Genomic DNA, 69,383 nt, shown 5'->3' on the forward strand with positions numbered 1-69,383 from the left:
ATTGTACTTTCTGAAGCACTTGGTACAGCGGTCTGCACAAAATAAGTGCTCAATAAATACCATTTACTGATTGATCACCTCTCCATACCTCTTAGATTGCGGTCCCTTTTGGAGGCAGGAACTGTATCTGCTTTAATTATTGCCATCTGAGCACAGTGCTTGGCACAGAATAATGATAATAATAACTAGAGTGTTTGTTAAGCATTGACTGTGTGCCAAGCACTGTACTAAGCGCTGGGGAGGATCCAAGCAGATGGGGTTGGACGCAGTCCCTGTCCCACCTGGAGCTCACAGTCTTCATCCCCATTTTAGAGATGGGGTAACTGTGGCACAGAGAAGTGAAGTGACTTGCCCAGAGGTCACATATCAGACAAGGGCGGAGTCGGAATTAGAACCCGTGACCTTCTGACTCCCAGGACTGTGCTCTGTCCACTAGGCCATTACTGGATTATTGTTGGGGAGAGAAAGGAGGGTCAGAGTATGAAGTACTTGACATAGGCTTCCAGAGTGGTCAAATTCCAGATTTCAAGCATAGCCTTTACAGCTACTCAATTGATTCATTTATTCAGTAGTATTTATTGAGCGCTTACTATGTGCAGAGCACTGTACTAAGCGCTTGGAATGTACAAATCGGTAACAGAGAGAGTCCCTGCCCTTTGACGGGCTTACAGTCTAAGGCGGGACAACCCGGAGAGCCTTTGACCGCCTGGGTCTTGCCTCCAGAAGCCCCCAGTCTTAGGATTCCTTCTTTCATTCACTCAATTGTATTTAGTGAGCGCTTACCGTGTGCAGAGCACTTTTGTGTGTCTTCCTTCCCGGTTTCTCAACAACTCTTCCTCCTCACACGCGGCTCTTTCCCGCCCAATCAAGCAATCATATTTATTAAGCGCTTACTGTGTGCAGAGCACCGTACTAAGCGCTTGGGAGAGTACAATATGACAGATTCGGTAGACGCACTCCCTGCCCAAGATGAGTTTTCGGTCTAGAGGGGCAGACAAACGTTAATATAAATAAATCACGGATACGTGCCTCAGTGCCGTGGGCTGAGAGAGCGGTGAATAAAGGGTGCAAATCCAAGTTCAAGGGCGACGTAGAAGGGAGTGGGAGAAGAGGAAACGAGGGCCTAGTCAGGGAAGGCCTCTGGGAGGAGATGGGCCTTGGATAAAACTTTGAAAGCGGGGACGGTGATCGTCCGTCTGATTCGAAGCGGGATGGCGTTCCGGGCCAGAGTCAGGCCGTGGGAGAGAGGGTTGTAGATCTACAATTAATTATACCCAAGTGCTGTGGGTGGACAGGCATAAATATTTAAATGCTAGGAATGGTTATGGTTGGAACTGACCAAAATAATAATAATTATTATTATTCACCCCCATTTTACAGATCAGGGAACTGAGGTCCAGAGACGTGAAGTGACTGGCCCAAAGTCGCCCAGCCGATAAGAGCTGTGAGCCCGTCATTGGGCAGGGGTGGTCTCTATCTGTTGCCGAATTCCAAGCGCTTAGTAATAACAATAATAATAATGTTGGTATTTGTTAAGCGCTTACTATGTGCAGAGCACTGTTCTAAGCGCTGGGGTAGACCTAGGGGAATCAGGTTGTCCCACGTGAGGCTCACAGTCTTAATCCCCATTTTACAGAGGAGGGAACCGAGGCCCGGAGAGGTGAAGTGACTTGCCCACAATCCCACAGCTGACAAGTGGTGGAGCGGGGATTTGAACCCACGACTTCTGACTCCCGACCCCGTGTTCTTTCCACTGAGCCATGGTGCTTCAAGCATGGCAGAGTACAGTGCTCGGCACCTAGGAAGCGCTCAATAAGTCTATTGAATAATAATAATGATGTTGGTATTTGTTATGCGCCTACTATGTGCCGAGCACTGTTCTAAGCGCTGGGGTAGACACAGGGGAATCAGGTCGTCCCCCGTGGGGCTCACAGTCTTCATCCCCATTTTCCAGATGAGGTCACTGAGGCCCAGAGAAGTGAAGTGACTTGCCCACCGTCCCACAGCTGACAAGTGGCAGAGGTGGGATTAGAACCCGTGACCTCTGACTCCCCAGCCCGGGCTCCTTCCACTGAGCCACACTGCTTCATGAAGGACGGTCTCTGCTGCCCATTTGTCCGTTTCAAGCGCTTAGTACAGTGCTCCGCACCTAGTAAGCGTGGCTCAGTGGAAAGAGTCCGGGCTGGGTTCAAATCCCGGCTCTGCCACTTGTCGGCTGGGTGACTGTGGGCAAGTCACTTCACTTGTCTGGGCCTCAGTGACCTCATCTGGAAAATGGGGATGAAGACTGGGAGCCGCACGTCAAATCCCGGCTCTGCCACTTGTCGGCTGGGTGACTGTGGGCAAGTCACTTCACTTGCCTGGGCCTCAGTGACCTCATCCGGAAAATGGGGATGAAGACTGGGAGCCTCACGGGGGACGACCTGAAGCCCTGTATCTCCCCCAGCGCTTAGAACAGTGTTCTGCACAGGGTGAGCAATTAAGAAGTACCAACATCATCATTAAGCGCTCAATAAATACGATTGAATGAAGGGGGTGACACGTACAGGCCTCCCCCTGGCAGAGCCGTTGGGCGGGGCTGGGGCAGCCTCCTGGCCGTTCAATGCGTCCCAATAAAGTTTTGTGGGCGGGGCGAAGGCTGCTCGCTGGGGGGGTGGTTTAAATAAAGTTTTACCGTTGCTTTAAAAAAAAAGAGCGCCCTCCGCACATCTCGCGAGAAGTGGGGGGGGGCCCTGCCCTGGCGACGCTCTCCGTTCGGGTAAGCGAAGGGAGGAAGGAGGGTGAGCCGGCGGGCGGGTTCTCGCGAGAAGAGCGGCGCCGATCTCGCGAGACTTGGGGTCCCTCCCCCCCCCCTCCCCGGTTCACTTTCCTCCCCTCCCCCCCCCCCATTGCCAAGTGCCGTTTCGGTTTAGCCCCAGCGTGGGGGGCAGTGTGGCGGCCGTCGAGCGGGACGGGAGGCGACACAAAGCGTGGGGGAGAGGGCCCCGCCGCCGGGAAGCCCGCCGGGCCTGCAGCGGGACACCACCGGGCTACTACCAGGACACCACCGGGCTACCACCGGGACACCCCCGGGCTAAGGACCGGCTCCCGCCCCCCCCCCCCCGCTCCCCCCCTCCCCCCCCGGGCCCACCACGTTGGGCAGAGAGGAGGCCTCGGGGGGCCGGGCCGGTCCCCCCCTCCCTCCCCGCCCCCCCGGCCTCATGTAGGAGGGGGGTCGAGGTGGAGGGAGGGCGCAGGGGGTGCGGCCCGCCCCCGGGCCGCGGGGAGTGAAGGCCCGGGGGAGGCGTGGCCGGGGCCCGGAGGAAGGTGGGGTGCCCCGGGCCGGCGCCCCCCACCCCGGAGGCCAGGGCGGAGGGGATGCCCAACCCGGAGAGACGTGGGGGCAAGAAGGATGGGGGCGCGGGGGCCCCGCCGGCGTCGTCGGAGGGCAGCGGCTCCAACAGCAGAGAGCGGCACCGGCCTCCCGCCAAGCACAAGAGGCACAGGTCGAAGCACTCGAGGGACCAGGCCGCCCCCGAGGCCACCCCCCTGAGCGCCATGGTCAAGCCCCTGGTGGAGTACGACGACATCAGCTCCGACTCCGACACCTTCTCCGACGACGCCGTCGCCGCCAGGCCCGAGCGGCGGGAGGACGCCGCCGTCGCCGCCGACCGCCGCGGGGGCCCCGACCGGGCCGACCGGCCCCACCGCCACCGCCACCACCAGCACAAGAGGGGCCGGGACCCGCCCAGGACCAGGCAGGCGGAGAAGGAGAAGCGGGCGGAGAAGAACCGGGAGGCCGCGGCCCGGGCGGCGGCCAAGGAGCGGCCGGCGGGCGGCTCCAGGCGGTCCAACGAGGAGAACGACGAGCACGGCAAGGGCCCGCCGGCCAAGGGCGGCGGGGCCAAGGAGGCCAGGGCGGCCAGACTCCACAAGGAGAAGGCCCGCAAGGAGCGGGAGGTCAAGGCCGGGCACAGGGACCGCGGCGGCAAGGGGCACCGCAAGAGGGAGGCCCCCAAGAGCTACAAGGCGGCGGCGGGCGACAGCCCCCGCCGGAAGTCGCGGAGCCCCCACCGGAGGTGGTCGGCCAGCCCCAAGCCGGACGACAGCCCCTCGGGGGCCTCCTACGGCCAGGACTACGACCTCAGCCCGCCGCGTTCTCACACCTCCAGCAACTACGACTCCTACAAGAAGAGCCCCGGGGGCTCCTCGCGGAGGCAGTCCCTGAGCCCGCCCTACAAGGAGCCCGCGGCCTACCAGTCCAACGCCCGCTCGCCCAGCCCCTACGGCCGGCGGCAGAGGTCGGTGAGCCCCTACAACCGCCGGCGCTCGTCCAGCTACGAGAGGGGCAGCGGCTCCTACGGCGGGAGGTCGCCCAGCCCCTACGGCCGCCGGCGGTCCAGCAGTCCTTTCGCCAACAAGCGGTCCTTGAGCCGGAGTCCCCTTCCCAGGTAGGCCGCCTCTCCGGAGAGGCCCCCCGCGGGCGGCGGCTCGGGGCCTGACCCGGGGCGAGGGGGACGGTCCTTTCCCTCGCCTCCGGGCCCGGAGCGGGCGGGGCGGGTTAGCCGGGGGACCCCCGCCCACCGCGCGGGTGAAAGGCGAGGTGCCCGCGTGGCCCGTCCCCCCGCCCTTCGGCCGGTCGAATTCCCCGAGCGCCGACCGTGTGCGAAGCACTCTGCTCTTCCCGCCCGATCGGGGTGGGGCCTAGGTGTGAAAACTTCTCGCCTCTAGAGGGGACGGGTCCGGAAGGATGACCTCATCAGGAGGGAAACCTCAACCGCCACCCACCTTCCCGACTTCTCCCAATCCGGGAGGAGAACCGGGAGGCCCCGGGCCAGTCGGCTTCCAGGGAGCTCCCCAAGCTGCGGTCAGCCAGGGAGGGGGAGTCGGGTCGGTCGGTCGTCTCTACTGAGCGCTTGGGAGAGTTCGGTGTAGGAGACCCCTCCCCGGCCCACGAGGAGCCTACGGTCTAGAGGCTCGGTCCCCTGGCCCCTTTCCGTTCAGACGCCGGGCCTGGGTTTTAACTCGCGCCGCTCTGGACGAAACGTTCCTTCGGCCGTACCTTCCCGATCTCTCCTCAGAGAGCCCGACCCTCTCCATTTTGAACTTCAAAGCGGATCCTATTTCGGCAGCTTCCGATAAAGATCGAGGTTGCGTGGGGCTTTTTTTGCCCCCAGAGAAACTTTTTGATTTTCCTCCTCGCCGGCGCGGCCGCCGGCTTTCAGAGCAACCCCGATTTTCTCCCTCAGCCGAGTGGCCTGGGACGGTGCTTCTCTTTCCGCGAGGGCCCCTCCCGCCGCCTCCGTCCGTGAAAACTTTCCAGCCCCACGTGGTGGTCCCGAGCCCCTTCTTTAGTTTAGCATTCGTTCTGCCAAAGGGCGAATGAGGGAAGCACATTGTTTGCTTTAGATAGCTGTTGGGTCTTTCTAGGATAAAGGGACCGTTTCCTGTGAAAAGTCTGCTCCATCCGGGTGAGCGGCTTCAGTTTTCGGTTCCGACTTAGAGCCGCCCCGCTCCCCCCTCTCTCTCCGGAGGGCCTGGAAGCTTCAAACGGGGAGCGGGAAGGAAGGGGGCGTGGGACGGCCCCCCGGAGGAGCCCTCGGAGAGACGGAAACGGGCCGCTTTTCGGCTCGCCCGCGTCACCTTCCGAGGCGGTCTCCGTGGGCCCCCCCACCCCGGCCGATCCCTTCGGGAAATCGGAAGCGGCGTTTGCCCGCGGCGAGGTCCTCCGAGGGGAAGGCCCGGAATCGATGCCGGGCGGGATTCCCCGGGTCTGTTAAGCGCTCGCCCCGTGCAGCCGGGGCTCAGTGGATGGAGCACGGGAGTCAGAGGGCCCGGGTGCCGGTCCGGGCTCCGTGGCAAGCGTGACCTTGGGGAAGTCCCTTCGCGGTACCTGGCTCGTCGTAAGCGCTTTACAAGTCCCGTAATTAGTAGTAGTAGTCTCCGTGCCTCAGTTCCCTCATCCGCAAAACGGGGATTCGGTACTTGTGCTCCCTCCTACCGAGAGTGTCAGCCCCATGTGGAACCTGGTTAACTTGTGTCTACCCCGGTGCTTAGCCCGAGTTCGTCGTGTTTGGCACAGAGTAGGCACTTAAATACCACAGTTATGATTGCTATCAGTATTACGCTCCGGGGTCGATACGGGTAATCCCATTGCTAATTCCGGTCCCTCGTGGGCCTCCCAGCCTAGGAGGGAGGGAGACCTGGAATTGCACCCCCATTTTACAGATGGGGAAACCAAAGCCCAGAGAAGTCCAGCCACTCGCCCCGGTCACTCGGCCGGCAAGTGGCGGGGCCGGGATCAGAACCCAGGTCCCCCGACGCCCGGGCTCTTTCCACTAGGCCACGCCGCTTCCTTGTTCCTTATTCCTCGTACCCACCTCAGCCCTCCGAGGACCCCTCCCTCTTCCTTTTTCGGGGTAGGCCTGTAGGTACTTGTGCCAGCCGGTCATTCAGCGGGAGCAGGAGAAGTCTCCTGGTCCTTTTCAAACTCCTGGGCGGGCTTTGCATATCAATGCTCTCTATCCCCAGGATGTGAGCAAGGAAGAGCCTGGAGTTAGCCCCGGAAACCCGGCCCCTCTGCTGGACTCGCTGCTCCGGCCTGGCCTCACCCCGGGCGAGGTGGGGCGGGGGTCACTGAAACCCAGAGTTTTTCTTCCTCCCGACTTCCCCTCAGAAGTCGGGCGGGAGCAAGCGTTGAGGAAATAGGCGCTGTGCCCCCAGGATTTGGCCGGGAGGGTGAATCGCGGGGTGCTTTTCCATACCGAGTTAGGGGAAAGGCTCCGACGGGAATTTTCTGAGAATTTCACTCGCCTCCCCCCACTCCCAACCAGGGGTAAGGGAGAGTCGTGGAATCTGGAAGTTCGGTGGTCAAACCACACGGCAAAGACGGGCCAACGGTAACTACTTCATGCTGGGCTTGTTAGGAAAGCGGTATCCCTTCCTAGGCTCCGTTCCTTGCTTTTTCCTTCTTCCGACCTACCTCCCTACCCGTACTCACCGTCACCCTGCCTTCTAAAAGCTCCCGGCTCCTGAGCGAACCCGAGTGAGGAGAGAATGGAAGGGGAGGGGGCTGGCTGGCTCAGACCCCACCAGTCCTCCGTGCGGGGGCAGGGGAGCTTCAGCGGGTTTTCTTTCTTTTTTCTTTAACGGGTGTGCATTTACCGGACACCAAATGGGCTGTTTTCGTGCGGGCGCACGTGTCCGGTTCCCCCTTCCCCACCCTGTCCCCCTCGCTCCGATGGAAAAGCCCCACAACTCGGAGAAGAGAGAATCGCCAGGTTCCTTCCTGTGGCCCTCAAACCTCCCTTTCTCCGCATCTCCGTGTCCTCTGGATTCTTCCTCGGGAGGCCCCCAGTCAAATCCCCGTAGAGGCAGAAAATGCTGTGTTCAACATGACAATGCAGTGATGCTTCCAAATGCAGCCTGCCCCTAAACGGGTCCCCTTCGGGAAGCGATTCCCCATTCCCCTTCCGAGCTGAGGGAAGCGCGGAGGCCGTTCCCCCGGGAGGGCAAAGCTCCTGCACTCTCCGTGAATGGGGTCATAGTAGTAGGGAAGCAGATTGGTGTAGTGGCTAGATACCATCATCATCATTATTACTATTACCGTTATTAAAGAGCACGGGCCTGAGAGTCAGAGGGTCGTGGGTTCTAATCCCGGCTCCGCCACTCGTCTGCTGTGTCTTCTCGAGCGAGTCCCTTCTCTTCTCTGGGCCTCGGTCACCTCATCTGTCAAATGGGGATTGAGACTGTGAGCCCCACGTGGGACGGGGACTGTGTCCAACCCCATTTGCTTGTATCCACCCCATCGCTTAGTACAGGGTCTGGCACATAGCGAGCGCTTAATAAATGCCATAATTGCTGTTATTATGGAGGGGGGTGGGTGAGAGCCTGGGAGTCCGGGGGAAACCCTCACCCGGAAACCCCCCTAACTTCGGCCCAGGGGCCGACCCTCAAGGACCTCCAGTTCTCCCGCCCCCCCCCCCCCCCCCCCCCCCCCCCGAGAACAGAAATCTCCTTCGCCCTCTGAAGGGTTGTGCGGGTTTGGCCGCTTCGGGGACCAGTGAGTGAGAGTCAGTCGTACTTATTGAGCGCCTACTGTGTGCAGAGCACTGTACTGAGCGCTTGGGAGAGTTCAGTATAACAATAAGCAGGCCCATTCCCTGACCGCAACGAGCTTGCAGTCTAGAGGGGAGTGAGCGGGCAGGCAGGGGGTCAGGAGAGGTTTGGCGGGAGCTTCGGCTTCATTTAGATACAGTTGGCAGAAGGAAGAGCGTCGGGCTCTTCCGAAGACTCACGTTCATCAAGCCGAGCCTTCCCCGGCCGGTACGGCGGTTCTCCTCCCCGCCGCCGGCAGCGGACGGTCTTAAAGCGGAGGCTGCTTTTAACCTTTAACCTTGGGACGCAAGCGTGCCCAAAGACTGAATCCAGGCAGTGATCCCCGGGACCCCCGGGGGCAGGCTGGACCCCTTTCCTTCCCCGGAAAGGGCGCTGAGGGCTGAAGGAAAAGTAAAGTAGCAACGGCCTGGAATGGGGAGCGGGCCGTCCTGGGCTGCGGGGTGGATTTGCGGCTTTTCCCACCGGGAAGAGTTCAGGTCAGTCGGTGCACTGGGGGCAGCTGGGATTGGCCGGAGAATCGCTCTTAGGTTTCCTGATTTCCCTTGCTTTCATCGTCTGCGTTTCCCTCAGCTTCATTTGCAAAGTTTGAACTAGTTGAAAGCCTGGGACTAATTGCTTCCTCCCCCAGAGCTTCGGTGGGGTGGAGTGGAAAGAGCACACGCTTCGGTCACCAACCTGCTATGCTTGGGCAGGTCACTTTCATTAGTAGTAGTATTATTTAGTGCTTACAATGTGCCACACGCTATTCTGAGAGCTGGGGTAGGTACAAGGTAATTAGGTTGGATACGGTCCCTGTCCCGCATGGGGCCCCCAAGCTAAGTAGGAGGAAGAACAGGTATTTAATCCCCATTTTACAATTGAAGAAAGTGAGGCGCAGGGAAGTTTAAAGCGACTTGCCCGAGGTCACCCAGCAAGCAGTTGGCAGAATAGCTTCAGAACCAGGCCCGTGTTCTTTCTAATAATCATAATTAATAATGATATTTAAGTGCTTACTGTGTGCCAAGCACTGTCCTAAGCGCTGGGGTAGATACAGGATAATCAGGTTGGTCACCCATGAGGCTCGCACTCGTAATCCCCATTCACCCATGAGGCTCGCACTCGTAATCCCCATCTTACAGATGAGGTAACTGGGGCACGGTGAAGTGACTTGCCGAAGGTCACACGGCAGACAGACGGAGCTGGGATTAGAACCCACGACCTCCGACTCCCGTGCCCTTGCCAGTCGGCCAGACAGCTTCACTTAAACCCCAGTTTCCTGCTCAGTAAGACGGGAAGCCTGAAACCCACCTCTTCCTGCCTGACAGGAAAGCTGGGAGGGTGAGACTCCTGAAAAAGGTCTTGGCCCCGGGGGAGGAAAGCACTCCATTAATTCACGGTGGTTGTCCTGATCGTTCTCCATGGGGGGTGGGCGGGTGGGGACCAGGTGGGCAGACTATCGTCTAGCCAACCGACCTGGGGACCCGTGGGAGAGTCAGTCTGCGTTTCTTGGAGAAGAGTCCCCAGGGAGAGAAGCGAAGCCTGCTTCGTGTCGAGACGCCGGTCCGGCGTTCGGGAGCGCTGGGAACCGCGGGTCGGAATCTCTACCGGGATGTCGGCAGCGCTCCTCTCGGGAAGGCGGCCGCCGTCCGGCCTCTGACGTCGGGCTGCCGGAGGCCGGGCCCCACCGTGGAGGAGCGCGGCCTTCCCGGGCGCCGGGGAACGTTCGGGTCGGGGGGGCGGCCCGGCCCGGCGCGGAGGGGTCCTCTCTAACCGGCCTCTCCTCTCGCTCCTCAGGAAATCGGCCAAGTCCCGAAGCAGGAGCCCCGTGTATTCCCGGCACTCGTCGTCCCACGGCAAGAAGAAGAGGTCGGGCTCGCGCAGTCGGCATTCCAGCATCTCCCCCGCCAGGCTGCCGCTCAACTCCAGCCTGGGAGCCGAGCTCAGCCGGAAGAAGAAGGAGCGGGCCGCGGCGGCCGCGGCGGCCAAGGTGGACGGGAAGGAGGCCAAGGGCTCGCCCGTGTGCCCGCCGAGAAAGGACAACAGCTCGGCCGAGGCCCGGGACGCCGGACCGGAGTCGAAGAAGCCGCCCGGCGGCGGCAGGCCCGAGAGGCCCCCGCCCGACCCGGACCCGGGGACCCTGCCCCCGCCCGACGCGGAGGCCAAGGCCGCGGGGGAGCCGGGAAAGGCCAGGGCGGACGAGCCCCCCGAGAAGAAGCACCTCGCTCCTTCCAAAGACCCCAAGGCCCCGGGAACAAAAGACTCTAAGCCCGCAGCGGCAAAGGAGGAGGTCGTGACGCCGAAGGAGGCGGAGACGACGGAGAAGGAGAGCCCCCTCCCGGCCCCCTCCATCACCTCTCCACCCCCGCCCCTGCCGGTCGCCGCCCCGCCCTCTCAGACGCCCCCCTTGCCGCCTCTGCCCCCGTTGCCCGCGGGGCCGCACCAGCCGCCCCTGCCCCCTTCCCAGCCCGCCCCGAGCCAGGTCCCCGTTTCCGCCTCCTCGGCGTTGCCCGCTCCTCCTCTTAGTCACCCGAGGACGTCCGTCCTATCCTCTCAGGCAAACTCTCAGCTCCCCGCACAGGTCTCTCTCAAGACGCAGGTGTCCGTGCCGCCGGCCGCCATCCCCCACCTGAAGACTTCGACGCTTCCTCCGCTGCCGCTCCCCCCGTTGCTGCTTGGGGAGGATGACATGGACAGGTAAGGCCCCGACCTCCCTCTCGACTCGTCCCCCGCCGACTGAGGAGGAGAGGCCCGTAGGCCTCCGCCCCTGATTCTTCCAGAGGCACGTGGGGGGGGCGGGTCGCCGAGGTCCGGGCTCCGCCCGTCGTGGCCTCGCCACCGGGCACGGCGGCCGCCGCACTCTTCAGCCGCTTGGTATGCCCCTGAGGCCGGACTCGGGCGGTCTGTGGGCGGAGGCGGACTGGCTACGGGGAAAGCCAGCGGAGAGCGGATGGGCAGACTGGCCACCGAGGACGACGGGAGAGGGGGTGACTTCTTGGTGGCGAGACCGGCGTCGGTCTTGGGAAGCGCGGGGGTTCCAGAGCGCGGCACTGGTCTGATGGAGGTTGTCGGGGAAGCGGGGCAGCCCGGTCAGTTAAGTGGGGTTTACTGAGCGCTCACTGCCTGCGGGGCACTGTACTGAGCAGGTGGTCGATGCGATCCCCGCGCAGGAGGTCTCCGTCGAGCCCTCACGGGGCGCGCTGTTGGCTAGATCGTGGGGAGGGTCCACTGGCCTTGCGGTCACGCGGGACCGCGACTTTGCCCGCCCGGGCCGGCCGACGCATTTGTCCACGGTGGCGCCCGCGATGGAAACGCTCTGGTGCCTGTTGCTTCCCGGGGCCGGTTTGGCCCTTCCGATCGTTCCCCGAGCCCGTTTTGCATGTTGCTCCCTCTTGCCCTTCGGAGTCCACGCCGGCCCCGGGCCAGCAAGAGGGAGCGTGGCCGCTTGCTGTCGTCTGCCCAGAAAGATGGGTTCGGTTCTTCGTTTTCCCCAGCGGGTCGGACCGCCCCAGAGCGGAAGGGCCGCTTTGCGACGACGCGCATCTCCCCGGGCACCCGCTTTTGATTCTGGCGGCCCCCAGTTGCGGGTGGCGGGGAAGAGCCAGGCCGGAAAATCCCGGCTGCTTGCAAGACGAGGGATCCATCTCTAAAGGAGGGAGTTCCGCCGCAGGTGATAAGGGAGAAACTCTCGAGGGCCGGGCAGCGGGGTCCCGAACCCCCTCTCCCTAGGGCCAGGTGACCGTGACCCCACTCTGGGGAGAAGAGGGAAAGGAGGCCACTGACGGCCAACCAGTCTTACGAGAGCGACTGGCTCCGGGCCCTTCTGGGACTTGAGGTTCCCAAGGGGACCCCTCCCCCCCCCCCCCCCCCCGGTCAGATTTGATCCGAACACCCCCCCCCCACTAGGAGACCAGCTGCTGGGGTCGAGCCTGGGTCCCCCCCCCACAAGCAGGTGTAAGCGGGTTTCTGAAGGCTCGGGGAGCCTTTGGATTCTTTCTCCCTTGCGTGACGTGGCCGCTTTAGAAACGAGGGACCCGGTCCCGGTTGGGCATTTCCGGCTTTGGGGGGGTCTCCTCTGGCCATTCTGGAAGAGACAGACTGGTGATCCCTCAGAACCGGAAAATTTTCTTCTTTTCTCTTCCCTTTTCCTTTCCCCTTTTCTTTCCCTTTTTCTTTCCCTTTCCCCTTTTCTTTTCCCTTTCGTTTCCTCAATATTTATCCTCGGGTACTTTTTCCTCCTGTTTTCTTGCCCCTGTCTCCTCGTGTCTGAGTGAGCGGCCTCCCAAAGTTCTTTTTGGAAGTGGATGAGAGAGCGAAGGAAGGCAGGCTGATACACACTGTGGGGGAAGGCCGAATTTTAGGTGCAGAAGCACCTCACGTCTGAGCCGAGGGTCTTCCGGGGTAACCCGCCAGCCCCTAGGATGATGATGATGATGGTGGTGTTTAAGCGCTTACTGTGTGCCAGGCACCGTTCTAAGCGCTGGGGTAGATAGAAGCTAATCAGTTTGGACACAGTCCATGTCCCACATGGGGCTCGTAGTCTTAATCCCCATTTTACAGTTGAGGTAACTGAGGCCCAAGAGAAGCGAAGTGACTGCCTAAGGTCGCACAGCAGACAGGTGGCAGAGCCGGGATTAAAACCCAGGTCCTTCAGACTCCCCGGTGAGCCGGTGCGCAGGCCCGGACCATCGCGTGGTCAGGGCAGACCGGCTGGTGACTCTGGAGTCTCCTTTGGCCATCTGAGCCGCGGGTGCTCCGGGGGGTTTCAAAGAGGAGCCAGAGAGTCTCCAAAATTCCGGTCCTCCACTCTCTATCTATCCAAAAGCAAGGTTGGAGGTAATTTCGCTTTTTAACCCGAGTCGGTGCTCTCGGTTGTAACGGAACCAGGTTTCGGGGTGCTCTCTTCCGGGATCCTTTTCCCTGACGATGGCACAGATTGAGGGGTGACTACGTGCCGAGCACGGGGCAGAGGGGGCTTAGATCCAACTAGGTTAAGCCCCCGTCCCTCACCGGGCTCACGATGGAGAAGGGAAGGAGAGCAGCTGTCTTACCCTCATCTAGCAGATGAGGAAACCGAGGCAACCTGAGGTGATACATTCGCCCCCCCGAGTCTCCCGACTTCCGGTCCCTTGCGACCACCCCGATCCGTCGGCCTCAGGCACCGACGAGCCAGCCCAAGGTGGAGCGGGCCAGTCGGCCCCGAGGGCGGATCGGCCCCGAGGTCGAGCAGCCTCTGTCCCCCTTCCCCGTCCCTCCTGCCCCGGCCGGGTGGTCCTCAGAGGTGAGGAGGTTGGGGAGTGGATACACGTGGGGCTCGCAGTCTCCATTCCCATGTTGCAGATGAGGTAACTGAGGCCCAGAGAAATGGAGTTACTTGCCTCCGAGGTCACACGGCAGACAAGCGGCGGAGCCGGGATTAGAACCCACTCCCTTCTGACTGTACTACGCCATGCCGCTTCTGTAGAGCCATTGCAGGGAGTCACCTGTCTCACCCCTGCAGTTAAGAAGGTCCCGAGGAGGAGACTTGCGGGGATGACCCAGGGAGCGTGGAAATCGTCTGCCGTCACACTTCTTTTCAGTTAGCTGAGCGATCCCAATGGGCGGGCTCCTTCAGCCCACCGGCCACGTTGGGAAGCAGCATGGCACAGTGGATAGAGCTCGGGCCCGAGAGTCAGGAGGACCCAGGCTCTAATGCCGGCTCCACCGCTTGGCCGCCGCCCTGCCCTGTGCCTCAGTTCCCCCATCTGTAAAATGGGGATCGAAACTGTGAGCCCCGTGCGGGACAGGGATGGTGTCCAACCCGATTTGCCTATACCCGCCCCAGCGCTCAGTATAGTGCCTGGCACATAACAGATATCGTTGTTATTGTTGGTGGTGGTATTATCAGCACCCCCAGCGGGGCTGGCCCCAGGGCATCCTCGGCAGTCAGGGTTACTCTGAGCTTGACAGAGCCCCTCCTCTAGCCCAACTGTATTTATCGAGCGCTTAACCGTATGCAGAGCACTGCTCTAAGCGCTTGAGAGAGTACGATATAACAGAGACATTCCCCGCCCACCCAGTCGCGTCCCGTACGGTGCAGGGCGGGAACCCGAGAGCTCAGCCAACCCCGGCGGACCTGGGGGCTTCTTGGAACGTTTTTGGCGGGCAGGGGGGTTTGCATTGGGATTTAACCTAGTGGCGAATAAAGGGCGTCCGGCAGGGAAATGATCAGGCCGCACAGTCGGATCCCTCCCGGCTCCGTCCTCCCCTGGGAACCGATCAACCTCATCAGTGATACCTGTTGGTGAGAGGAAGGCGAGCTGCGTGTGGAGATTTTAGGCAAGAGAGAAGAACACTTCCTTTCGGTTGGGCCTGGACCCCGGGGTGAGATCCGGGACTTTGGAGGATTTTCAGTGGAGCAGTCCCGGGGTGTCTCAAGTTCTGCCTCGGGGCAGCTGGCTGGACTTGGCGAGCTGGCAGAGTCCTTTGAGGGGCAGCGAGGGGGCTAACTTGGCTTACGCAGGGGCCACCCGGGCCGGTCTAGGTCTGGGCGCTTGATAGCCGCCTGCCCTATCTGGTAAGGGACCGAGTACTCTAAGCAGACGGGGAAGGGAAGGGCTTAGTACAATGCTCTGCGCACAGTAAGCGCTTAATAAAAACGATCGAACGAATGGCAAGTCCTTGCTCCGGAGGCACTTGTGCAACGAGCACGGTGGGCTTCCTCTCCTCCTCTAGACCCGAAGCTCGTTGTGGGCGGGGAATCTGTCCGTCGTATTGTTGTACCGTCCTCTCCTAAGCACTTAGTACAGTTCTCCGCACGCAGTAAGCGCTCAATGGATACGATTGAATGAACGCAGTAAATGCTCCGTGAAAACGGTTGACATTCCGACCCGCCGTGCCTGTGGAAGCTGGATGGAACCGGCCCACTCGTTCGCTCAGTTGTATTTATTGAGCGCTTACTGTGTGCAGAGCACTGTACTAAGGACTTGGGAGACTGCAGTATAACTGTAAACAGGCATATTCCCTGCCCACAATGAGTTTACGATCTAGAGGGGAGACAGACGTTAATATAGATAAATGACATATGAATGTAAGTGCTGTGGGCTGGGGTAGGGAGATGAATAATGGGAACAAGTCAGGGCGATGTAGAAGGGAGTGGGAGATGAGGAAAAGTGGGGCTTAGTCAGGGAAGGCCTCTTGGAGGAGATGGGCCTTCAGTAGGGCTTTGAAAGGGGGAGGGATAAATAGACGCCCAGCTTTTTGTTGTTTTTTGGTATTTTTTAGGTGCTTACTATGTGCCAGGCACTGTACTAAGTGCTAGGGTAAATACAAGCTAATCAGGCTGGACACGGTCCAGGTTCCCCTTGGGTCTACGGTCTCAAACCTCACTTTCCACATGAGGGAACTGAGGCCCCGAGAAGGGAAGTAATTTGCCCAAGGTCACCCAGCAGACAGATGGCAGAGCTGGGATTAGAACCTAGGTCCTTCTCACTTACAGGCCCGGGATCAATAATAATAATAATAATACCGTTATTTGTTAAGCACTTACTATGTGCCGAGCACTGTTCTAAGCGCCAGGGTAATCAGGTCCCACGTGGTGCTCACGGTCTTAATCCCCATTTTCCAGGTGAGGTAACTGAGGCTCAGAGAAATCAAGTGACTTGCTCAAAGTCACGCAGCTGACAAGCGACGGAGCCGGGATTAGAACCCACGACCTCTGACTCCCAGACCCGGACTCTTTCCACGTGACCTATCCAGATTCACACAGCAGCCGTGGTGGAGCCGGGAGTAGAACCCAGGTCCTTTTGAATCCCAGGCCCGCGCTCTCTCCACTTAAGCTCACAAGAAGGGAGGAGGAGGAGGGAGTTGTGGTGGCCACTGGCGATGGCCCTCGGTGGCCCTCAAGGGTCGGCCTCTTGGTCTCGGCCCATCTGGGAGCATCCAGAGTCCCGCCAGGGTTCCTTTCCCGGGTCAGCTCGGCTGTCCCGTCGCTGGCCGAGGGCCTGGCCGTTAAGAGGAGCCAGCTTCGGAGCCCCTCCCGCGGGGTCAGCCGACCCCCACGCCCTCCGCCGCTCCCCCGACGTGCGCGTCCCGCTAAGTTGTCGCTCTCTTCCTCCCCCTCCCCGCGTCTAGTCCGAAGGAGAGTCTTCCTCCCAAACCCGTGAAGAAGGAGAAGGAGCCGAGGACCCGGCATCTGCTCATGGACCTGCCCCTCCCCCCCGAGCTCCCCGGCGGGGACCCGTCTCCCCCAGACTCTCCGGAACCAAAGGCCGTCACGCCACCTCAGCAACCGTACAAGAAGAGACCAAAGTAAGTGTCTGCCCCTCTCTGGCCGAGCCCTCCTCCCCAGCCGAGGTCGCCGGGCGGATCTCTGACCGCGCTAGCCGACGCCCAAGGGGCCCCAGGGGGTGACCCGGCTGAGGCCCCGCCGGCCCCTTTCGGGTCGGGGGAGAGGACGGCCGCTCCGGACGTGAAGGGAAGGGTCCGTTACGCCGCCCGTGTCACCCGAGCCCGCGCTCTCCCCCCTAGGAGGCTTGAGGCCGGGCTACAGGGTGGGAGTGCCGGGGTCCAGCCCTGCCCAGCGGGCGGTGCCCGGCGTGGACGGGTTTCCGCATCACACCCCTCGCCCGCCTCGGGGCCGCTTCCCTCGCTCTTCGGTCCCGGCCCCGGTTCCTTGTAAGGTGGACGGCAGAATTCACGGAGCGGCCTCCGCACGTAGAGCCCGGTTCCGGGTTCCCTGGTGAATCGAGGAGGAGATGGATTCGGTCCCTCCCCTTGGCGTGCCTCCGCTCCAGTAAGGCAGACGGTGGAACGGTTCGCTTCGGGTCGGTCCCCGCCCTGGGAAATAAAGTGCAGGTTGGGGACGGGGCCGCCCCCGGGTTTCAGTCCTCCCGGACCGCCGGAGTGGGCCGTCCCAGCGGGCGTCGTGGTCGCCGTTCCGTGCTCACGTCACCTGCCAGTGGCTCGGGCCGACGGCCACACCTGGAGTGAAGCCCCGGTGTCCACAGACCTTTCCGCAAGTCGGGCTGGCCCCGCTCAGGTGTAGACCCAGCCCCGCTGGAGCCTGGGTCATTCATTCATTCGGTCGTATTTATTGAGCGCTCACTGTGTGCCGAGCACTAGTCTGAGCGCTTGGAAAGTACAGTTGGGCAACAGATAGGGACAATCCGTACCCAACAGTGGGCTCACAGTCTAGAAGGGGAGCGAGACAGACAACGAACCCAAACAAGCAGACAGGCGTCAGTAGCGTTAATATAAATCCATAGAATTATAGATATATACCCATCATTAGGAGAAATAAAGAGAATAATAAATATGTACATATAGACACAAGTGCTGTGGGGTAGGGAGGGAGTCGGGGCGACGGGGAGGAGGAGCAGAGGAAAAGGAGGGGCTGGGCTGGGCCTAGTCCCAGCACACCACAGGAGCGGCAGTGCAAATACGCTACCGCAGTTCTCCTCCTCCTCCTCCTCTTCCTCCGTGGTATTGAGTTCTTCCTTTGTACAAGGCAGTGTGCAAAGTGTTTGGGAAAACCCAGCAGGAGTAAAAGACATTGTCCCTGCCTTCTAGGACAAGGCACAATGGATAGAGCACGGGCCTGGGAGTCAGAGGGTCATGGGTTCTAATCCCGGCCCCGCCGCCTGTCCGCTGGGCGACCTTGGGCAAGGCACTTCACTTCTCTGGGCCTCAGCGACGTCATCTGTAAAATGGGGATTGAAACCGTGAGCCCCGCGTGGGACGGGACTGTGTCCGGCTCGATCCGCTTGTATCCACCCCAGAGCGTGGCACGGTGCTGGCCCAGAGTAAGCGTTCGGCAAATACCGTTATCATTAGGCACTTTCAGTGTAATGGGGAAAGACTGGCAGGTTGAACTTGTTCACAAAGAGCGGAAGCAGGAGGAGGAGCAAGGATGGAGCGTGGATATAGCAGGAGGAGAGAGAGCAGAAGCAAACTGTTTAAACGCTAGCGCCGAGGATGGGTTTAGTACCGATGCGCTAAGGGTGGTTGGCGGTTTCGTGCGGCTTGGGGGGAGGAGGAGAATTGATCGGGGAATAGTTCTTGGAGTTGAGGGCTCTGAAGATGGGCAGAACTGTGGTCTGCCAGCGAGGGAGGGATGAGAGCAAGTTTCCGGGTGGGAGAAGGGTGTCAGCAAGGGGTGGGAGGGAGGAGAGCTGAGAAGGAGGTCCAGTTAGGTCCGCTGAAGAGAAGCGAAGCTAGCCAGCTGGGGAGAAACAGGTGAAGACCGCCGGTATGAGAGCTGGTGGACATCCATCGGTCATCGCTACTTAATGTGTGCCTATTGGGTGCGGAACACTATACTGAGCGCTTGGGACAGTCCAGTAGAGTTGGCATATCTGTTGTCTGCCCTATAGGAGCTAGCATTCAAGTCAGGGAGACAGACATTAAAATAAATTCAAATAGGGGAAGCAGGATATGAGCGTAAGTGTCCTGGGGATGGGTTGAGTATCAAAGTGCTTTAAGGGTATAAATGACACAGAGGGAGGGAGAATTATAGGGCGGAGAAAGGAGAGATTAGGAACGGCTCCCTGAAGGAGATGTGATTTTAACAGGGTTTTAAAGATGGGGAAAATGGCATCCTGCTGGATAATAATGATGGTATATATTAAACGCTTACGATGCGCCAGGAATCCTTCTAGTGCACTAGTGTGGATATGAGCAAATCGAACTGGACGCGGTCCCTGTCCCATGTGAGGCTCGCAGTTTCAATCCCCGTTTTACAGATGAGGGCACTGAGGCACAGAAAAGTGAAGTGACCTGCCCAAAGTCACACAGCTGATAAGCGGCGGAGCTTGGGATTAGAACCCGTGACCTCTGCCACTTGCTCTTTCCACTAAGCCGCGCTTCTTCTCTAAACGCTTTGTACACAGTAAGCGCTCAATAAGTACGATCGAATGAATTGAATAATCATAATGTGACAAGAGATCCCCTCTCAGGGTTGCACTTGGAGAGTTTCCAGTCCTCAACCGGTCCCGGCTACGGGAGGGAGAGTCAAGCAGAGGCCTGTCCGTTCCATTCCTAGTTTGGGCAGCGGCTAGCGAGTGGAAGGCCACCTGCTACGAGTTAAAACTCACCCGTGCTGGGCAGCAGCGCTGTGGGGGAGAATCAAGGGCAAGTACTCGCTTACCGTGTGGAAGGGGGTGATGGAAAACCACTTTCGTATTTTTACCAAGAAAACTCTAAGGATCCGTTACCGGAAGGATCGCAGATGGAGAGCGGGGCGTTCTGGGAGAGATGCGTCAGTGGTGTCACTGTGGGTTGGAAACAACTTGACGGCATAAGATAATATGACAAGAGAAGCAGCGAGGCCTAGTCAGTCCTATTTATTAAGCGCTTACAGTACGCAAAGCACTGTACTTTGCGCTCGGGAGAGTACTGCATAACCAGGTTGGGCCCAGATTAGTTAAACAGCTTGCCCGTGACCCCACCGTTGCCTCCCTCTCCCCTAGTACTCACAGAGTGATAGAGCTCAGGCCGGGGTTCTTATCCCGGCTCTGACACTTGTTCACCGCGTGACCTTAGGCAAGTCGCTTCACTTCTGCACGTCAGTTACCTCATCTGTAAAATTGGGATCAGGACCCTGAACCCCACGTGGGACGTGGACGGTGTCCAAGCTCGTGTCTACCACGGTGCCTGACGCGTCGTAAGCGCTTAACGAACACCCCCTGAGCAAGAGCTTGAGCCGCAGCGGCGGGGCTGGTGGCGAGGGAATGGCAGATTAGAGTAAGGGGGAGGAATCGGTGGGATTCGATGGCTGCTTGAATGTAAGAGCCGAAGGCAGCGAGGAGTCGGGGATGACGACAAGATTCCCGACTAATGGGACTGCAAGGCTGGTGGGTTCATCGAGGAGAACGGGAAGGTCGTCGTGAGGGCGGGGACGATAGGAACCCCCACCTCGGACACGCTGACGCCCAGGTGCCGCACGGCGATGTCCCGGAGGCCCAAGGAGCTGCCCGTTTGGGGCAGGAAACCTGCCTACCGACTCTAATGTTGTTCTCTCCCAGACGCTTAGTACACTGCACTGCACACGGTAAGCGCTCAAATATAATCGACTGATTGAACAGTGGGAGTGAAGTCAGGGCTAGGGAGACAGATCTGGGGAGTCGTCTGTAGGGAGTCGTATAATTCCAACAGCCCACTCTCGCACTGAGGAACTTATTTATATCTGTCCGTAGCACTTCTGTATACGTATGCTTGCTGATTTCTTGATTTTTTTTACCATTGGAGTTTAAATATTTTCCTGCGTGTCACCTCTGTTGGATGGTATACCCTGAGTTAAATGTCTTTGCTCCCTTTGTAGAGCAAGAGATGATAATATTTGTTAAACACTTACTATGTGCCAAGCACCGTTCCAAACACTGGGGTAGACCCAGGTTGATCAGGTTGGACAAGTCCCTGTCCCACATGGGGCTCACAGTCTGAATTGTGAAGCAGCGTGGCTCAGTGGAAAGAGCCCGGGCTTTGGAGTCAGAGGTCATGAGTTCGACTCCCGGCTCTGCCACTCGTCGGCTGTGTGACCGTGGGCGAGTCACTTCACTTTTCTGTGCCTCAGTTACCTCATCTGTAAAATGGGGATTGACTGTGAGCCTCACGTGGGACAACCTGATTACCCTGTATCTACCCCAGCGCTTAGAACGGTGCTCTGCACATAGTAAGCGCTTAACAAATACCAACATTATTATTATTAATCCCCCATTTTACAGATGAGGGAACCAAGGCCCAGAGAAGTGACTCCCAGGCCCGGGCTCTATCCACTAAGCCCCGCTGTTTCTCCAGATGGAAGGGCAGGGGAAACTGTCCAGAAAGCCCCTCTCTGGGTTCTAGGTGGGGATTTGGAGGACACCCTCCTCCTCTCCCCCCCCCCCCCCAAACCCAGATCGCCCCTATCGCCCTTCCTCCCCAAACCCGTTTTCTGGTCCGTTGCAGAATCTGCTGTCCTCGTTACGGAGAGAGGAGACAGACGGAAAGCGACTGGGGGAAGCGCTGCGTGGACAAGTTTGACATCATCGGGATTATCGGCGAGGGGACCTACGGGCAGGTGTACAAAGCCAAGGACAAAGACACCGGTAGGGAGCGTGCTCATGAAGGACGGGGGGCGGGGGAGGCGGCCCACCCCCTCGTTGGCCCTCTGAGGTCCCCGCCCGGCCCCCACACCCGACTGGATGGAATCGTCCCGAGGCCCTCGAAGGGGTGGTCAAGCCACGGCCGAATCTGCGCGGGGTCTCCCGTCCCTCCCGGGTCACGTTGGTTCGCCAGCCGCCGCCGTCCCCCTCAGAGAGCTCGGATTTCAGGACACCTTCGTGTCCCTTTTTCAGCGGGCATCTGAAGAACCGGGCAGGTGGTGTCGTCATTCAGTCAGCCGGTCGTATTTATCGAGCGCTTACTGTGTGCAGAGCACTGTACTAAGCGCTTGGAAAATGCAGATCGGCAACAGAGACGATCCCTACCCAACAACGGGCTCACGGACTAGAAGGGGGAGACAGACAGCAAAACGAAACGAGTAGACAGGAATCAATAGCATCAAAGTAGATAGAATTATAGGCACCTCATTAATAAAATAAATAGAAGAATAAATATGTACATATGTACGCAAGTGCCGTGGGGTGGGGAGGGGGATAGACCAGAGGGAGGGGAGGAGGAACAGAGGAAAAGGGGGGGGGTTCAGTCTGTGTTTTCCCTGAGCTGGCATCCGGGGCCTGGTTGGTGCCCTCCGTTCGGATTTCCAGTCACCTTCAATCGTATTTATTGAGTGCTTCCTGTGTGCAAAGCACTGTACTAAGCGCATGGGAGAGTACGCTAGAAAAATAAACAGACTCGTGTTTGACAAGCCCGCGTCTGGCTTGCCAAAGCCCCGGACTGTTCCTCCTCCCCTGCCCGTTTCTCCGTGAATTAACCGCCCCTCCGACTTCCCGCTGGCCGGTGGGAGCGGGAGAAAGGCGGATAAAGGGCGAAATTCCAATTTGTACAGTTTATTACTTCTGAGCTGCTTCCGCACAGGAGGTGCGGAAGAGGGAGACCAGCATCCGCATCGAGACTCGGGGGGTTATCGGTGTGCTTTAAGTAGCCGGATGCCGGGACATCCGGGCGTAGGCGTGATCCCCTGACGGGGACGCGGGCCTCGGGGGGCGGCCGACCCTCTCCGCGGGGGCCCCGGGGGTCCCGGGCGGCAACGACGGTTTACGGACAGCGGGACGTGTCTCGGCAGGGGAGTTGGTGGCTCTGAAGAAAGTGCGTCTGGACAATGAGAAAGAGGGCTTCCCGATCACGGCCATTCGCGAGATCAAAATCCTCCGGCAGTTGATCCATCGCAGCGTCGTCAACATGAAGGAGATTGTCACAGACAAACAAGACGCGCTGGACTTTAAGAAAGACAAAGGTAAGGGCCGCCGGAGATCCATCGGCGCTCTTTATTACCTTTTGCGGAACACTGGGCCAAGGGAATCGGGGAAGGCGGATCTGGGGGCAGGGGTCCCGCTTTGCCCTTCTTCCCCCGCCCCGTGCGGTCCGCTCTGGGAGGTTGGACCAGCCGGGCCTTGGGGCCGCTCTCCGACCGAAAACGTTGAAATCTGGGCAGCGGAGCGGAGGCCTCTCCCAGAGTTGAGCAGCCCGCCTAAGTCATCCCTTCCTCGGTTGTGTTCCCAGAGCGGCGTGGGGACCTCCACATCTCGCCGACTCACCCGCAACCGGGGAGCAGGCTCGGGGGAAAGAAAAGCTGTCTGACTTTCCCGGCACGGGTTCCTTGCGGCCTTGGGACAGGCCTCAGCCGGCAACCCCAGCCGTCGGGGGCTGACCCTTCATCGACGATAGTTGCCCTTCAGGTTTGGGCAGCCCGAATCTCTGCCCAGCGGGGCCTTAGGGTGGGCCACGACGAGGGTCCGGGGGAACTCGGGCCCGACTCGCGGCCGGAAACTCGGTCAGTAACGTGACCCCAAGTACAACAGGGCTCCCCTCTTTTTTTATGGTATTTGCTGAGCACTTACTATGTCCCAGGCACTGTACTAAGCACTAGGGGTAGCTACAAGCTAATCCGGTCGGACACGGTCCATGTCCCACATGGGGGCTAACGGTCTTAATCCCCATTTTACAGATGAGGCAGCTGAGGCCCAGAGAAATGAAGTGACCGGCCCAAGTCGCACAGCACACAAGGGGCAGGGCCGGGATTAGAAGTCAGGTCCTTCTGACCTCCTGGCCCGTGCCGTATCCATTAGGCCACGCCACTTCTCTACTGCCTTTCTCTTTGCCCCTCACACTGGGGCAAGGGGGACCCCGGCCCGGCACCGTGCCGGGAACCACCCGCCGCCTGGCCGCTCCCCGCCGCCTCCACAGTTGCGCGGGCCATTCCGCGTGTGGGTCGCCCCGGTCACATGCATTTGGGTCACCTGGGCCGCCGGCAGACGCGCGAGGGCACACCTGGGAGCCACCTACCCGGTTGGTCAATGAGTGACGCGGTCTTGGGAGCGTTCGATGGAGACAGTAGATGTGATCTCTGCCCCCCAGGTAGCTTCCAGTCTAACTGGGGGAGACCGACCCCGAAACAAATTAGGGCTAGGAAGAATAATTACTATTATTATCATTACGGTATTTGTTAAGCGCTTACTCGGTGCCGAGCACCGTTCTAAGCCCTGGAGCAGATTCAGGTTAGGTTGGACACAGTCCCTGATCCACGTAGGGTTCACGCTCATAATCCCCGTTTTACGGATGAGGGAACTGAGGCCCAGGGAAGTGAAGCGACTTGCCCGAGATCACGTGGCAGATACGTGGCGGAGCCGGGATTAGAACCCGTGAACTCCCGACTCCCAGGCCCGTGCTCTATCCTCTAAGCCACGCTGCTTCTAGAACTGTACATAAGGCCTGAGGGGATCGTGAGTGCTTAGGGAACAGGGAAATGCTCCAGCGGCAGTCGAGGGAGTTAGTCGGGAAGGAATAGGAATTAATCAGAGAGGGCCTCCTTTCAGGGATGTGATTTCAGAAGGACTCTGAAAATAGAGCTACGGTCGAACGAATTTGAAGTGGGTGGGGGGGCGGGGGGCGGGAACGAGAGATCGGCGGTGGGAGAGACCGGGCCAGAGTGGGTTCGTTTGCGAGAGCCAAGAGCGGGAGCTGGGGTGAAGTCGGAGAAGAGAGAGGGAAAGAGGGAGAGAACCGATTGAGGGTCTTAAAGCCAATGGTCAGGAGTTTCTGGTTGACGCGGAGAGGACCCACGGGCCAACCTTGGGCGTTTCTGGGGAGCGGGGAGATTTGTAGAGAACACTGTTGAAAGGAAAAGATCTGAGGAGCAGAGGGAAATTGGGACTGAAGAGGGGAAAGACTCACAGCGGGGGGAGGTCAAGGGAAGGGGTTTGAGGCAGCAGACAAGTGCCTGGACCAGTATGGTGACCTGGAAATGTGAAGCGAGAAGCGACGGGATTTGGCCACAGGCTCAGCTTGCTCCCACACCTCACTGATCTCCTAAAACCCAGGCCGCACATCCCACTCCTCTAACGCCAACCTAGTCTCTGTACCTCGGATTCACCGGTCCCACCTCCGTCCCCTTACCCCCATCCCTCCTCGGGCCTGGGATTCCTTCCCCTTCCGCATCTAACGGTCCGCCGTTCTCTTCATTTTCAAAACCCTTCTTAAAATCACCTCTCCTCCAAGAGACCGTTCCCGACTGAGCCCTCATTTCCCCCGCCTGCCCTCCCCTCTGCGTCGGTCGATCGATAGATCAGTCGTGTCTATTGAACCTTACTATGTTGTGTGCGGGGCACTGTACTGAGTAAGCACTTGCGAGAGTACAACACAACAGCCACATTCCCTGCCCACAACGAGCTGACCGTCTAGACGGGGAGACAGACGTTGATAAAAATAAATTGATTACGAATACGGACATAGATGCTGAGGGGCCGGGCGCGGTGATGAATAAAGGAATCAAGCCAGGGCGACGCAGAGGGAGGGGGAAAGAGGAAGCGAGGGCTTAGACAGGGAACTGTTCACTTGGCCGTGGACCCCCTTCAGCACTTTGTTACTCACCCCAACTTCACGGCACTTGCGTAGATGATGTTCTCATTTTTAACTCTTCCCCCTCTCTGTAATTTATTTTAACTTTTGCGTAGCCCTGCTCCTTGTGGGCATCTACCAACTGTGTTGACCGGTACTCTCCCGGGCACGCGGCAGGCATTCGATAGGTACCGCTGATTGATCGACTGACCGAGTCGGGGGTCCTGGGCGAATCGGGCGTAGCCGTGTCCTCTCAGAGGCTGGGGAGGGGGCTGGCCCGTCCCCACCAAACCGGACAGTAGGATCGGGCAGCCCTTATTAATAATAATAGGGATGATAACGTATTGGGCGCCTACTGTGTGCCAGGAAGATATAGAAAAATCAGGTTGGCCCCAGTCCCTGTCGCACGTCGGGCTCACGGTCTTAATTCCCATTTTACAGATGAGGGAACTGAGGCCCAGAAAGATGAAGTGACATGCCCGAGGTCACCCAGCAGACAGGTGGCAGGGCGGGAATTAGAATCCATAACCTTCCGACTCCCGGGCCCGGGCTCTACCCACTGGGCCACACTGCCCATCCCCGGAGCCGTCCCCGCCGGGGCCCTGGAAGCCCCCGTCGATCCCAACGTCCGCTTTCCCCGCAGGTGCCTTTTACCTTGTATTTGAATACATGGACCACGACCTGATGGGGCTGCTCGAGTCCGGGCTGGTGCATTTTTCCGAGGACCATATCAAGTCTTTCATGAAACAGCTGATGGAAGGATTGGATTATTGCCACAAAAAGAACTTCCTGCATCGGGACATCAAGTGCTCCAACATTCTGCTCAACAACAGGTAGCGGCCCGACTGGCTGGCCCGGGGCGGGGCGGACCTCTCGTCAATAATAGTTACGGCACCTGTTAAGCGCTTACCGCGTGCCAGGGGCCGTTGCGAGTCTCGGGGCAGATACAAGATAATCGGGTTGGACTCGGTCCCTGTGCCACACGGGGCTCGGCGTCTTAATCCCCATCTTACAGCTGAGGAAACTGAGGCATAGTGAAGCGACCTGCCCACCCGGCGGACGAGTGGAGGAGCCGGGATTAGAAACCGGGTCCTTTGATTCCCAAGCCCGTGTTCCTGCCGCTAGGCTCCGCCGCTCCTGCAGGGTGTTCTGCTCGCTCTCTGCCCCCGCGTCCCCTCCCCTTCACCAGTACCCGGGGCTCAGACCCCCTGCTGCCAAGGAAGCGGGCCCCTCCTATTTTGCGGGTGCTTGTGAACAGTTCTTAGAACAGGCGTCTCCCCCGAGGGGGTCCCTCTGCATCCGTCCCCCGGTCACGGTCGGCTTACCGACGACCACCTCGCCCCGCGTCGGCTTGGCCTGTGCCTGCCCGGGGAGGGGGTCCAAGCCCCAACTTGGAAGTGGGGCCGGAGCGGGGCCCGGGGTGAGTAAAGGGGTTCTTACGCCGGGGGTGGTGACTTCGGTGGGGCTGGTTCTGACAAGCCCCAGCCTGGTTTCTCTGCCCACTACCCCGTTTCCTTTTTTTTTTTCTTTTTTTTTTAAATTTAAGTGATATTTAAGAGCTTACTATGTGTCAAACGTTGGAGTACAAGGTAGTCAGGTCGGACACGGTCCCTCTCCCGCGTGGGCTCGCAGCCGGAGTCGGAGGGAGTAGGATTTAACCCCCATTTTACAGATGAGAAAACCGAGACACCGAGAAGTGAAATGACTTTCCCAGGGTCACGGCAGGCAAGTGGTGGAAGCGGGATGAGAACCCGGGTCCTCCCAGGCCCGTGCTCTTTCCACTAGGCCACGGTGCTCCTTTTCTGAGTCCTCGAGGGCCTCGCGCCGTCCCCCGTGCCATTCTTGCTCCTCGGAGCTGGAGGTGCCGTCGTGGCGGGGGTCCTCTGGGGAAGGGGGCTCTAGCGGGGTCAGACGGGTGCTCTGGATGGGGAGGCGTGCATTTTGACTGCCCGGTTTCTCTCCCAAACCTTCTTGGCTCTTGCAATAGCCAGGTCGGCCCACTACAGCCCCAGTGTGGACCACGATAATAATAATAGCGGTATGTGTTAAGCGCTTACTGTGTGCCAGGCACTGTACTAAGCGCTGGGGTCGATACAAGGTAATCGGGTTGCACACAGTCCCTGTCCCACGCAGGGCTCGCAGCCTTAATCCCCGTTTCCCGGTTGAGGTGACCGGGGCACAGAGAAGCGAAGCGACTTGCCCAAGGTCACAAGCGGGCGAGCGGCAGAGCTGGGATTAGAACTCAGGTCCATCTGACCCATGGTCTATCCACTGAGCCACGTTGAAGGGGATAGCTTTGGGGGGGACGTGTTCCGGAGCCGAGCCGTTGAGCTTTCCTCCGGGGCCCGGGACGGATACCCTCTTTTCACCCCCCGGGGTAGAGCCCGGCCTCCACAGTTGACCACGGGCGAGGGCTGGACGACTAACTCCGTGTGTGTGTATGTGTGTGTTTTTTTCCCCAGCGGGCAGATCAAACTGGCGGATTTCGGACTCGCCCGGCTCTATAGCTCCGAAGAGAGGTGAGGCGCTGACCGGGCAGAACCAGGGAGGGTTCGAGGATCTGGCCCCCTGCTCTCGGGGGGCTTCGGGACTCGGCACGGCGAGGGAGCCGCGGGGCCCGTTATTAGCCGGCCGGGTGGTGAAACGTGACCCGGCTCGTCGGTCTTCTCGTTCAACAAGCCCGACCGGAATGGAGAATGAGTGGGAGTTGTGACTTCCTCGACTTCCTCCCGGTCCGCGTCGGTATCGGGCGGGTCCGCTGTCTTGCCGCTGGGCAGCCACGGCAACGGATGACCTCCCCATCTCCCTCCCCTCCCCTCTCCCGACTCTGGGCTTGAGTGACAGGAGCAGCTCTCCTTCGGGGACTTATTTTTTTTAGTAATCGTGGTATTTGTTAAGCTACACTCGTGGGTAGCAGGGCCAAGCGGTCTAAGCGGGCAGGAGAACAGGGCAGGTATCGATCCCCCGTTACACAGCTGGGGAAACGAGGCCCAGAGAAGGGAAGCGACTTGTCCCGGGTCACGCAGCAGGCAGTCTTTGGAATCAAGCGGTCGAGGGTTCCGGGCCGGGGGACCGAGAGGAGCGTCATTGCCGCGTGTCTCCCGTTTCAGCCGACCGTACACCAATAAGGTCATTACGCTATGGTACCGACCTCCAGAACTGCTGCTGGGAGAGGAGCGTTACACGCCAGCCATAGATGTCTGGAGCTGTGGGTAAGCAGCCCGAACCCGCCTCATCCGTCCCGTTTCCTCTCCCTCGCCCGTCTTTCACCTCGGGACCGAGAAATGCGTAGAACGACCCCGGAGCAGCGAGAGTGGGCCAGAAAGCGTTTTCCCAAAACTTGCACCTTCCCTCTTCCTTATTCCTCCCTCCCTCGGTCCTTCCCGACATTGGCGATAGCCTCTCCTCCACCCTCAACCTGCCGCGTGAAAACCACGGTCCTAAAAATAGTGAGCGTCGGGTTCCCCTCTCCCGAATTTGGAGGGAAATGGTGGAGGGGAGAGAGGGAGAGGGTCTGCGACTACCCACCGAAGTCAAATGAAGCTTGAGCTAAATTTTAGTGACTCGAGCTGGGTGCGTTTGTGTTCTGGACTGTTTGCTTTGATAGTATTAGCATTTAAATTGTCACGACTAAGGCTCTAAAGTTAACGCCCCGTTAAGATGTACCGGGAGATGGAGCTCTGATCTCAGTTCACCCAACCCTGCGGGACAGAGGGTCACTTTTACCGCAAGGGCTGGAGAGAGCGGCAAGCGGGAGGCTGCCCGTGGCCGGGCGTCGAGAGGCTGGGGAAACCAAGCACCCAGTCTGGGCTGCCGCCCATCCGGTTGGGCCCGAGCGATCCCCCCTTCTGTATCGGCGGGAGCTCGCCGTCTGCGTCCGGCGGGGGGAGGCGTCCTGCAGGCGGGCGTTCCCGGAGCCGGGTTCTCTGAGGGAACTCGGTACCGCCGGCACAGCCGATGTTCTCTGCGGTCCGGAAATCCAGCTGCGTCCTCCGCTGCCTCTCACGTCGCCGGCGGCCACCATGCTGGCTCCTGGAGCCGAGCAGATGACTCGGCAGTTCTCGCCAGAGCCGGAATCGGTTCCGGCCCCATCCCTCTTGGAGCGGGAAGGGCCCGGAGGGGGCGGCGCAAAGCCGGTGCTGCAAGACACCGGCGAGGCCCGGTCGACGGGAGCGGGCGCCGGCTGATCCGGGCCCCCCGCCGGCCGGCCCGTAGGTTTGCGGGCCCGAGCCCAGTTGCTCGACCCCAGAAGGGCATCCCTTGGGCCTGGAAAAACTGTTGGCATCCGGCTTGGGCACCCCGCTCCCAGATGTCTCCCGTCGCCAAAGCGCAGACCCAAGGCAGAGAATGGGGAGGTAGACCTGGGTCTTTCTGGAAGCGAGCACCCAAAAAAGAGGTTTTGGCCATTGTTACCTCTCACAGCAAGCGCTTTCCACCTGACCCGTTGCCCGCCGGGGGAGAATTAAGTGGTTGGTTGTGTTTTCCGCGAGACGAGAAAGTGATTTCTCCAGAACAAAGGTGTGACTGGGTGGGCCCCCTCCGCTCTCCACCGGACATTTGCTTGGCTGGGGAAATGCAGATCGCAGCGGGCTGGGGGCCGCGGACCCCTGGGGGAGCCGTCCCGACCCGGCCCCGGCTCCCGCCGCCCGCGGGGCCCGGAATCGGCCCCGCTCTGCTGCGGAACCCGAGGAGGGGCCGTGCCCGGCCCGCCGGCTCCCTCGAGTAGAGGCCGTCTGCCGCGCCCTCCCCGTGCCCGCACCCACCGGGCACCTTGCACGAGACTGAGTTTGGGAAGAAGGGGCACGCTCCGGGTTCCCCATCCTGACCTGTCGCTTTTGCTCCTCCCAGCTGCATTCTCGGGGAACTGTTTACAAAGAAGCCCATTTTCCAAGCCAATCTGGAACTGGCACAGCTAGAACTCATCAGGTAAAAGCCGCGCGCGTATCTGTGTGACCCGTGCACGTGAGCACGCGTGAGAAAGTGTGCGTAGGCGATCCCCGATGGGGCAGCAGATCCGCCCCATTTATATGGAGAAACGATAAGCCCCTTGGTTATTGTAGCCGCTGTGCTAGCGAGACTTTCCCCGGTATGTCTGAGTCTCTGTAGGGTGTTGGCTAGCCTGGGGGCTCCAGGTCCTTTCACACTGGAGTCATTGATTACTTTGCCAGAGGGGTGCGTGGGATAAACCAGTCGGTCGTATTGACTGATTCAAAATAAAGTCTGGGGCATTCCCAGTCACCCGTTCAAACTCGGCTGCCCCGAGGCACGGGGAACCGTGGCCGGGCCGCCTCATTCGTTCATTCGGTCGTATTTACGGAGCGCTCACTGTGTGCGGAGCACTGGATTAAGTGCTTGGGAAGTAGGATTCGGCCTCCCCTCGCTGAGCCCGGGGCCAGCCCCCGTGGTGACCGGAATTCGGCGAGGACCGTGGAGGTCCCTGAAATCCCCCCGACCGCCAAAAGCAGTGGTCTCTCGTACCCCCGTGTAGTTAGCGGAGTCGGGAGCAGCCGCCGTGGACGTCTACTATCCCGCACCCGGTTGGCGAGTCCAGAGCGGAGCCGGGATTCCGGTGTTTGGGGATTTGGGGTGCCGATTAATGGCCAACCAGGGGTGGCCGAGGGCAAGGGAGAGAGATCTCTTCTCTGTGGCCCGCCTGCACCCGCCTTTCGGTAGAGACAGCCAGGGGCCGGGGGCGTGCGGGAGGCGGCGGGGGCCGGGGGGGGCGCTGACTCACGGCCCGCCGGGTCCCCGCTTCTCTCGCAGCCGGCTGTGCGGCAGCCCCTGCCCGGCCGTGTGGCCCGACGTCATCAAGCTGCCCTACTTCAACACCATGAAACCCAAGAAGCAGTACCGGCGACGGCTGCGGGAGGAGTTCTCTTTGTGAGTCTCACAGGAGCGGGTCCCCGGCGCCCTTTTCACTTAGCAAAGCTTTCTCTCTCAGCCTCGACCCGGGGCTCTGACCCGCGGTCCTGCCCCTCCTTCACCACAGGGTAAATCCCCCGTCCCCTCCGGCCGCCAGCCTGTTCCAGCCTGGGAGCGGTGGGGGTTTTCTAAATCAGAACGGGGGCCGGAATAAGAGCCGAGGAACCTGGCCGCGTCGCCCGGACGCTGTCTGGCTCAGGCGACCCCAGTCCCGTCCCCCGAGATAAGGTCCGGCGATCCGATCGAATCCAGGCGCGATTCAGGCCGAGACGGCCAAGCTCCCACCCGTTCTGGCGAATGGAGGCCCCGATCCCGGTGCAGCTGGAAATTCAGGTCTCCCCTGCCTGTCGTCCCTTGACGGTGGCAGAGACGCCCACCCTCCGCCCATTCTAGGACTCTTCCGTTTTCCGGTTGTTATTACGGTATTAAGCGTTTACTACGTGCCAGTCACTGTCCTGAGCGCGGGGATGGATACAGATCAGGTTGGACTAGGTCCCTGTCCCACGTCGGGCTCACGGTCTCCGTCCCCATTTTACAGATGGGGTCACTGAGGCACAGAGAAGTGAAATGATTCGCCCGAGGTCACTCAGCAGACACGTGGCGGTGCCGGGATTAGAACCCGTGACTCCCAGGCCCACGCCCTATGGCCGCGCCAGGCTGCTTCTAAATAATCGCGTCATTTGTTAAGCGCTTACTTTGGGCCAGGCGCCGGGACAGATTAAAGCAAATGGTGTCGGACACAGCCCCTGTCCCCCCTGGGGTTTGCACTCTTGATCCCCATTTTGCAGATGAGGTATCCAAGGCCCAGAGAAATTAAGTGACTTGCCCAGGGTCACACAGCAGACGTGGTGGAGCTGGGATTCGAACCTTCTGACTCCCAGGCCCATGTTTTATCCACTGAGCCACGCCGTTCCTACCTCCTAGGTGCCGGGCACTGCTTCGGCCCCGAGGGATTCGTCAGGGTGGGTGCTTGCTAAGTGCCAAGCACCGTGTTAAGCCCCGGACCGGGTGTGAGGTACAATCAGACCAAACGACGTTCCTCTCCGCCCCCTTCCGGTGCTCCGTCGCAGGTGGGGAGCGCAGGTATCTTAGCCCCGTTTTCCATTTGAGGAAACGGAGGCCCAGGGGCGTTAAGTACCTTTCCCGGGGTCACAGAGAAGACCAGCAGCTGGGCTGGGACTACAGCCCGGGGCCTCCGGACCCCCGGTCCCACGCTCTCGCCGCTGAGCCGTAATACCGAGAGTTAGCGGTCGGGTTGTCCCGCTAAAGGAACCGTTCAGAAAGGGCCCCGTCAGCTACCCTTCCGCTCCGGTTCCCAGCCAGGACACCTCGGTCACCTTTCCGGCTAAACCGCTTCGGAGCCAGTCGCTTCCTCTCCCTCCCCTCTCCCAGATGTGCCGCCCTGTCCGTCCACCCTCCGATCACCCTGAAGCTTCGGTGTCCCTCCCCTCCCCTCCCCTCGCCGGCCCGGAGGCTGCTGCTAGACGCGGGTTCTCGCGGCCCGGGGACGGGGATGTTGGAATCGCCTTGTTCACGGTAGCCCCGTGCTGTCTGGTTCTCCCCCGCCGCCCCCCCAGCATTCCCTCGGCCGCCCTCGACCTGCTGGACCGCATGCTGACGCTGGATCCCAACAAGCGGTGCACGGCCGAGCAGGCCCTGCAGAGCGACTTCCTCAGAGACGTCGAGCTCAGCAAAATGGCTCCCCCGGAGTAAGTTGCGGGATTGGCCGGGAGCTGGCCCCGAGGGGAGAGCTGTGCCCTGGGCCCCTGCAGGCCGAAATCTGAGCCGTCTGAAACACCCGGGGGGACAGAGTATGGGGGAGGCGCCTCGTGGACGGCCTCGGATTTCCCTTTCGTCGGTAGACTTAGCGTCTGTCGTCCCCACGGCACGCGTCCTTGAACCCGCGATCAGGCGGTCGGCCGTATCTGAGTGCCTACCGTGCGCGGAGCGCTGTACTGAACGGTTGGGAGAGTAGGCCAGCAACATAGCAGACGCATTCCCTACCCACAGCTAGCTCGCAGTCCGGAGGGGGAGACGGACGTTGATATAGATCAGTTATAGGTATGTACGGAAGGGTGATGGGGCTGCGTCGGAGGATGGATAAAGGGAGCGAGTCAGGGCGACGCGGAAAGGCGTGGGAGGAGAGGAAAGGAGCGCTCAGTCAGGGAAGGCCTCTTGGAGGAGATGGGCCTCCGATAAGGCTCTGAAGAGGGGCGGAGTCGTCGTCCGTCAGATACGAAGAGGGAGGACGCCCCAGGCCCCCGGCGACATCCCCACCGGTTCACTGTGTTCCCTTCCCTTGGGATTTCCACGCCAGCGTCTCTGTGACCAACCCCCCCACCTGGTCCCCGCGCCCTCCCGCCCCACCAGCCCCTCGGCAGGCGTCGGGGTCCCCCCTTGCCCTCCCGGGCAGAGGGGCAGGAGCCGTCGAAGGCGTCCCCTCCGCTCCTTGCTTGTACAGGGAACGGTGCGGACTCCGGTTCTCACGTCAAACTTCCGGGCCTTTATCGGCGCTGAGGGAGGGGGAGAGAGAGCGAACGCTCGCTCAGAACGGCGGGTGGTAGGGAGAGGCGTAATCAGCCTCTGCGGGGTCGTGGCTGGGGACGCGCCGCGGCGCTAAGAAGAGGGGGGCTAACGGGACCCAGAAGCTGCCCGGGCAAGCGGCGGGTTCCCCGGGGAAGGAAGCCGGGTGAGGCAGAGGGAGCCTAGGCCTCGGCCCTCCCTCCCGGCCCCGCCGGTCTGTAAATGATTCTGAAGCTCCGGCGACGGTGCAGGGTGTCGGGCCGGGCCGGCCCAGGCCTCGGAGCGCATCCCCAGCTCAGCCCTCCCTCCCCCGGGCTACTTGGAGAGAGAGGGAGGGCCCGGGGGCGGCAGCCAAGCCCCGGGGGATCTCCGGGCCCCGGCCGGCAGGGCCGCTCCGGGCACGGCTTGCCGGAAGGCGTTCATTCGTCCCCGGCGGTTCTCCTTGCTTCCCCCGTGTCCAGCCTCCCCCACTGGCAGGACTGTCACGAGCTGTGGAGCAAGAAGCGACGGCGGCAACAGCGGCAGAGCAGCAGCGCGGCGGAAGAGCCGCCGCTGTCCAAGGCCTCGCGCAAAGAAACTACCTCGGGGGCCAGTCTGGAGCCTGTGAAGAACAGCAGCCCGGCCCCGCCTCAGCCCCCGCCCGTCAAGGATGAGCCCGGGGCGGGGGACGCCACAGGTCAGAGCCGCTCGAAGGTCGCCCGCGGAGGCCTCTGGGTGACGGTGATCGGAGGGGAGACGGGTGACCTCCCGCGTGGACCTGGGGTGTGCCGAGTTCCCTCGCCTGGGTCGGCCCCACCGGGCCCCCGTCGGTCACCCGGGTGGCCCGGACCGGAGGATGGGCCGGCTGGGAGTGACCTCTTTCGGCCGTCGACCGCTCCGGCTCCCTGCCCCTCCCTGTTCGGCCCCTCCCCTCAAGGAGACCCCTCGAAGAACTGCTAAGGCAGTTCTTCCCCCCCGCGCCCCGTCAAACTGGCTGCTCGTCCCTGGGGGATAGCTCCCTGTTTTCGAAGGCGAGGATGAGACGAGCGGTTTTTATCCGGAGGCCTGAGGTCTTCCTGGGTCAGGCATCCCGGGTAACGGGGCGAGGAGGTCGGCAGATGTCGCGCGTGACGCAGCGGCTAGAGCCCGGGCCTGGGAGTCGGAGGCACCTGAGTTCTGATCCCGGCTCCGCCGCGTGTCGGCCGTGTGACCTCGGGCGAGTCGCTTCGCTTCTCTGGGCCTCGGTTCCCTCGTCTGTAAAACGGGGATCCGAGACGGCGAGCCCCACGCGGGACGGGGGACGGTGTCCGACCCGATTATCTGCTGACTACCCCGCCGCTTAGAACGGCGCCTGGCGCGTAGCGCCGAACGGGTCCCGCGGTTACCGTCGGTAACTGAAGCGTCATGGCCTCGGAGGGGCAGGATGGGTGGCCGGCGGGACGGCCAACCCGCCGTTCCTGTGAGGGGAGGCCCCGGGGCACCGGCTACGGACGGTCGCGGGCTCTGGGGACGCGGGGTGCCGGGGGCGGCCGGCCTGGCGGCGGTCCCGCTCGGGGCCGGGTGAGCCCCCGCCCTCCCCTCCGGTGACGGTGCCGCTCCCCTTCTCCGCGCAGGCCTCGGGGACATCACGCAGCAGCTGAACCAGAGCGAGCTGGCCGTGTTGCTGAACCTGCTGCAGAGCCAGACGGACCTGAGCGTCCCCCAGATGGCACAGCTGCTCAACGTCCACTCCAACCCGGAGATGCAGCAGCAGCTGGAGGCCCTCAACCAGTCCATCAACGCCCTGACGGAGGCCACCTCCCAGCAGCGGGACTCGGAGCGCCTCGCCCTGGAGGAGGCCGCCAAGGAGGCCCCCCGGGCCGCCACGGTGGCGCCGCCCGAGCAGACGGTCCCCGACGCCCCGGGCACGGCGGGCGACGTCCAGAACGTCCTGGCGGTCCTGTTGAGCCAGCTGATGAAGTCCCAGGAGCCGGCGGGAGGCCTGGAGGAGAGCAACGGGGAGAAGAGTGGGCCGCAGGGGTCTCGGAGAAGTCCCGCGGTGCCGCAGGAGGAGGCCGCAGGTAAAGAGAGCCGGCCCCCGGCCCCTCCGGGAGCCCCGTAAAGCCCCGGGGCGGCTTCTCCGGGTCCTTATCGGTCAGTCAGGGGAGTCGGCCCGAGGGATTCGGCGTAGCGGCCGAGATTGGATTTCCCGTCCCTCGGGGCTCGGGCCGTACCCGGCCCCCGTGGCCCTTGGCGGCCCTCGCCCCGGGTAGGCGTGATGGGTTCCGGGGCCTCGGCTCGGGGTCCGTCTCCGATCCGGGACGGGTTCCACGTTCAGGCGCCTGACCTCGGGACCAGACCGTCCTCCCTCCCTCCCTCCCTCCCTCCCTGCGTGCGGTCTGATAGACTGGTGGGCCCACCCCACTCCCGTCCCAGACCCCAGAGCGGTCGCCCCCCGGGGTTTCGGGCCAGGGCCGAACCTGGTGAATCGAGAGCGGGTCGACGAGCCCGGTGAAACCGAGTGATCGTAACGCTTCCACACGAGGCAGCTTTGGCCGTCCTGGGGGTAGGAAACGCCCGTGCCTCATTTTTCGCCCCTCTTTCCCGGGCCCAGAGTACATCGGGGTGGGAGGACTGGAAGGGCTAGAGGTCGTGGACCGAAGGCAAGGCGTCGTGTCCCGCCCCGCCGCCGGGGTCGGGCTCGGCTCGCGTCTCAGTGGCTCAGAGAGGGCCGCGGCCCTTGGGGCAGCCACGACGGCCCGCGGGGGTTCTCGGGAGGCAGGTGCTAGGCTAGGTGCCGGGCAGGGAGAAGGCCTGGTGCTCTGTATCGACCTCCGCCCCAAGAGAAGGGAGCTCACTGAGCTCTCTGAGGCCCCGTGGCCCAAAGCGCTTCCGTTCCGGACCCCAGCTCCTCCCCGGCTCCCTGCCCGAGTGAGTGGTGCCAGTTGAATTGGTGCCGGAAAGGGAAAGGCTCTGGTTTCCTCCCCTAAACCAGGAGGAGTTCCCCAGCCCCTGCGTTCGCTAGCCTATCTCAGCCGACCCGTGGCTCTGGAAGGTGGAGCTGCCTTCTGGAAGGGGAAGGCAGTGGAAGTGATTTGCCTCCCTCATCCCTCCCCGCCACTGCCAGTGCTCTGCGCGCAGTAGGCGCTCGATAAGTTCAGTTGAATGAAACCAGGTGGTCTGACCGGCCCGTCCAGTTGAGGGCCCCTCCTCCTTCCCTTTGGCCCACGCCCCTGTTCGCTGGCTCCTTCCCCCAGGCAGCGTCCCGAGGGAGAGGGAGGACCTGTCCGTCGGTCGGGCCGGTTCCCGGGAGGGACGGTAGGATCCCGGTCGTCTGAGACTGGCCCCGCGCCAGCCCCGGGGCACGGGTCGCTGTGAGGCGACCCGTTTTTAGCCCCCGGGATCGTGGACTCGAGGGGACCCCGGAGAGGAGGACGCCCTCCGGCTCCCGCCGGGGAACCGTCTCCGTCGCTCTCACCCCTTCCTCCGGCTGGTCGGCCGCCGGCCGCCGAGCTCTCCCTTCCCTCCGGTAGCAGGCGGGGAAGCCGAGGGTCGGCCCGAGGGTGGGGCCCAAGGGTGCCGAAAGATCCCGAGTCCACCCACGGAGGAAGCACGTGGGGAATCCCCAGGGCGCCACGGGGATCGGCCGGGACGCTTTACGCTGCCAGCTTTGCCTCCGAGAGTAGAGCGTCTCGATGTTTTTTGGCCTTCTGCAGCTCCAGCGAGCCAATGCGAAGGGCGGGGTTGCTCAGAAAAGTATCTCTGGCAGGTCTCGGGCTCAAGGAGGGTATAAGGCCAGGGGAGGGATCGGCCACCGAGGCTCAGAGGGCTTTCCCATCCAATTCCCCCCTCGCCGGAAAGGAATCGCCCCAGCCGCTCTTGAGGATCCTCCGCGGGGGAGGTTGGAATCCCCGGGGAGGCGGCGGCAGGCCCCGCGGGGGAGGGGATGGGCTCCCCGCCACAGCCTCGGGAAGTCCCCGCTGAACGTCGGCCGCTTGGCCGTCCCGGGGGGGGTGGATCGGGATCCCTGTCCCGGGAGGCCCCGTGGGGTGTCAGCGGCGGCTCTCCTCGTCCGCCCGGCACGCCGGGCGGCTAGCCCCCGTTCCCCTGGAGGTGGCCCGGGACCGAGGGCCAGTGGATGGAGAACCCAGACCGGGGAAGGACAAGGCTGAGACCAGGGGCAGTTGGGGAGGGGGGCAGGAGAATGCCCAGTCAGTCAGTCAGTTGTATTTATCGAGCGCTTACCGTGTGCAGAGCATCGTACTAAGCGCTTGGGAGAGTACAGTATAACAGTCAACAGACACATTTCCTGCCCACGATGAGCTGACGGTCTAGAAGGGGGTTAGAAGGTAGGGGGCCGGGTCAGGGGCGGGAAGAGTGACCTAGCTCGGGAGATCGGAGTCACCCTGTAAGGGAAGGGATGAGTTTGCCTGGTTGATGCGTCCGTCCCCGTCCCCCACCGCCACCCGGAACCTCAGAAAATTTCGCTTCTGGCCGACCTCCAGACCCCCCAGGCGCCGCTGCTCTGCAGGCAGAATGCTTCCGGCCCCTTCTTCCTCTGTGCCTTGGTCTCAACTGGCTCTTGGTCCCGAGCTGTGGGCCCCACTCGGGGGAAACCGACCCTGGAAGGCCGAAGAGGAGCCCCCCCACCCCCCCCGCCCCCCCAAAAGGGGCTCCAGGAAGCCTCTTGAGCTTATAACGTATTAGCTGTCACAGCCGCACCCAGAACCAGCCAGGGGACCGGGGTGCTCTCGATCGTTTAATTGTTTTCACTTGCCCACTCTTGCGTGATCTGATCCTCTTCACTGCTGGGTGGTGCGCGTCTGTGCGCACGCGCGCGCTCACGCAAGTCTGGGCACGACTTGAGGGGCGCGTTCCCCGGGTGAATTTCAAGCCGGTGTTTTAAAGGAGTTACCCTTCCACAGCCTGTCCTCCCCACGTCCTTCCGCCGGAGAAGAGACCCCCCGAACCTCCGGGACCCCCGCCGGCGCCGCCGCCGCCCGCTCCGGTCGAGAGCGATCTCCCCGGGGCCGCCCCGGACCTGAACCCGGCCGTGACGGCGGCCCTGCTGCAGCTTTTGACCCAGCCCGAAGCCGAGCCCCCCGGCCACCTTCCCAACGAGCACCAGGCCCCGCGGCCCGTGGAGTACGCCCGCCCGCTCCCGGCCAGGACTTACGGCGCCGACGGGCCCGAGGCGGGCTTCGGCTCCGCCGACACCGACGACCGCGGCCCCGGCCCGGCCTTGACGGAACCTCTGGCCCAGACCCTGGCCAAGGGCAGGACCTTCTCGGGCCCCGCGGGCCACCTCGGGGAGGCGAGCGGCTACCAGGGCACGGGCTCCGTGCAGTTCCCCGGGGACCAGGACCTGCGCTTCGCCCGGGTGCCCCTGGCGCTGCACTCGGCCGTCGGGCAGCCCTTCCCGAAGGCCGAGGGGGGCAACAACGCCGCGGTGCCCGCCGAGGCCAAGATCCAGAACTACGGGGAGCTGGGGTCGGGAGCCGCCGGTCCCGGCGGCTCAGGCGCGGGGCTCGGCTGGGGGGCCCCCGCGCAGTCCCCCGCTTACGGGAAGCTCTACAGGGGCCCGGGGAGAGTGCCCCCCCGAGGGGGCCGGGGGAGAGGGGTTCCTTATTAACCCAAAGACTCCACTCTCCCCGAGGCCTCCCCGCAACGCTCTGGCCCTCTGCCCCTCAGCCCCGAGTCCTTCGGCGGTATCGTCTGCCCGGGTGAGGTGGTGACACTTGGCCACCGCTGGGTTCCGAGTCAGGTCCCCCCGCTTGCTTGCTCGCCTAAGAGATGACCCCGGCCCTCCTCCCTCCCCGTCGGGCCGGGGGGGGAGCGGCCGTCTCGGGCCCGGGCACCGGCCGGGGGGGCGGGGCGGCGGGTCACGGAATCGTTCTCGCAGCTCAGAGCCCTCGGTTAGCGAGGGGGGGGGGGGGGGAGAGGGATCCGGCTCTCGGGCAGAGGTCAGAAAAAGGCGGCTCTTCCACCGTCCTCTCCTCCCCTCCACCCCGCCCCCCCCCCACCCCCCATCTTCCGGTGAAGTGTTTGATTTTTTGATTCCCTCCTCTCTCTTTTTCGTTTTTTTTACAAAATCGATGAAATCGGAGCCATGGCGGCCCCTCCTGGGCTCAGGGAAAAGAAGCGAGGGCGCGTGGGCTGGCCGGGGGTGGGGGGAGGGTGGGAGTCTCCTCTACCTCCGCCCCCTCCCTTCACTCTCCGTGCCTCTGCACGTCTTGCTTCCTTGTGGACCCGCTGCTGAGGACACAGCCTCTCTTTCTTCTTCCCCCCTCCCCGCCCCCCCCAGGCCAGCCGCCCGTTTGGAAGGGTGAGCGTCCCTCTCCCGGGACCCCGGCGTCAGGCCACAGGGGGAAGCTGACAGAAGGACCTTTTCTTTTCTCCCTCCACTTCCCCTGGTCTTCCTTCTCACCTGAGCTGGAAAGGTCATGGGGGTTTTTGATTTTTAGATTTTTTTTTTCCCCCCCTTTCCAGACATTCACGTGGGGAGATTTAGCCTCTTAGAAGTTCGAGAGCCTGGGATGATTGATTTTTTTTTCTTTTTTTTCTTTTTTTTTTTTTTTTTTGAAATAAAGGAAAGGAAATTCAAACCCCAAGGCTGTTTTCTGTAACTCTTCCATTCCAGGTGTTGGAAATCGGTTCGGGCCGGGGAGTCCCTTCCCGAGCGCGTGGCTGGCTGGCGGGGACGGGGGTGGAATCTGGATTTCTGCGGCCCGAACCCCAGGGTCCCCCGGCCCTCCCCGGGGGAGGGAGCCGAGGTCTGAAGAGGCAAGACGTGGGGTGAGGCGGGAAGCGGGGGGCGTTCCCCAAAGGAGGCGTAGCGACGCCCGGTTCCGTCGCTCTGAGGTGGACGTCGGGAAGGGGAAGGGACAGATGTCATTGTACCTTTCCGTTTGCCCTGCGGGAAGCTCCTCTTTTTTTTTTTTTTCCTCTTCCCTGAAAAGCCAGGTGGGTCATGACTTGCCGGAAGAGAACCTCGCCTTAGCCCAGATGGGAAAGAGAGGAGGGCCGGGTTCGGGCGGTTGGCGAGCGTGTTGGGAGGGAAGGACGGAGGCCCAAGGCTCTGCCTTCCGGAGGTTCAACCTTCCTGGCCCCAGGGGAGAGCTGAGGGTCAGTTTAGGCGTGGCGCAGTGAGACGGGGTAGGGACCGAGGAGGTGAGGAGGTGCAGAGTGGCCGTTGGCCAAAGCAGAGCCTAAATTTGATCATGGCTGACCGCTGGCCACAGTACATAAAATGCACAGTTGCACGTGAGCGGTATCCAGAAGTCCATCGGCTCTCCGGATTTCCAGAAAGTTTACACTCTCCCTTCAGTGCTCCCGCCCGATTCCCCCAGGCGCTCGCTTTTGGGTTTGACTCCTTCGGTTGGCCCGGCCCGGCCATCGGGCGGGAGTCCCGAGGGAAGAGAGTGAGTGCTGACTTTGGCCCCCAAGCTACCGGCTGGATTTCTCTGCCTCCTCCGGACCCGCCGGGGACCCTGCCGTAGCGGCGGCAGTAGCCACCTCCCCGGGTTGACTGGCCCTCAGGTGAGGGCTCTGGGCACCTGGCATCTCGTCAGCCCTGTGGGTGCTCTGCCCAGCGCGCGGGCAGGAAACCGAGTCTGGGATCGGGTCACTCTTTCCGAGATACCCGGCACCCGCTCCCCTCCAAAACCTGAACCGCTTTCCCCAGCCCCGGTTCACTCTCTCCCCGTAGTTTGTTACCCAGTTACGGGACCCAGCGACTCTGAAAATAGTCCCTCCTCACCCTCCGCCTTTTCTTACTGTTTAAAAAAAGAGTAGCCAAACTCCCGAAACCGCGCTCCGAAGCGCCCCCGAGACAGCAAGGCCGATGGTTTGTGGATGTATTTTTTTTTTCTTCTGTGGATCTGAACTTTAATTAGAAAAGAGAACAAGGCAGAATAGTCAGCTTTTTCGTCTCAGGTTTCCCCAGGGAGATGGGAAACATCCATTTCATTAGAATCCCTGAGGATCGGTGAGTAGGAAGGGGGAATGGTGTCTCTGTGTGGTTCCGCCCCGTTACCTTTAAACAGGCATTTGGGCCGAATCTTGTCTGCCGGGTGAAAGTTGCAAACACCAGTCGTCCCCCCCCCAACGGCACTGGAAAGTGGTTTCCGCCGTCATTCGCGGAGGCAGGCGTCGGTCTGGGCACATCCTTTCGAACGGCGGGCTTGGGGTATCTTTGGACTCCCCTCGTAGATCGAGGGAGGGGAGATGAAACTTGTTGGGCAAGGATCACTGGGGCGGGTTCTTTTTCCAAGAAAAAGGGGAGTCTGCCGGCGTCGTTTTCTTCAGCTGCTCTGCCCTAAAGGTTTTTAAGGTGAGAGAGAAATTCAGGACAGCGAGCGCTCAGTTGGTAAAGGTCTCTCGTTAGCTGTTTACGCCGTCGACAAACCCCCGTGTGGGGAGAGAGTCTATCTCTATATATGTACATATATATAGTTTCTGTGCTGAACTAACCGATCGGCAGCAGGCTCGGAGAGAGATTCCTGGGATGTCCCAGCAGACGTGGATCAGTTCCCACTGCCCTCTCCCTGGGTTGAGCATCTGATCTTGCTTGGCGACCCTCTCTTCTCTCTGTTTTTCTTCCGGGTGTACCTTTGGCTATGTACAGATATTTTGTAATATATTAAAAAGATTTTCCTTTCAGTTTATAAAAATGGAAAGTGGAGACTGGAAAATTAAATATTTCCTGTTATTGTACCACTTCTGCTCCGTCCGCGTATGCTTCCTAGGCGGGTGGGATGGGAACCGAGGGGCTTTGGCCGCATTCCCTCTCCCCGGAGCTTCCGCGCCCCGAGGGAGTCGGCGGGGTTGGGAAGGCACCCCCCTCCCCCCCCCGCGCCCCGAGGCCGAGGGGGTCACTACGGAATGAGGGTGTGGGCGGCGAGGCGGTGGACCCTGGGGTCTCGGGAGTCACACCGGGACATCGTCCTGAAGGAGCGAAAAAGGTACATTTGAAGTCTCAGTCAATCACTGTACTTATCGGGCGCTTACTGCGTGCGGAGCACTGGACCGAGCACTTGGAAGAGTCCGAAAGAGTGAGCAAACACCACTCCTGCCCTCGAGGAGCTGATAGTTGAGCGGAGGAGTTGGGCAGTTCGGACCGTGGCTCGGGTGAGCCAGTCCCAGGGGTCAGGCGGTTGGGAACGATGGGGGGGAGAGGGCTCACAGCTGTGGGTAATGTGTGGTGGCGGGGTTCGTGGCTGGGGGAAAAATAGGGGTGCTGGGGGCGTGGAGGAGATCCGGCCTATCTCCTGGGGAAAGCCAGGGCCCGGTAGGAAGAGCCCAAGCCCGATAGAGGACCTGGGTTCTAACCAGGTCCTGCTGCCGGGTGACCTTAGGCAAGTCACTTCACCTTTCTGGCCTTCCATTTCCTCTTCTGTATAATGGGGATTCGATACCTGTTCTCCCTCCTACTTAGACCGTGAGCCCCGTGTGGGAAAAGGGACTGCGTCCAACCCGATTCCCTTATCTGCTCCAGTGCTTAGTACGGTGCTCGGCACATGGTAAGTGCTTAACAAATAGCAGCAGCGGCTCCGCTGTCTTTTCTGTCGGTGCCACGGACAGACCGAAGAGCAAGAAATCTCTCCCCGGGGAGACGCCGGGGCCTCCTCTCCTTTCTAATGGGGCTTCTCGGGTAGGCGGGCGGGGAGGTCCGAGGCCGAGATATTAAGAGAAGCAGCGTGGTGTAGTGGAAGGAGCCCGGGTTTGGGAGTCGGAGGATGTGGGTTCTAATCCCGGCTCCGTCGCTCGTCTGCTCTGTGACCTCGGGCAAGACGCTTAACTTCTCGGTGCCTCACTCATCTCATCTGGAAAATTGAGGATTAAGACTGTGAGCCCCACGTGGGACAACCTGATTATCTTGTATCCCCCAGCGCTTGGCACGTAGTGCTTCCGTTATTATTATTTTTCTTCCGTCTGGAGGCTGGGAGGAAAGGGGAGCCTGCAGTAGCTGCCAAAAAGCAGCGTGGCTCAGTGGAAAGAGCACGGGCTTTGGAGTCAGGGCTCATGAGTTCGAATCCCAGCTCTGCCACTTGTCGGCTGTGTGACTGTGGGCGAGTCACTTAACTTCTCTGTGCCTCAGTTCCCTCATCTGTAAAATGGGGATTAAGACTGTGAGCCCCACGTGGGACAACCTGATTCCCCTATGTCTACCCCAGTGCTTGGAACAGTGCTCGGCACATAGTAAGCGCTTAACAAATACCAACATTATTATTATTATTATTATTATTATTATTTACACTGCTGTGTCCTTGTGGGCAGGGAACATTCGGTCATTCAGTTGTATTCATTAAGCACTTACTTACTAAGCCCTTGGGAAACAATGCAACGACAGTGACGACCCCTGCCCACGGTGAGCTCACGGTCTAGAGGGGAGTCTAGAGCAGGGGAATATATTCTGCGCTCTCCCAAGCGCTTAGTACAGTGCTCTGCACAGTACGTTGTAAATACCGTTGACGGAAGCCAAAGGGCAAGGGACCAGCCCGGCTTAGCAAATAGAGTACGGGCCTGGGTGTCAGGAGGTCATGGGTTCTAATTCCCACTGTGCCACTTGTCTGCCGTGGGACCTTGGGCAAGCCGTTTCCCTTCTCTGGGCCTCAGTTACCTCATCTGTAAAATGGGGATTGAGACTGGGAACCCCAGGTAGGACAGGGACCGTGTCCAACCCGCAGCCCCTGGAACGTAGTAAGCATTTGACAGATACCGGAGTTGCTGTTAAGGGGAATGGGGAGAACGGGGATGGGTTAGAGTGTGGAACGGTGAAGGGGGAGCCTGAGGGATCTTCAGGACGTGACCCTTGTGGACTTGTCTCTTTGGTTTGATGTCCAGATGTGCTTCCCTAGCGTGTACCAGCTCCCAACCGGCATTAATAATGGTGACGTTTGTTAAGGGTTTCCTATGAGCCGAGCACTGGGGTGGTTACCAGATAATGAGGTCGGCCGCAGTCCCGTTCCACGTGGGGCTCACGGTCGAAATAGGAGGGAGAACGGGGCTTGAATCCCCATTTTACAGATGAGGAAACTGAGACACGGCAAAGTGAGGTGTCTTGCTCAAAGTCATATAGTAGACAAGCTGTGGAGCCAGGTTCCCTCACTCCCAGGTCCGTGCTCTCTCCATCCAAATGGCTACATGCTAATCCAGGCACTTAGCCTATTCAACCTCGATCACCGTTTCAGCCTCCTCGCTAACCTCCCTGCCTCCTCTCTCTCCCCCGTCCAGTCCATACTTCATTCTGCTGCCTGGATCATTGTCTAAAAAGCATTCGATTCGTTTTTCCCCATTCCTCGAGAACATCCGCCTCCGCATCCAACAGAGACTCCCTACCATGGGCTCCGAAGCGCTCGCTCGGCTTGCCCGCTCCCACCTTACCTCGCCGACTTCCTGCTACACCCCAGTCTGCACGCTTCGCTCCTAAAATACCGACCTGCTCTACCTCGGTCTCTTCTGTCTCGCCGCCAGCTCTCACCCGTGTCCTCCTACCTCTGGCCCGGAACGCCTTACCTCTTCATATCTGACAGACGATCACTCTCCCCACCTTCAGAAGCTTTTTAAAAGCACGTCTCCGAGGGGGCTTCCTTGATGAAGACCTCATTTCCTCTCCTCCCCCTCCCTCTGCACTTAGATTTGCGCCCTTTATTCACCCCTCCTTCAGCCCCCCCCCAGCACTTATGTATGTATCTGTAATTTATATTTATATATATGTGATATATGTATATATATGTACATATATATATATATATACACATTAGGCTCCTCTCCAAGAAGCCTTCCCTGACTAAGCCCTCCTCTCCTCTTCTCCCACTCCCTTCTACGTCGCCCTGACTTGCTCCCTTTATTCATCCCCGCTCCCAGCCCCGCAGCACTCATGTACCTGTTGGATTTATTTATATTAATGTCTACCTCCCCCTCTCGACTGTAAATTCGTTGTGGTCAGGGGATGTGTTTGTTGTTACAGTGTACTCTCCCAAGCACGTACTACAGTGCTTCGCACACGGTGAGCGCTCAATAAATACTGCTGAATGAATGAATGATGTCTGTCTCTCCCTCTAGTCTGTAAGCTCACTGTGGGCAAGGAATGTGTCTGTCAACTCTCGTTACATTGTACTCTCCCAAGCTCCGAGTACAGTGCTCGCCCCACGGAAAGCGCTCAATAAACAGGATCGATTGATCGGTTGCCCTTTAGGCCACACTGCTTCCCTGGCTTCCAAGTCTGCCCTGTTGACCCCCGTAGTCCGGAAGCTCCCGTGGTCCACCATCCCAGCTTGGGGCTTCGTCCAGTCAGCCCTCTCCCTCATTCATCTCCTGACTCCAGGCCACCTCCTCCATGGAGCCTTCTTGGCTTCGCCTCCATCCCACTCCCTCACCTCAACTCATCGTTGTTCTCGAAGTGTTCCTGGCCCCTTCTGTGCCTTGGTGGCTCCCCCGGGACAGGCCCCTTGGCTATTCTCCGCCTCTGCGGATATTCAGGATGGGCTCGGTGAATACAGAGGCGGATTCGCCCGGGAGACGGGGCGGGATGAGGAAGGAGGGGGCTGGAGGTTCCTTCCGCTGTCTCCGGGGCGGAGCTTTTTTAAAAAAACGTGTAAGTTCTCACTATGTGCCGGACACCGTACTAAACGCTGGGGTCGATCCATGCTATCAGGTTGGACGCAGTTCCTGTCCCACGTGAGGCTCACGGTCTCGACCCCCATTTTAGAGATGAGGTAACGGGCACAGAGAAGTGAGGTCATTGGGCCCAGCCTGATGGCAAAGCCCCCCACAGCAGCGTGAAGCGGTGTGGCATAATGGCAAGAGCACGGGCCTGGGAGTCAGAAGGCCTGGGTTCTAATTCCGGCTCCGCCAACTTGTCTGCTGCGTGACCGTAGGCGAGTCATTTCACTTTCCTGTGCCTCGGTGTCTTCTCAAACTGGGATTGAGACCGTGAGTCCCGTGTGGGACATGGACTCTTTCCAACCTGATTAGCTTGTGTCTACCCCAGCGGTTGATGCAGTGTCTGGCGCATAGTAAATTCTTAACAAATATCATAAAAACAGAAAACCTCAGTCTCAGCTAGGGCCCCTCAGGGCAGTCCGAAAGAACTGTCATGCTGAACGAAGCCCGGTCCAGGAACACGCCAGCTTAGAGATGGGAATGGGGGTGGGGATGAGACGAGGAGGAGGGAGGATAACAGTAATGATGATGATATTTGTATGTGCTAAACACCGTTCTAAGCGCTGGGGTAGATGCAAGGTAATCGGGTTGTCCCCCATGGGGCTCACGGTCTCAATTCCCATTTCACAGATGAGGTAACCGAGGCAGAAGTTAAGCGATCGGCCCGAAGTCGCACAGCTGATGAGTGGCGGAGCGGGGATTAGAACCCACGACCTCCGACTCCCAAGCCCGAGCTCTTTCCACCGAGCCACGCTGCACCCACACTCGGCCGCTTTTAGCGCTCAGTGCTAACCACTGGGATAACCAGCCCCACAGGCAGATGGGTCAGGCCGTCCCTAGGGCTCTCCGGCGGTAGGTTCAAAACAAACCAAAGGAAACATTGCTAAACCCAGCAGGTGGTGAGCATATGGATTTCATTACCACAGGAAGCTGTGCAGCCGGATATATCGGCTCGCTACAGGGGGGTTTGGATGGATCCATGGATGAGTGGTTCGTGTAGGGTTGCTACAGGGAGGGTGAGGAATGGAGAGGGGAGAGTCAGAAGTTGTGTGGGATTATCCGTTCCGAGTCGCCGGGGGAGAGTCGAGGGTGTCGGATGGGTCACCGGGGGCAGTTGGTGGGGGAGTTGGATGGTCATTCTACATCGCCGGGGCAAGTTAGGAGGGGTGGGATTATCCGTTCTGGATCACGGGGGCAGAGTCAGAGATGGAGAGGGGAGAATTTGGGGTGTTGGACGGCCCATGCTGGGTCACTGGAGGTAGTCGGGGATGGAAAGGGGGAAGTTAGAGGGTTCATGCCGGATCACGGGGGAGTGGGAGATGTGGGGAGGGGAGATTTAAGGGTGTTGGATAGTCTGCACCGGGCCACTGGAGAGAGGGGAGGTATCGGATAGTCGGTGTTTGTTAAGCGCTTACTAGGTGCCGAGCACTGTTCTAAGCGCTGGGGGAGATACAGGGTAATCAGGTTGTCCCACGGGGGGGGGGGCTCACACACTTTTAATCCCCATTTTACAGATGAGGGAACTGAGGCACGGAGAAGTTAAGTGACTTGCCCACAGTCACACAGCTGCCAAGGGGCAGAGCCAGGAGTCGAACTCATAACCTCTGACTCCGAAGCCCAGGCTCTTTCCACTGAGCCACGCTGGATAGTGCATCTCTAACCTCGGGAGGAAAACCAGTCCACAGTTTTTCCAAACATGCTCACCGTGCCCCCTTCTCATCTACCTCGCCGCTGACCCCTTCCTCGTGTCCTCCCTCTGGCCAGGAACTCCCTCCACCTCCATAAAGGACAGACACATCTCCAAGAGGCCTTCCCCGATTAAGCCCCTTTTTGCCCTCGACTCCTCCCTTCTGTCCCATCTATGCACTCGAATCTGTGACCTCTGTGCATTTGGAAATTCACCCACCCTCGGCCCCACGGCACATAGTAAAGGCTTTACAGATGCCGTGATTATTTCTATCATCATCAGCAGGGGAGAGGCTTTGTATTTCAAAACATCCCAAACACACCCCACGATGGCACTTTCTTTTTTATGATACTTGTTAAGCTCTTGCTACGCGTCAGGCAAGTGCCAGGTTAGGTACAGGTTGATCAGATTGGATACAGTTCCTGTCCCTCATGGGGCTCACGGTCTTAATCCCCATTTTACAGGTGAGATAACTGAGGCACAATGAAGCGAAGGGACTTGCCCAAGGTCGCAGAGCAGACAGATGGCGGGACTGGGGTTTGAACTTAGGTCCTCCTGACCCCCAGGCCCGTACTCTATCCACTAGGCCATGCTGCTTCTCTGCATGTCTTAGGGATATAATACTATTAATAATGTTGGTATTTATTAAGCGTTTACTATGTGCCAGGCACTGTTCTAAGCGCTGGGGTAGATACAAAACAATTGGGTTGGACACAATGCCTGTCCCACATGGGGCTCACAGTCTTAATCCCCATTTTACGGATGAGGGAACCGAGGCACAGAGAAGTACAGGGCCTCGCCCAAGGTCACACAGCGGACAGGTCGCAGAATCGGGAGCAGAACCGTGACCTTCCGACTCCCAGGCCCCCGCTCTGTCGGCTAAGCCACGCCGCTTCTCTATCTTCATACGTATGGCGGCTTCCTAACTGCAACTTATTTTAAATGTCTGTCTGCCCCCTGGATTGTAAATTATTTGAGATCAAGAAGTGTTTCTACTAAGTCTGTTGGACTTTCCTGAATCTGAGTATTATAATAATAATAATAATTTTGGTACATGTTAAATGCTTACGTTGGGAGTCAGAGGTCATGAGTTCAAATCCCGGCTCTGCCACTTGTCAGCTGTGTGCCTGTGGGCAAGTCGCTTCACTTCTCTGTTGCCTCAGTTACCTCATCTGTAAAATGGAGATTAACGGTGAACCTCACGTGGGACAACCTGATTACCCTGTATCTGCTCCGGCGCTTAGAACAGTGCTCGGCACATAGTAAGCGCTTAACAGATGCCAACATTATTACGTGGTGCCAAGCACTGTTGTAAGTGCTGGGGTGGATGCAAGATAGTCAGGTTGGCTACAGTCCCTGTCTCACACAGGCTTCACAGTCTAAGTAAGAGGGAGTTTAGGATTAATCCCCATTTTATAGATGAGAAAACTGAAGCCCAGAGAAGTGAAGGGACTTGCCCAAGGTGACACAACAGAGCCGGGATTCGAACCCAGAGCCTCCGACTCCCAGGCCCTTGTTCTTTCCGCTAGCCATGCTGCGTAGACTCAAGTGGTGTGGCTTAGTGGGTACGGCATGGGCCTGGGAATCAGAAGGTCGTGAGTTCTAATCCTGCCTCTGCTACACGTCTGTTGTGTGACCTTGGGCAAGTCGCTTCACTTCTCTGGGCCTCAGTTCCCTCATCTGCAAAATGGGGATTCAGAGTGTGAGCCCTACGTGGGACAGGGACTGTGTCCAACCTGACTACCTTCTATCTACCCCAGCTCTTGGGACGGTGCTTGGCACGTAGTAAGAGCTTAACTACTACCAATTATTAGTATTAATAATAAAAACCATAAAGATGGGGAGCTGCCCATCATGGACTGGACAAGGAAACTGGGAGTGAGGGAATATGTCCCCTGAGACATGGTGTCTTGTCCGGCCCACTAAGGGGAGAGGGAACGAGTGGTCACCGGAGCCTCAGGCAGAGAGGAGAGGCTGGAGCTGGTCAAGTCGCCCCTCCCCGTCAACCCCCAGTGCCCCCGAGTTAGAGGATCAAGTCTAGCTTGGAGGGCAGACTGGTTCCTGGGGCCGAAAACCAACAGAGAAAGGTGGGTCGGGACGGAGGGCGTAGCTCTCTCGGGACTCGGTCGTGCAGCAGCATCAGGGGAGGGGCAGAGGCCATCCGGTCCATTCCCCTGCCTCCAGGTAGCACGCTAGCCCGTATCGAAGGAGCTTTCTGGGAATTCGGGTGGGGCCAGTAGAAAACTCAACTGGGATCGGCTGGACTCGGGTTAATCCCAATTACAACTTCTCCAGGCCCCCACGGCCTAGACTGTTGAAGGTCTCTAGGGGCAAAAGAGGGTGGGGTGTAATAATAATAATAATGGTACTTGTTAAGTGCTTACTATGTGCCAAGCACTGTACTAAGCGCCGGGGTGGATACGAACAAATCGGGTTGGACACACTCCCTGTCCCACATGGGGCCCACGGCCTTAAGCAAGTCATTTCACTTCCCCGTGCCTCGGTCTCCTCATCTGTAAAGTGGGGATTGAGACTGCGAGTCCCACGTGGGACAGGGACTGCGTCCGACCCGATTGGGTTTCATCACCCCAGCGCTGAGTACGGTGCCTGGCACGTAGTAAGTACTCTGCGAAGGGGGAATGTGGCCGTTCGGTGTTGTGCGGTGTTCGCCCAAGCGTTCGGTACAGTGCTCTGCACGCGTTAAGTGCTCAATAAATACGACTGAATGAATGAAACCACGACCCTCTGACTGCTAGGCTCGGGGTCTAGCCGCTATGCCACGCTGCCGGCCTGTACCCTCCTGGACGGTACCCGGGGGGAGCTTCTCGATCCCGGGCGGAAGCCGGGATGACCGGGGCAGGCGGATCCCCGGGGAGGAAGGGAGGCCATTTGCTCCACGCGGACTTGGAAGGCGGAAAAGGGGACGCCGTCTATGGTCTCTCCACCGCCCGTAGACACCACCCCCCGGGCTCTGGGGGAAAGCACCTCTTCGTCCCTCCCTCGGGCCCGTTTGCCGCTCTCGGAGCAATAAAGCGGGGGCCCCCGTTTATTAATTGGGCCGGGCTCGGGGAGGGGGCCGGCGGGGGAGTCTTTAGCGCGGCGGGCGGGGGTCTCCGTGATGGAGGCCATTAGGCAGTCCAGCCAGCAGCTGAATCGCGTCTGCGGCCAATTCCTCTCCCTTTTAAAACCCTCCGTCGCCCGGAGCAGATCACAACAAGGCCTACGGGAGCCCTTAGCTCCCGATTGCAGCTGCGAGGAAGGGCAGAGCCATTAGGAAAAAGCCAAGGAGCTTCTGTCTGTCGCTCTCCTCCTCTCTGACTTTGAGAAAGGGGGGGGCGGGGGGCTGGACGCTATGCGCCCTCCTCCTCCCCCTCTGCCCCAAGCCCCTTCTCGTCCCCGCCGCACCCGTGCGGTCAACGGGGCACCCCGGGTGTGAACCGTTGTAAGACGGTGCAAACCTTTTTCTTTTTTTAATGGTACTTTTTAAGGGCTTACTACGTGCCAGGTGTGGCCTGGCGGAAAAAGCCCAGACCCGGGAGTCAGAGGACGTGGCTTCCAATCCCAGCTCTGCCGCGTACTTGCTGCGTGACCTTAAGAAAGTCACCTAACTCCTCTGTGCCTCTGTCCCCCCCGTCGGCCAAATGGGGATTCAAAACCCTGTCCTCCCTCCAACCTAGACTGTGGGCCCCAGGGGGGACCCGATTAACCTGGATTTATCCCAGTGCTTAATACGGTGCTCGGCACACTGTAAGCACTTAAATATGATGATGATGATGATTATAATTACTAAGCACTGGGTAGATACAAGCCAGCCGGGTCGGACACAGTCCCTGTCCCACCTGGGGCTCACGGTCTTAATCCCTATTTTACAGATGCGGTGACTGAGGCCCAGAGAGGTTAAGCGACTTGCCCTCGGTCACACAACAGACAAGTGGTGGAGTTGGGCTCAGAACCCGGGGCCTTCTGACTCCTGGGCCTGCGCCCTATCCACTAGACTGCACTGCTTCTCACTCCTGCTCGTTCCTCGCCTCCACGCGTGCTTGGTCTCATCGGGTCACCGGCTTCTGATTCATTCGGAGCCCTCCGGGTGTATCCCCGTCTAGGGCTTTGGTTTTACCAATCTGGGAGGAGCCAGGGGCTTCCTCACACCCGAGCCTGTCACGTCGTGGCTCAGTGGAAAGATCCCGGGCTTGGGAGTCAGAGGTCATGGGTTCGAATCCCAGCTCCGCCACTCGTCAGCTGTGTGACCGTGGGCAAGTCACTTCACTTCTCTGTGCCTCAGTTCCCTCATCTGTAAAATGGCGATGAAGACTGTGAGCCTCACGCGGGACAACCTGATTAGCCTGTATCTCCCCCAGCGCTTAGAACAGTGCTCTGCACATAGTAAGTGCTTAACAAATACCAACATTATTATTATTATTATGTGGGAGGCCGAAGACAGGGAATAATAATAGGCAGACGATTTCTCTCCCCCCTTCAAAGCCTTATTGAAGGCCCATCTCCTCCAAGAGGCCTTCCTAGACTAAGCCCCGCTTCTCCTCATCTCCCACTCCCTTCTGCGTCACCCTGATTTGCTCCCTTTTCTCTTCCCACCCTCTTAGCTCCGAAGTACTGATGTGTATAACTGTAATTTTATTTATTTGTATCGATCTCTGTCTCTCTAGACTGTCAGCTCACTGTGGGCAGGGATTGTCACTGTTTATCGTTGTATCGTTCTTTCCCAAGCGCTTAGTACAGTGATCTGCACACAGTAAGCGCTTAAATACAATCGAATGAAAGAATGAGTAATCGTTATTTGCTAAGCACTTACTCTGTGCCAGGCACTATACTAGGCGCTGACGTGGATACAAGCAAATTGGGTTGGGCACGGTCCCTGCCCCGCAAGGGGCTCAGAGCCTCAATCCCCATTTTACAGATGAGGTAACTGAGGCCCCCGAGCAGTGCACTGACTCCCTGAAGGGGTCTTGGGGGCCAACCCCAAGGGATGAGCTTCCTAACTCCTTCAGTGAGGCTTGGTCTGTTTTCTTCCCCCACTTGCCTCTCCACCGGGGGTTGGAAACTGGACAGCAGTAATTTCATCCCCCTCCTCCCCAAGCTGAAGAGTGGCAGGCCCCGGATTGGGGGCCAACCGGTCGTTTCTCCGTCCTGGTCCAGTCCAACAACCCAGGGCCAAACTGGGGCCTCTGGGGTGATAGGTAAGGGCGGGGGATTGGAGCCCGGTGGGGAGAGACGGGGGACGGCCGCCCGGCGACTCTCTGTGCATTTTGCCGTAGCGAGGATGACGGGCGGATGACGGGCAGATGATGCCCCTCCGCTCTGCCAGTTGAGTGCTCCAGCCTGTTGGGCAGGGAATGACCACTGACCGCATCACCCTGCCTCAGCTCTGTCGTCTGTCCAGCCCAGGACTCCAAAGGCAGTCCCGGGGTGCCGCTTACCCTCCTGGACGGCCGCCCACGTAGGGATCATCCAACCCCGCTAACTCTCCCCTCTCCATTCCTGACTCCTCCAATGATCCAGCTTGGATTATCTAGCACCCCTCACTCTCCCCTTCTCCGTCCCTGCCTGTTCCTCCAGTGACCCAACATGGACTTTTCAACCCCCCTGACCCTCCCCGGGGTTCCAGCCTGAACCACCCAAAATCCCCTCGACTATCCCCTCGCTGCCCCGATTCTCCTTCAGTGAGTCGGCGTGGACTGTCCGACACCCGTAACTCCCCTCTCCCCATCCCCGACTCTCCCTCGGTGACCCGGCCTGAACGGCTCACCCAGCGGTCCGCCCAAGCCCCCCGGACGTGCCGATATTTCCGGCCTCACGCCTTCCTGGGGCCAGAGAGATGGGCGTGGAGCTGGGCGCCGCAAGGACTAGATTTTCATGGAGGCAAGTGGTGATAGGACTTTTCTCAACCTTTTTTTCCCTCCTTGTCCTCCTCCTCTATTTTGCCCTCCTCCTCATTACCGTCCTCCTCCTTTTCCTCCACGTCTTCCTTTTTTTCTTCCCCCTCCTCCTGACCCCGACACCGGCCAACCCGAGAGGCCCAGATGCTCGGCCTGGGGTCCGGGGATCTCCAAGCACTTTGCGGCTCCCTCGTGGGGAATTTCTAAAAGCAGGAGAGGGGAGGCCCCGGGTTCCAATCAGACTAAAGGAAACACCTCTTTAATAATATTTATGGTATTTGTTTAGCTCTTGCTTTGTGCTAGGCACTGTTCCAAGTGCTGGGGTAGATACAAGCTAATCGGGTTGCATGCAGTCCCTGTCTCCTATAGGGCTTCCAGTCTTAATCCCCATTTCACAGATGAGGTAAGTGAGGTCCAGAGAACTGACCTGCTCGAGGTCAAGCAGCAGACGAGTGGCAGAGTCAGGATTAGAACCCACATCCTTCTGCTCGAATCACCAGGCCTCGCTGCTTCCACAGCTGATAATCAACAGGTAGAGTCTGCTTCTCCGGGAAGCCCTCCTTGGCAGCGCCCAGCCCCGATCTCCAGCACGACCTCTCCTTTTCTTTCTCCCCCGTAGTGGCCGCTGGCAACTGGCCAGAAGATTCCTGACTGAGGCACCCCCTTTTCCCCAAAGACCTGGCATCGGGACACGGGCATCGAGCGCCTGACCCCCTCACCCCTCGGCTAGAGTGTGCCTCGGTTGCCTCATCCGGAAAGTGGGGATTAAGACTGTGAGGCCCAGGGGGGCAACCTGATTACCTTGTATCTACCCCAGTGCTTAGAACAGTGCTTGGCACATAGTAAGCACTTAACAAATACCATAATAATAATAATTATTACTATTATTATTATTAAGAGGCTGATCTTGGCCTTTGGGCCGAGAGGAGGAGACATTAGGGCAGCCCAGTCTGCTTGTGATAATAATAACAACGGAATTTGTTCAGCGCTTTATTATGAGCCAAGTACCGTAGTAAAGGCTGGGGTAGAGATCTGATGACTGGGTTGAAGTCCAAAATGATAATAATAATAATAATAACTATGGTATTTGTTAAGCACTTACTATGTGCCAGACACTGTACTGAGCACAGAGGTAGATAGAAACTTATCGGGTTGGACACCGTCCCTGCCCCACACGGGGCTCACCGTCTCAATCTCCATTTTACGGATGAGGTGACTGAGGCCCGGAGAAGTGAGGTGACTTGCCCGAGATCACACAGCGGACAAGCGGCGGAGCCGGGATTAGAACCCAGGGGCTTCTGTCTTCCCGGCCCACGCTCTGCCCGCCACGCCATTGCTGCTTCCTTATCCCACATGGGGCTCGCAACCTAAGGGGGAAGGAGAAAAGGCATTAAATCCCCATTTTACAGATGAGGAAATGAAGACCCAAAGAAGTGAATCGCCCAAAGTCACAGAGCAGGCAGGGGGCGAAACGGGGATCGGACCCTCCCAGGCCCGAGCTCTATCCGCTAATAAGCGCTTAACAAATACCACAGAGAAGCAGCGTGGCTCGGCGTGGAAAGAGCCCGGGCTTGGGAGTCAGAGGTCATGGGTTCAAATCCCGGCTCCGCCGCTTGTCAGCTGGGTGACTTTGGGCGGGTCGCTTCACTTCTCTGGGCCTCAGTGACCTCGTCTGTCAAATGGGGATTGAGACTGTGAGCCCCACGCGGGACGGCCGGATCACCTTGTGCCCTCCCCAGCGCTTAGAACAGTCCTTCGCACATAGTAAGCGCTTAACCAACGCCATCCTCATCATCAGCCAAATAAAAAAATGGGGGTTCGAGGAAGTTGGAAGGGGGAGGCTGGGGGCCTGCTGAGCTCCTAGTTTGAGGAGTCTCCTGGTATCGTCCGGGGGGCAGCTTGGGGTGGGCATCTCGGGCGGGGAGATGGGTGGCGTGGTGGAGGGTTCAAGGGTCAGGAGGAGATAGAACTAAGGCGGCGGGGCCCACGGGGAAGGAGGGAACGACCTGTGCCATCCGAGGTTGGCAAATGGAAGCCACCAGGTGGCAGCCCCGCGCTGGACTGGGAACGGCAGGCAGTCTTCATTCATTCATGCAGGCAGGCATTCATTCAATCGTATTTACTGAGCGCCCACCGTGCGCAGAGCCCTGTACTAAGAGCTTGGAAAGTCCAACACGGCAATAGAGCGAATCCCCGCCCACGGCGGGCTTACAGCCTGAGGGACAGGGAAACAGGTGTGATCATCACGTTGGTATTTGTTAAGCGCTTACTATGTGCAGAGCACTGTTGTAAGCGCTGGGGTAGACACGGGGTAATGAGGCTGTCCCACGTGAGGCTCACAGTCTTAATCCCCGTTTTACAGATGAGGGAACTCGAAACAAGTAAACAGGTATCGATATAAATTGAATTATAGAATATATAGAGAATTATAGAATATATACGTACACATATAATAATAATGACGATGGCATCTGTTCAGCGCTTACTAGGTGCAAAGCACTGTTCTGTGGGCCGGGCAGGGGGTGGAAGAGCAAAGGGAGCCTCGCTGATCCTCACCTGGGACCCCGGTGCGGGCCGGACTCCGGGACAGGCCGGAATCCGGAAGGAGGGGGGACCCCGGGGGAAGGCCGGACCCCCACCGCACTAATGATAATGTTGGTATTCGTTAAGCGCTTACGATGCGCAGAGCGCCCTTCTAAGCGCTGGGGGAGAGACGGGGTCATCAGGTCGTCCCACGTGAGGCTCACAGTCTTCATCCCCATTTTCCAGATGAGGGAACTGAGGCCCAGAGAAGTGAAGTGACTCGCCCGCCGTCACCCAGCTGACAAGTGGCGGAGCTGGGAGTCGAACCCATGACCTCTGACCTCCGAAGCCCAGGCTCTTTCCACTGAGCCACGCCGCTTCGTGCCCTTGTGCCCACGCAGGTGGTCCGTGGCGGGATCCGGGGAGACCTGCCGCTCCCGGGACCTCTCCAGGCACTTCACTTCTCTGGGCCTCAGTGACCTCATCTGTAAAATGGGGATTAAGACTGTGAGCCCCATGCGGGACAGGGACTGTGTCCATTCATTCTTTCCTCTTTAAATCAGTCATCAATCAATTCAACCGTATTTACTGAGAGCTTACTGTGTGTGCAGAGCACTGTACCAAGCCACTGGGAGAGTACCATTCAACAACAGACGGACACATGCCCTGCCCACACGAGCTCACATTAACAGTAATAATAATTATATCTAAGTGTTTACTAGGTGCCAGGCACCGTACTAAGCGCCGGGGTGAATATAAGCAAATCAGGTTGGACACAGTCCCTGTCCCACATGGGGCTCACAGTCTCGATCCCCATTTTACAGATGAGGGAACTGAGACACAGAGAAGTGATGTGACTTGCCCAAGGTCTCAAAGCAGACAAGGGCAGAGCCAGGAATAGAACCCATGACCTTTTGCCTCCCAGACCGGTGCTCTATCCACTACGCCAAACTGCTTCCCATAAGGGAGACAGATATTAATATGCATAGATAAATATCCAACCTGATTACCTTGTAATCATAATAATTATGGTATTTATAATCTTTTTTTAATCTGTAAAATGGGGATCGAGACTCTAAGCCCCACATGGGACAGGGACCGTGTCCATCGGATTTGACTGTATAATAATAATGTTGGTATTTGTTAAGCGCTTACTTTGTGCAGAGCACTGTTCTAAGCGCTGGGGTAGACATAGGGGAATCAGGTCGTCCCACGTGGGGCTCCCAGTCTTCATCCCCATTTTCCAGATGAGGTAATAATAATGTCGGTATTTGTTAAGCGCTTACTATGTGCAGAGCACCGTTCTAAGCGCTGGGGGAGATACAGGGTCATCGGGTTGTCCCACGTGAGGCTCACAGTCTTCACCCCCATTTTACAGATGAGGGAACTGAGGCACAGTGAAGTGAAATGACTTGCCCAGAGTCACCCAGCTGACAAGTGGCGGAGCCGGGATTGGAACCCACGGCCTCTGACTCCCAAGCCCGGGCTCTTTCCACCGAGCCACGCTGCTTCTGTGCTTCTGTATGATAATGTTGGCATTTGTTAAGCGCTTACTATGTGCAAAGCACTGTTCTACGCGCTGGGGAGGATACGAGGTGATCAGGTTGTCCCACGTGGGGCTCACAGTCTTAATCCCCATTTTACAGACGAGGTCACTGAGGCCCAGAGAAGTGAAATGACTTGCCCAAAGTCACCCAGCTGACAAGCGGCGGAGCCGGGAATCTACCCCAGCGCTTAGTACAGTGCCTGGCACACAGTAAGGGTTTAACAAGTACCATTATTATTATTATTATTATTATTATTACTATCTCCTACGAGTCCCATCCCCCGCGCCCGATGCCGTGGAGACCAAGGTGGGTGGGCAGAGCCGAATCCCGGCTCTGCCACCTGTCAGCTGGGTGACCAAGAAGCAGCGTGGCTCAGTGGAAAGAGCCCGGGCTTTGGAGTCAGAGGTCATGGGTTCGAATCCCGGCTCGGCCACTTGTCAGCTGTGTGACTTTGGGCAAGTCACTTCACTTCTCTGTGCCTCACTTCCCTCATCTGTAAAATGGGGATGAAGACCGTGAGCCCCACGTGGGACGACCTGATTCCCCTCTATCTCCCCCAGCGCTTAGAACAGTGCTCGGCACATAGTAAGCGCTTAACGAATACCAACATTATTATTATTATTCTCTGTGCCTCAGTTACCTCATCTGTAAAATGGGGATGAAGACCGTGAGCCCCACGTGGGACGACCTGATTCCCCTGTGTCTCCCCCAGCGCTTAGAACAGTGCTCGGCACATAGTAAGCGCTTAACGAATACCACCATTATTATTATTATTATTATTATTCTCTGGGCCTCAGTTACCTCATCTGTAAAATGGGGATGAAGACCGTGAGCCCCACGTGGGACGACCTGATTCCCTCGTGTCTACCCCAGCGCTTAGAACAGTGCTCTGCACAGAGTAAGCACTTAACAAATACCAACGTTATTATTATTATTTGGGGGGGGGGGGGCTGGCGGGGGGGCGGGTCCAGGGGCTTGGGCCGCCGAACGCAGTCTAGGCCGCAACCACACGAGGGCGCTGTCTGCCACGCCAAGAACCGGCCACGTGGAGACCCCGAGGAGTGGAGGGAAAGGGAAGGGGCTTCCAGGTGCCCCCCGTCTCCTCTGGGACATCACCCCCTCTGCCCCCCAAATACTTCCCCGCCCCCCAAATACCATGCCACCCATTACGTTGGGGCGAGGCCTAATTTAGGGGAGCAGGGGGTCAACCTCCCCAACCCCATCTCCGGCCCCAGCCCTGCCAAGACCCCGGTTGACCTTTGACCCCAGGCACGGGAGGCCTCACGATGCGATTCCAGGAGCCGAATCCCAGGTTCCGCCTCCTCCCCTCGCCTTCCCATCCTCCGGGACCCTCCCGGGGCCGTCCCGTGCGGCCCCCTGCCTCCTTGCCCCGTCCCGGCCGAACCCCCCGAAGGAGGGTTCCGATCCGGTGGGCGTCTCCTCCCCCGGCGCGGCTCCCGGCCCGGCGGGATTTCGCTTTCGGGTGCCTTTCGGTTTTCCGGGGAACGGCCCCGTCGTGACCCTGTCCTGGAGAGGCCTCCCCCCACCCCGCCTCCGTGGAGCCGTGCCAGCTTCGGTGGGGGAAGGGGAAGCGGAGGGCCTCCCCTCGCCGCCCCCGGGGCCGCTCTCCGGGCGGGCAGCTTGATTAAACAGTCGAGCTGCTGGAATTGCTGCACAGCTGGCACCGCCCCCCCCCTCCCTCCCCCCGCCCCAGCACCCCGAGCGGAAAGGCAGCGCAGATTAAAATCTCCAATTAGCGTTAAAGTGAAGCGGGGAGGCACCGCGGCTGCCAGGAAGGTCGGACGGGGGCTGCGGGCGGACCCGCTCCTCCTCCCTTCCCTCCCGTGGCTGCCGACGGGGTTGGAGTGGTGAGCGGGCCTCCCCGTCGCCGGCCCCCGGGGCCGGGCTTCTCCACCCCGGCCGGGCCCCGGGGCCCGAGGCCCTCGAGACCCGAGGCCGCCCCGTCCACCGCTACTCCTCCCCATCCACCCTGACCCCGGTCTGGGTCTCTTCTACCCGTCCCTCCGCGTGCCGCCGTCTCTCCCACCTTCCGTCGCTCCACCCGGCCGGCCGGCACGCGCCAGCTCCGGCCTCTCTCCCCGTGGCGTTCCCGGTCCCTGCTGGAACTGGGACACGGAGAGGCCGTGGCAAATCGCCCTGTCACTCTGACCCCCGAGTCCACTCCTCTCGGTGGGTGGGGGAGATGGGTGGCCCTCTCCTCGTTCAGGGGCCCCTGGCTCTGCCCTCCGGGCCCCAGCCCCCGCCGGCCGGCCACCTTCCCCCCCCGAGGGATGGGTGATCAGATTTGGGGTGCCCGTCGTGCCCGCTGCTCATCGGGTACCCTCTCCTCTCGCTCCCCGGTTCTTCCCCCTCGGCAGCCCCCGAGGGTCTGTCTGTCCCCACGGCCTCCCCCGGGACCGCCCCACCGGTCCCCGCCTCTCCAGCCTGGGCAGGGGAGTGCTGGGGCCCCTTTAAGAGCGGCCCAGGCAGGTACCCAGCTGACGAGACCTCCTCACGCCCGCGGAAATTAGACACCGGGGCCCGCTGCCACCCTCCCAGGCTGGCACATGGTGCCCTGGCGTCAGTTCAAAGCCATCCCCCATTCTGCCTTTCTTTCTCCCTCTCAGCCTCTCTCTCTTTTCTCAGCTCAAAGCACAGCTGAGCCTGTTGGGGGGGGGGGCTGGAGCCGAAGAGGGGGGGCAGGACCAGGCTGGGGAGGGCGGGGGGGGGGGGGCGGGAGCTGGGATTGCACATTCTCACCTGCCATTTAATTGGATGTATTTTTAATTAATGGGGCCTCTGGGACTGACAGCAGACAATCTCGGCTCTGAATAGGGACAGGGGAGGGATTGGGAAAGGTAGGAGGATTGGGCCGTGGGGTGCGGTTATGGGGGATCCAGGCCCATCAATCAGCGGCTACTTGGTGCGCTGGCATCGGGCGCCTCGCGAGCTCGGGAGGCGGCCGGGATCTCTGCCCCCCTTTCCTCTCTCTGCATCTGGAGGGGGGCGGGTCCGCTTGGGACCTGAGCCGGGCAGGTCCAGAGGGTGCTGGGGCGGGGGAGCTGGGGGAGTCCAGAGGGTGCCGGGGGGGGAGCTGGGGGAGTCCGGAGGGTGCCAGGGGGAGAACTGGGGGAGCCCGGAGGGTGCCAGGGCGGGGAGCCGGGGTAGCACGGAGGGTGCCGGCAGTAAGGGGTGCCGGGAGAGTCCGGAGGGTCCCGGCCGAGGGAGCTGGGGGAGTCGAGAGGGTACAGATGGGGGAGCTGGGGGAGTCTGGGGGGTGCTGCGGGAGAGTTGGGGGGGGTCCAGAGGGTGCCGGTGGGGGGAGCTGGGGGAGTCCGGAGGGTACCGGCAAGGGGAACTGGGGGAATCCGGAGGGTGCCAAGATGGGGAAGCTGGGGGAGTCCGGAGGGTGCCGGTCGGGGGAACCGGGGGAGTCCAGAGAATGCTGGTGAGGGGAGCTGGGAGAGTCTGAAGGGTGCTGGGTGAGGAAGCGGGGGAATTGGGAGAGTGCCAGTGAGGGCGTTGCGGGGATCAAGAGATTGGGGGTGTGCCTACGTGGAGCCCATCCACGAGTTCTGTCAAGTTGCACTTGGTCCAGAGAGCACATGGCAGGGGCCCACGTGGAGAGGAACTGGGACACTGGGGAGAGAGGAGAGGAGGCTGGGGAGAGAGGGCTAGAGGCTCCCTGTACATTTTGAGAAGCGGCACGGCGAAGTGAAAAGAGCACGGGCCCGAGAGTCGGGGGACCCGGATTCTAGCCTTGGTTCTGCCACTTGCCCGTTTTGCGACCTTGGGTAAGTCACTTCACTTCTCTGGGCCTCAGTTACCTCATCTGCAAAATGAGAGTTTGATACATGTTCTTCCTCCCATGAGACAGGGTCTGTGTCTGACCTGATTATCTCAGTATTATTAGTAGTAATAACTATAATAATAACAATAATTGTGGTATCTGTTTAGTGCTTACTATATGCCAGGCACCGTACTAAATCCTAGGGTGGACACAGACAAATCGGTTGGACACAGTCCCTGTCCCACGTGGGGTTCACCGTCTTAATCCCCAGTTTACAGATGAGGTAACTGAGGCCCAGAGAAGTGACGTGACCTGCTCAAGGTCACGCAGCAGACAGATGGTGGAGCCGGGATTAGAACCCAGGTCCTTCTGACTCCCGGGCCCATGCTAATGGCCCCCAGTGCTTCGTACAGTGCTTGGCAGGTAGAGAGCAGTGTTTAACAAGTGCCGCCGTTATTATTATTGTTATTAATTATTACATAGCAGGCCATAAGCCAGTGATATGCAAATGAGGACCCATGATTTGCAAGGTTGTGAGGCCAGGACCTGAGGTCACAGGGCTGGCGGGAGGGGCCGCGGGTCGCCGGATGGAAGGGATCTGGGGGACCGTAAGCGGGAAAAATGGGTCCTGGGCTGGAGAAAGCCAAAGCCCCTTAATCTCAAATGCAGGTCCCAAGTCCTTGCTACAGTCTAACCTCAGACTCTCCAGTTGTAGTGCAAACTCCAAGGGAAACCAAGACTTTGCTCTTCCCCGCCGCTTCCCCCAACAACTCTGAGCCCCAAGGTGGGGCAGAACTTGAACTCAGGCCTGGGGCTGAGTTTGGGGGCGAAGCCGTGGAGAGGGCTGGGCAAGAGGGACGGTATTTGTGTCGACGTCTGTCTCGCCGCCTCTAGACCGCGAGCTCACTGTGGGTGGGACTGTCACTCTTCGTTGCCGTGTTGTACTTTCCCAAGCGCTTAGTACAGTGCTCTGCACACAGTAAGTGCTTGATTGAATGAATGAATGAATGAATGAAAGTTGTGGGCAGGGAATACGTTTGTTTTTCATCATATTTTTGTACTGTCTTAACCACTTAGTACGGTGCTCGGCACACAGTGAGCGAGCGCTCAATAAATACGATTGGCTATCTGAATGGATGTCACTTGGTCTGCCTCTAGGCTAGAGAATGTCCCCATGGGAGCAGCAGAGAGGTGGCATTTTAGCTGCCGTTGAGCATTCCTCTCTTGCCCGGGCCTGGCAGCTCGCCCTGCCCTCTGCCCCCCCGACTTGCAGGAGGCCAGCGAGCTGGACCTCCCCATCTTCAACACGGTGAATGGCAGGGTGGATAGAGCACGGGCCTGGGAGTTCAGAGACTGTGGGTTCGAATCCCGGCTCTGCCCCTTGTTCGCTGTGTGACCGTCATTTTGTATCTCTGGGCCTCAGTTACCTCATCTGTAAAATGGGCATTGAGACTGTGAGGCCCACAGAGGACTGGGACTGTGTCCAACCTGATTTCCTTGTATCTACCCCAGCGCTCAGAACAGCGCCTGGCACGTAGTAGGCACTTAACGAGTACCGTAATTATTAGTATTATTGCGGCGACCCTGGCTTCCCTGCTTCACTGAGACTCACTGGTGCTAGGGACTGGGCATCCACCGCTCTGCCCACTCCACCCCTCCCCAGGCCTCCACCCCTCCTCCGACCCATCGTTTGCAGTGTCCAAGAACGAGGCGGTCCTCTAAGTGACCTTCCTATTCCTGTGTCCGATCGCTTCCGTCAGATGTGGCCCTGCCACTTCCAACCTGCGAGAGAGATCGGGCCTTCCTAAATCCCCTAATAACGATGACTGTGGGATTTGTTAAGTGTTTTCCACGCGCCAACCACTGCACTAAGCCCCGGGGACGACTCGCGATCGTCAGGGCGGACGCAGTCCCTATTCCTCATGGATTTCACAGTCATTCGTTTATTCAATCGTGATTATTGAGCGCTGACTGTGAGCAGAGCACTGTCCCGAGTACTTGGGAGAGCATAATGTAACAATCAACAGTTATATATCCCTGCCGGTCTAAAGGGGAGGGAGCACAGGGATCGAATCCTTGTTTTTCAGATGAGGAAATCGAAGCCCGGAGAAGTGAAGTGACCGGCCCAAATTCATGCAGGAGGTAGAGCCGGGATTAGAATCCGGGTTCACTGGCTCACTCGCCACTTTGCGAAACCCCCGGGGCCTTCACTGATTTTCCGCGGCTTCCCACCGGCTGCCCTTTGGATGCAGTAGGCTGTAAGCTCATTGTGGGCGGGGAACATGTCTTCCACCTCTGTTGGATTGTGCTCTTCAGAGCGCTTAGTACAGTGGTCTGCACACAGTAAGCACTCAATCAATACCACTCACTGATGGATCGATTGTCTCTGCCAGCCAGCATTGCCAACCCCTAAGATAGGACTCGGGGTGCCCCTCTCCCCCAGCAACCTCTATTGCCAGAATCGGGACAAGGGTGGAAGTGGGACACGGGCCTGGGAGTCAGAGGGTCATTCCGGCTCTGCCACCTGACCTTGGGCAAGTCACTTCACTTCTCTGTGCCTCAGTCACCTCATCTGTAAAAGGGAGATTGAGACCGTGAGCCCTACCTGGGACGGGGGACTGCATCCGACTCTATTCGCTTGTATCCCCCCCAGTGCTTAGTACAGTGCCTGGCACATAGTAAGCACTCAACAGATATCACAATTATTAATTATTATTATTAAGTGGGAAGCGTGGGGCGGGCGATCCCTTCATCGGGCCTGAGGGGGACATGGGGAAACGCTGAGGGTGGGAGGGGGGATGCCCTCACCTGGGCCAATCATGACACTTGGTTTCGGGGGGCAGGGCGGGAGGGCTCAATGGGCAGAGCTGACTGCTGTTTTGGAATGCAGAGTGAATGCAGGAGTGGTTGGAGTAGGCAGAGGGTTCGCTTCTAACCATATCTCTAATTTATTGATTTATATTAATGTCTGTCTCCCCCTCTGTACTGCGACATCGTTGTGAACAGGGAATGTGTCCATTTATTGTTCTGTCGTACGTTCCCAAGCCCTTAATCCAGTGCTGTGCACACAGTAAGCGCTCAGGGATACGGTTGAATGAATGACTGAAGGAATGAAAGTTAACTACCAGGGATTTCCCCTTGCCCACTCGCTCAATCAATCAATCAATCAATGGTACGTATAGAGTGCTTACTGTGTGCAGAGCACTCTGATAATAATAATAATGATGGCATCTGTTAAGCGCTTACTATGTGCCAAGCACTGTTCTAAGCGCCGGCTAAGTGCTTGGTAGAGCACAGAATAACAGAATTAGTAGATGCATTACCCATCCTTGCCCGCTCCCTTAGAAGACTAGCCAGTCCCCATGCCAGGCCAGCCCTGCCTCACCTAGCCTCTGCTCCACTGGTGGGCGTCCTTGGGGGCAGGGGGCTTGAGGGGATGGAATAATAATAATAACTGTGGTATTGGCTAAGCACTTACTAAGTGCCGGGCTCTGTACTAAGCTCTCAGAAGAGTGCTTGGCATATAGTAAGCACTTAACAAATACCAGCATTATCATCATCATTATTATTACAAGCGGATTGGGTTGGCACAATCCCTATCCCACGTGGGGCTCACGGTCTCAATCCCCAGTTTACAGATGAGGCAGCTGAGGCCCAGAGAAGGTCATACCGCAGACAAGTGACAGGGCTGAGATTAGAACCCGTGATCTTCTGACTCCCAGGCCCATTCTCTATTCACTGCACCATGTCATCCCAAGGAAGGGGAAGGAGAGAGCCAGGCATTCATAGGTTCTAATCCCAGCTCCCCCACTTGTCTGCTGTGTGACCTTGGGCAAGTCATTTTATTTCTCTGAGCCTCAGTCCCCTCATCTGTCAAATGGGGATTGAGACTGTGACTCCCATGTGGGACTATGTCTAACCCGATTTGCTTGTTACCACTCCGGCACTTAGTACAGTGCCTGGCACATAGTAAATGCTTAACAAATACCACAGTTATTATTATTTCTTTCTCTCCTAATCTGGGCTCCCCTTGGGTGCGGGAACTCTGGTCTTCGGAGAACAAGTTCTCAGAGGGGTGGGCGGACTTGGGGTCCGGGAGACAGCACCTGTAACCCCAACCCCTATCCGAGACCAGAGAGCTGAAATACAGGTAGCAAAAGGGGCTGGGGGCCGCAGTTGGGGACTGTCAAACGACTGTTGAGACTGGGGCTGGGAGTTCAAGCCCTCCCTCCCCACCTGACTGGGAGACCCGGGACCCCTCCATCCAGTTTTAATCCCCAGGAAGGGGTGAGATCGGGGGAGGATGGGGAGGTGGGGTGAGTGGAAGCGAATTAAAAAATAAATAAATACACAACGGTATTCGTTAAGCCCTTACTTTGTGCCAGGCATTGTACTAAATGCCGTGTGGATACGAGCAAATCAGATTGGACACAGTCCCTGTCCCACCTGGGGCTCACAGTCTCAATCCCCATTTTATAGATGAAATAACTGAGGTACGGAGAAGTGAAGTCTCAGCAGACAAGTGGCAGAGCCAGAATTAGAACCCAGGTCCTCGTGACTCCCAGGCTCTATCCGTTAGGCTATGCTGGCCATTAGTGGGACAGAGAGGCAGAGAGAAAAACAGAAAAAGCCAGGGATAGAGAGAAGCAGTGATAGACAGCATCAGAGTCAGATAAGGGAGAACCAGGCAGATCTGCACACAGTAAGTGCTCATTAAATACGATTGGATGAATGAATAGGTAGTGTGGCCTAGTAGATAAAGTGCAGGCCTGGGAGTCAGAGGAACCAGGTTCTAATCCTCTAATCCTGGCCCTGCCACTTGTCTGCTGTGTAGCCTTGGGCCAGACGCTCTACTTCTCTGGTCCTCAGAGAAGTTTATCTGAATAACCTGTCTCCACTCCGGTGCTTAGTACAGTACCTGGCATATAGTAAGCCCTTAACAAATACCATTTAAAAAAAGATAGTTTTTGACCATTGGCTTTAAGGCACTCCGCCAACTCTCTCCCATTTACCTATCCACTCTTCTCCCATTCCACCCCAGCTCACACTCTTCTCTTCTCTCAAACCAACCTGCTTACTGGGTCTCCTCTCACCTCTCGCTCCTCCGATCCCTCGCTCGTGCCTTTCCTCCTGGCGGAAACTCCCTCCTATTTCAGCTCTGCCCAAGTTCAAAGCCATTCTGAAATCACATCTCCGCCAGGAGGCCTTCCCTGGTTAATTTTTCTTCTCCTTCTGGTCATAACCCCGCAAACATCTTTCCATCACTTCTTTGCTAACACTTACACACTTTCGTATACAGAGATCTACACGCCCTACCTGAGCACTTAATCATTTACATATCCATTGTTCTTTTCTCTCCTATCTGGAAATTCTTTTCTGTCTTGTCTCCCCTGCTAGACTGTCAACTCCTTGAGCACCGGGATCGGGTCTTCTAGCCGCATCGTACTCTTCCAAGTACTTAACAGGGCTCTGCACAATGTAGAGCTTAATAAAAACTACTGATTGACTGGGACAGAGAAAGGCAAAGGAAGCCAAAAAGAGATTGGATCGAAGTGCCTGGAAGGTAGAGGGTCTCATCGATTTGGGGTCTCCAGATCCTCCTTCCTTTTTTTATTCAAATGGTATTTATTAAACGCTTCCTATGTGCTGGGACAGGTACAATATTGGACATCGTCCCTGTCCCACATAATATGAATCCCCATTTTTCAGATGAGGCAACTGAGGTACCATGAAGTTAAATGATTTGCCCAAGATCACACAGCAGACAATTGGCGGAGGTGGGATTAGAACCTAAGCCCTCTGGCCTTCCCCGTTCCCCTCCCCTCCCTCAGAGAGAGACCCAGAGACAGATAAAGGCATAAGGACACAGAGACAGTCAGGTAGCGACAGATGGAAGGAGATGAGACCAGGCCAGAAAAAAAGGGCAGGGAGGCGTGACTTTCGTTTCGGGCCCAGGCGTCCAGAAGGGGAATAGACAGAAAGCTCACTGTGGGCAGGGAATGTGCCTGTCAACTCTGTTCTGTTGTACTCAAGTGCTTAGTACAGTGCTCTGCCCACAGAAAGCACTCAATAAGTACCAGCGATGATGATGATAATTACGGTACTTGTTAAGCACTTACTCTCCGCCAAGCACTTGATGACGTCCATGATTATGATGACGAATCAGCGCCCAGCCTCTCCTCCAGACCTCGGCCTGCCCCCACGTTCTTCCGACTGCCCGGCACTTGGACCTCGGCGGCGGGGGCGGCCCCTCCTTTCCCTGGCACAGGCCGCTCCCCATTCCCCTTCAAACTTGTCTGCCCACCACGGTATGGGGCAGGAGAGGGCACCGGCTGCCCCTGGGGGAAAGGGCAGGAGGAGCAAGAGGGCCCTGCAGATAAGGGTGTCCTCTCTCTGGCCCAGAAGTGGAATCTGGGGTCAAGCCCTCCTCCCCATTTCCTCCCAGCCGCCCCATCTCAGCCAGCGGTTCCAACCGGGAGTTGGGCCTCTTCCCTGAGAGAGGGACGGGGACTCGGAGTGGAGGCCACCTTCCCCCAACCTCAACTGTCCCCAGGATACCGCTTGTCCCACCCTCTCCACCCCGGGGCGATCCAGAGAGGGAGGGGGCCGAGGGGGCCGGGGACAGGCTGGGGAGGGGCAGGTGAGATGTGATCAGGTGATAGGAGATTGCTGACAGGCCTTCTTTCATTCATTCAATCGTATTTATTGAGCGCTTACTGGGTGCAGGACACTGTACTGAGCGCTGGGGAGAGTACAAAACAACTTCTTCCTCCTCCTCCCCCACGATCCCCCGCCGGGATCCCTCCCTTTGAACCTCAACCAGGGGCACCCAAACTGACCTCCCTCCCCGATTCGGGTCTGCAGCTGGAGCCGTGACCCCGTGGAGGTCACGGGGGTTGGCGTCTTCTTCTTTTGGTGTCTCCTTCCTCCTCTCCCCCGCATCCCCCGGTCCCTCCTCCCCTTCTTCCTTTCTCCTCATCCTCCTCTCCCTCCTTGTTCTGCTCCTCCTTTTTCAGGCCACTGGCTTGCCCCCGCCCCGGGGACTGAGCCTGGGATTCCAACTCGCGTCCCTGCCTGTCCTCTCCATCCTCTTCCTTTCAAGTTCTCCCCCTCGCCCATCCTCACCCGCTCCCCGGCGGTCACCTCCTCGAGCCCCCTTCCCAAAAGATGCCAGGACACGGGGTGAGCAGGGGGCCGAGGCCTGGCTGGGGTGGGGGGCGGCGGGGGCCGGCCGGCCGCTTGATTAGCGTGATTCGGCATTGTGATGCAGAGAAGGTAACTGTAACAGCTGCTCCTGCTCGCAGTGTTTATTGTTACCTAGAGACAACCTACTGGCTTTTTCCCAGCTTCCCCCCCCCCCCACCCCCCACTCCAGTCCCAGCCCCACACTCCCCACACTCGGATGGGAAATTTATAGCTCGCCCGAACCGTGCCTTTAACCCGTTCCTACCCACGAAGAGGAGAGAGCCGGGCCCGGTCGTGTACGATCGTCCGGCTCCGATTATCCGGGGAGGGGCTGGAGGGGAGAGGGGGCCGGGAGCGCCCCAGGCCCGCTGGTTGGGATGGTGGTGGGGAGCCGGGGAAGGGACCCGGATGGGTCACTTTCCCCACGCCAATCAGTTTCCCATTTCTTCCCCATCACCCCGGGATCTCTAAGCACCTAACTCGGCTGCCTAGGTCAAGGAGGAAGTGGGAGTGGAGGCGCAGGGAGGAAAGGAACGGCTGGCGTAGGTATCAGATGGCCGGGACGGAGAGGCGAAAAGACAGCCATGAAAATCCCACCTGAACTTGGAATGGTTTGGGTGGTGGCGGGGTCGGGAGGGCAC

At 59.1% G+C, this 69,383-nt stretch overlaps 1 protein-coding gene across 1 annotated transcript; it reads left to right on the top strand.

Annotated features, from left to right (window-relative positions):
* Positions 1-3,232: 3,232 nt before the first annotated feature.
* Positions 3,233-39,382, top strand: CDK12 (cyclin dependent kinase 12). The gene is made up of 14 exons (XM_029075281.2): positions 3,233-4,430; positions 9,871-10,770; positions 16,186-16,362; positions 20,998-21,137; positions 22,277-22,447; positions 25,691-25,880; positions 27,510-27,566; positions 28,158-28,259; positions 29,896-29,973; positions 30,811-30,927; positions 32,547-32,678; positions 33,954-34,168; positions 35,085-35,531; positions 38,376-39,382. Exons 1-14 carry the CDS (start codon positions 3,358-3,360, stop codon positions 39,080-39,082), a joined length of 4,506 nt encoding a protein of 1,501 aa, XP_028931114.1. The 5' UTR covers positions 3,233-3,357; the 3' UTR covers positions 39,083-39,382.
* Positions 39,383-69,383: the final 30,001 nt, after the last annotated feature.

Source organism: Ornithorhynchus anatinus, chromosome 11 (genome assembly GCF_004115215.2).
Source record: "Ornithorhynchus anatinus isolate Pmale09 chromosome 11, mOrnAna1.pri.v4, whole genome shotgun sequence".
Taxonomy (NCBI): domain Eukaryota; kingdom Metazoa; phylum Chordata; class Mammalia; order Monotremata; family Ornithorhynchidae; genus Ornithorhynchus; species Ornithorhynchus anatinus.

Coding starts and splice junctions, on each gene's coding strand:
- CDK12 (XM_029075281.2), top strand. CDS start 3,358: ATGCCCAACCCGGAGAGACGTGGGGGCAAGAAGGATGGGGGCGCGGGG. Junction 4,431..9,870: donor AGCCGGAGTCCCCTTCCCAG/GTAGGCCGCCTC, acceptor CTCGCTCCTCAG/GAAATCGGCCAAGTCCCGAA. Junction 29,974..30,810: donor GCACAGCTAGAACTCATCAG/GTAAAAGCCGCG, acceptor CTTCTCTCGCAG/CCGGCTGTGCGGCAGCCCCT.